Genomic DNA, 71,592 nt, shown 5'->3' on the forward strand with positions numbered 1-71,592 from the left:
TTCAGATTACAATATTAAAATTATGAAATATGTTAACACCAGAATAGTAAACATAAATAATGATGAATAATCTCTAATGAGCTTTATTCAAAACTTGATGCCAACAGAACATTACAGCTTCAGTATTTAGAAACAATAGGAAACCTAGATAAGAACATTTTGTCCACCTAAAGACATTAGTAATTTAGTGCTTGACAGAATTTTTTAAAAGAAATCTTCATAACCAAGATGCATGGGCTGAATTACCTTTCCCCAAATCATGTGTCGACCTCAGAATACAATTTTATTTGGAGGCAGGGACTCTACAGAGGTAAATAGGTTAAAATGGCCCTTTGGATTAGCTGTAATTCACAATGACTGGTAACCACAGAAGAGGAAATGTTCACAGAAACACAAAGAAGACAATAGGAAAACATAGGAAAAGACCAATATCTACACACTAAGGGAAGAGGACTGGAATTCCCAACAATCAATTGTTGAGGTCTACCCAACAATCAGCAGAAGCAATCAACATTTCCCACAACTTGATCTGACCATCACACCCTTTCATACTTCTACCCACCTGGAAATGATTTCCTGCCTTCCCTCTCGTCTCTCCTGGCCCAGGAGAGACATTTCAAGTCTTTAAGCCACCCACACTGTGGTGTCTTGGTATGGCTGCCCTAGCAAATAATACACAAGAGTTTGGGGGAGATTTTTGAAAGGTAAGGAATGAAAAGAAATATGGACAGAAATTTACACCTAAAGGATATGTAGGATTATGAATTAGTAAGATTTAGAACTTCAGCTGTCAGAATGGAAACAGTCAACCCCTCATCCTGAAATTTTACACAGCATGGAAGGAGATTACAGTTATGAACGAGGTAGGAAAGGCCAACCTCGGTGAAAAGACTGTGCTGGAGTGGAGTCTTGAAGGACCCAGAGAAGCTGTGGTGACGTCCGTGAGGACAGCACTCCAGGCGGAAGCAACATGAAATGCAAACAGAGAAGTGAGGCAGGTTGTCTGGGTCCCGCCCAAAATCAGAAGGGCAAGTGCAAGGGAGTGAAGGACGCAAATGGATAATCACACAGGAGCGGGTGGGAACACACCAGGAACCCAATCACCTAGGACCTAAAAGGGCATGCACTAAAACCGGAAGTCTGGGAGAATCGGAGCCGGAAGTGGCTGGATCCCACGGATTCTGGGAGAGATCAAGATGGCTGCCGTGTGGTGGCGAGAGCTTCTGAAGAGCAGTCAAAAGCAGAAGACCAGTTATACTCCACTAAGACAACCAGGTCAGAAATGCTGTCGGCTTAGCACACGTGGCAGATATAGAGGTCGGAGAAGTTGACACATTCTTCATTTATCAGAAGATGTGGCCGCCATCATTAAGGGCGCAGAGTGTATGGGCTGGGCCAGGAGAGAGGAGAGGGAAGGCAGGAAATCATTTCCAGGTGGGTAAAGTATGAAGGGGTGTGATGGTCAGGCGGCTCCCCAGTGAGCCCTGGACGTTCTGCTGTTAGCCCAGTGTCCTTCCCAGGTGATGGCAAGACACATCAGGGAGATGTACTGGGGTCAGACCTGTGGGTAGCTCTCATCTGAGTCTCTGCTTCGTGTTTGCCAGGCTCCTGTGGGGACTGGAAGAATCACTTCACAGTGGCCCAAGCCGAAGCCTTTGATAAAATATAGGAGAAGATGAACGGTCTTCCTAAGGGGCTGTTCCCCTGGGAATAATGTCCAAACTTTTGGATCTTCCACATGTACTGATGCCGGCCTTCCTTCCTCCCAGGGGTGCTTTACCGCTAAGCCACATCCCCAGCCCTTTTTTGAATTTTTTTTAGAGACTGGGTCTCCCTGAGTTGCTTAGGACCTCCCTAAGTTGCTGAGACTGGTTTTGAACTCACATCATCCTGCCACACCTTCCTGTGTGACTGGGATCAGGCATGAGCCACCACAACCAGGCCTCTGATAATTATTTGTGTTCCTTAAAGTGTGCATGACATGTGGTCATGGTATCACATCTGGTATGTCATCCTGGAGCCTTCAATTATAAAAAATTTTCTTCCTTGATCAATTACTGGTTGAAAATTGTCAGGGTATCTCTTCTCTATTCACTTTGTGGTATCCAAGATTTTTTAAAAATTTGAAATGTTGCAAATCTAATTAAGGTTTTATAAATAATAAGACTATTACAACTGTGTCTATTTTTTAAAATAAGAAAAAAGGTATAGCAGTTTAGGCTCCTTTTTTAGCATGTATCTTCACATCATTTGTTATTCTGACTTGAAAAATACGATTTTCATCTCCTGTGGTATTTGACTGCAAGCAGGAAATGGTATTTATGGAGCTTTTAAAAGTGATATACATGGAGAATTGTGCCATGGATTCATCCACTCACATTTCTACAATGCAATGTGTGTCTGAGTTTCATCCATGGTGACATACAAAGACTGCTTAAGAATTGTATTGAGCCTCAGGACATGATTTTATTACCTGTTCTACCATGAAGGACCCTTACCAATTTTCTCTTATTTAAAGCACTACTTTGAGGGTGGGACGGAATGTAAACAAGATAAGGCTTTTCCTAGGATGTACCTCTAGAAGCAAACAAGCAGTTCATTCATTGGCCTCTTGATAAGGTGTTGCCAAATTCTTTCCAATAATTTGCAACCCAACGAAACCTAAATAACCTTCTAAATTCATTTGCTTTTATTTGGCTTTACTACTGCTATTGCTGCTATTATTATTACCAAACAAAGGGCATACTCACAAGGGAGCCAACAATAAGGAGATAAGAAACTCAAATTCACCCTTAATGATTTTAACATTCACTAATTTTGGAGATTGTGCAATGGAGCATTATATTATTAGTCTATGGGTATATTTGCCATAGATAGTGCCTCTGGAATGTGTATTATATGATGATAATGATTGCCTAGGTTTCTTTGAAGGAAATTGAAGACCACTTTTCTGAAAGCACTGACTATATTTTAGCCTGCAACTTGATGGATGATTAAAATAGAATTGAAAACTTTGCCATCTCTTCTCTTCAGAGTGTTCCTGTCTCCTTTCCTACCTGAAACCTTTGGTCCAATTTCTGATCACCTCTCTATGTAGACAATAATCATTTATCAAATGGTTCATCCAGAGTTGTTCTGCAACATTAATTTGAACTAAACTTATGTAATATACCTCCTTCTCATGAAGGCTGAATACACCAAGATGAGAGTAATTAAGACAGTGTCCTGTTCTGGGCCATGGGAGTGGCACCTAGAAGTCTCCAGTCACCAATTCTTTCCTGCACATTATCCTTCTGATCCTTCTTTCCCTCTCTGTGTGACCATTTAGCATAATGGAGCTCCCTAGGATGGCCTCATTGGTCATAGCCTCCCATCCTTTTGGTTTGCTACCTTTCCAAATAAATCTTTCTCCTTGCCCCAAGAGCTTGGCCTCAAACCCTTGACATTTCAAGTGAGAAGTAAATGAACTTGGTTCTGAGCTAGTTCTGCTGTCAATTAGTGAAGACATTCCCTCTTTAAGAACTTTCTACCATTCTGAGTTGTTAGTCGCCCATGACCCTGGGGTCTGAGTGCTTTTGTGGTGGTCTTGCACATGTGTTGTTGAGGATGTGAGCAGAGGTTCTCATTGCAGCCTTCCAGGATATTCCAGGCTCCCTTTGCTCCCATTTGTTCCATCCAGGTTTCCAGTTCTGAGAAGTAAGAGCTGGCTCCATGCAGAATGTCTTGTTTTATACAGTTTTCCCAAAATATCACTCATGGAATTCATCTTAGATAAATTAAGCAAAACATATAAAGACTTTTTTCTTGACAATACAGATCATGCAGCGATTATGGCTGCTTAAAACAAGGGATGATCCACCAGTTCATACATCATCATCTGTGTGTGTGTGTGTGTGTGTGTGTGTGTGTGTGTGTGTCCACATCTCCTATCTTAACAATTAGCAGCTCAGGTTTGAGAAAAGCAACAAACGTTCCTAATTACCTCATAAATTTTGGACCTTCCAACAGCAGAATAGGATTTAGAAGCCTACACAACCAAAGTTAGAAGCCAAGACAAATAAACATAAATGAAGATGAAATTAAAAGCAGAGCCAGAGAAAATACCACCAAAATCACAATCACCAAATGCAAGAAAGAATACAAAGCTAATGGAGAAAAAAAATGAAACAACAATGTTGAAGAGATAAAAATAATTTCAGAAAAGGGTTAAATAAAGAAAACAGGCAAAAATCAGACACAGGAATAATCATAGTTTCAAGGGAAGGATCCAGTGATACTGAACAAAAAAAACTACATTCTAATAACGGAAGGCTTCAATTGACACATGTACAAGGTACTCTGTGTAAGTGGCAATATGAACCCCAAATAGTCTGTGATGATTCATATCCAAGAGAAACTTTGTAATTTGAAGCAACCAGATTGCTTGAACAGTGACAAAATGTTTGTTTAAAATAGTTGCCTCTAATTCAAGACACATGATGCATTAGAGTTAGTGATAGTAATACACTGTACCATAAAACACCAGAACTTATTCTGCGTATCTAACTCTTATGTTATTTCTGTAAGCCAACCTCTTGCCACTCTTCCCTACCCTCCTGGGGGTGAACACTGTTCTGATCTCTTGTCATTGAGATTGACTCTGCTAGATTCTCCTTATGAGTTAAAGATATGGTATGGGTCTTTGTGCCTGGTTTAATTCACTTATAATGTCATATGTTAACTAGACTTATGACATAAGTCTATCCATATGTCCACCAATGACAGAATGAATGCTTTTTATGACTGAATAGATGCTTTTTTTTTCTGTACCCCACTTTTTTCTGCATTCATCAGTTGATAAACATTCAGTTACCAGAGAAAGCAGACTGAACCACATGTCTCAGGAAATTCATTGACAGTAAAGAGTAAATGAAATATTATAAAATTACTCATAAAAATACATGTAAGCCAACAATTTTTTATCCAGCCAAGCTTTCCATCAATTCTCCAGAGAGAATTATGAACAGAGAAAACTGAAGGCTCTCACTTGCTGTTCTGGATAAATCCACTAGGGGACAGACTTGAGTCAAGCACTTTCACTCTCCCTGTGGATAATACAGTTCTACCTGGGTGGATATAAAGGCCTCATGATTGGAGTGTCTGAAGAGGTGAAATGACATGGTGACTTAGAGCATGCTGGAATCAGATGCCATGAGATTTGAATCCCCACCTCACATATGACCAGTTGTAACATCTTGGCAAGTTTGCTTAACTTTGTAAGGCTTGGTTTCACTATATAAACTGAATTTCTACCTTTCCATAACTTATGGTCTTTGGGTATTTTCTTATATGGTAGAATAATCACTTTTGAATAATTTTTATTATCATGATTAGTTCTACAACAAGGACAGCATTTCTAACATTACTAATGACTTAGGATGATGGTTTTGTTCAGTGGCAGAAAAGAGAATCAAATTCTGATGTATCCGACCTGAGGAGTCATCCAACTAAACCTACTCTGCCCAAAAGTATCAATATTTTATTTATGTTTCTCCATGAGCAACTGATAATGTCCTACACCTGCAATGAATATGAACACATTGGCAACAATTATGCCAACAGCCTATGGACAAAGCTTTTTCCACTTAAACTCAGAGAGAGCAACAATCATTCTTCTTGATAGCTCAGTAGCTGCCTTTTTTTTTTTTTCCTAAATGCTCTCTCTGCATTACATCTCAAATTCTTTTCACAAAACCTACAAGGAAGGCCTGGTCTTCTTCCATTCAACAAATGGTGGTTGAGTTGTGCTATTTTTCAGGCAGTGTTTTACCTTACTGGGGATAAAGTGTTATATGAAGCAAAGTCCCCACCATCCCAGAATATACAGTGTAGTTGAGGAGAAAGGTATAAACTCACATATTCACAGATGTGTATATAAATGTAGGTGAGGATGTGAATATGGAGTAACAAGTCAGGCAGAGATAATTACTGTGGACTATTAAACAATGGTAAGCGGGGGAGATGGAGTTGTCAGAGTTGCCATGTTAGAGTGATGAGAAGGGACTTTCTGAGCCAGTCATGTGGCTTCCCAGAGACCTGAGGAAGGTTGGAAGGGGGGGAGTTCTGCACCCCGTCTTTCAGCAGTGCTTCCTGGAAGACAGAGCCCAAGTGTAAATGGCCTGAGGTCTGATGGGGTTTGGTATGTGTGTGGGTTGACAGGAAGGCTGCCTGGTTGGCTGCTCAGCTCTAGGGGCATTTTGTGTTGGCAGCCTTAGCTGACTAATACAGTTTCCAGAATATTCTGTCTTACCTACATTATTCAACTTTTATATGTGACAAAACTTAACCAGATGGTGGTAGCACAGGCTGCTTTGTATCTCAGGTACTATAGGAAGGCCAGTGTTTGAGGCCAGCCTGGGCAATGTAATGAGACTCTGTCTCCAAAAAAAATACAAATAATGCTGAGAATGTAACTCTGGTAGTTACATTCTGCCGGTACAAGGCACAAGACCCTGGGATTAATCACCAGTAATGAAAAATAAAATAAAATCACAAACTCCCATGAAGGTTAAACACCTGTTTTTTCCTTCTGCCATAAGCCTATGAGAAAAGATATCAAATAACCCCTGTGTTAGAGAGAGTCCATTAGCTAATGTGCCCACTAGAAAGGGCAAAGGCAAGGATTTGAAGGACAGTCCATCTGATGATAATGCTCACATGTTCTCCATGTCCAGAGCTGGATTGCAAGTTGGTATTCTAAATGGAAACCCAATGCAAGTCTATTCAGTTTCTCAGATGATAAAAAATAAGTGAGCCCTGTAGGATTCCTCTCTGTCAGAATAAAAGGCAGTTTTCACTGGCCTATGAGCGGTGCTTTCATGTGGAAGCTTTGAACTGCATGTGCTGCTCAGTCACTTGGCAGGTTGATGAACTTGGGACTTTACTTTCAATCTTTCCCACCCAGGACTGTTGGCTACAATCCAGTTATGGTTTTGAAAATCATTTTTTTTCACGGATGGCCAAGCACTTTCGTGCATGATAACTGTTAAGTTGAGCAGTAAAGGAATAATGGGTTCTCTCTTATGTCTACCCCAGTGCATCCAGAAGGTAGGGTGTCCTGGCTTCTGCTCACAGTGTCCTGGACCTATGATTAGTGTACAGCATGGGCAGATCTCTAGAACCAACATTTACATATTTATCACAACTTCCATACCTCATGGACATTCAAGGATATAACTGCCCATTATCTTTGGGAGACATCATGGCTAGAATTAAGAACATTAAGAGAGTATTCAGGAATGAAGGAATAACAGGCAAACAAGTCCAAGATGGACTATCTCACTTAATAAATAACAGGAGATCAACTACTTGCCACGAGTATTACTTTGAAATGAGAGATACTGAAAGACCACTTCCATTCCCCTGGATGTGTGCATCTTAGATTGTAATTGTTCTGGATCCCGTATTGTTTGGGGATGGAAAATAGTAACTCGGAATTAACTGAAAGAAGAAAAACATGCATCATCCCTTGGGCTCTCAGCTGGATTCTTCTAGCCCAAATATTTTTGGCTCAGGCAGCAAAAATAACTCCAAAGTCACTCATTTAGCGAGTAAAAGAAATTGAGTGATTTCTGTCTTTGGGATGGGTATTCCTTGTCTTCTACTCATGTAGACTGACTTGGTCCACAGTAAACACTGAATCAATGTTTTCAATTGGATGAAGGCACAGTCCTCGTGACCCTAAAGAAACCAGGCTTCCTAGGAATGCTCAGGCTGTAGGGCCTCACTCACCTTGTGGTAGAGGACACCAGGGACTGGACTTGGAGCTCTGCATGCCTCCTTGCTCTCCACCTCCAGAATAGACCCTTAGGCTCACAAATGATGCTGCCATTCTGAGCCTCAGCTTCCCGAGAGGAACTAGGGGTGCAATTCACATGGGAGGATATCATGCGAGATTTTTAGGAGCTCATGTGTGCAGAGCATGGATGCCACCCTGGGGCTCACTCATGACTGATGGGAATCCCCCTTACCCACTGAGACCCTGGAGGCTTGTGAAGACCATCAGTTCAGCAAAATGGTAAGAGCCTGTGGGTTGGAAGTCTTGGGTTCTCCAGTTTCCTTGCCTTTATCAAAGTTCTCCATTTCTGCTCTATACATGGTGGGATATGAAGCATAACTGGAAAAATGTCTGAGAACATCTCAGTATCAGTGGAACAATGACTGATAGCTGCCTCCCCCCTTGAATGGACAGAAAGCCTGGCCTCAGAGACTCTCTGTTCTTCATGTTGAATGGTCTTGAGTCGCACCAGGCAACTGCACTCAAGATGCCCACCTCTGTATGGGGACTCACCGTTCCAAGTCTCTCTCCTTTTCTTTCTTCCCTCTTCAACACTCCAACTTCTGTCTCATGGTCTTCCCAATTCTGTTGTGTCATATGGCTCCAGAGATGGTGACATGGGGAATGAATTCCAAAGTCCACCAAGCACACACCAGGAACTGGGATTAAGATGGTCCTCTTCTTGTGCTGAGTGGCAACAGACCGAGGGCTTGGCTCTCTGACCTTTACCTGCTCAGGGGACTTCACTTGCCTTTCCCATTCTACCATGCTCTCCACTCATTTCAAAAGTAATAGTCACCAAGGACAGGGTAGGGATGAAGAGCTTGAGAAGAAGATCAACATTAAACAGGGATGAGAGGTGGGAGGGAAAGGGAGAGAGAAGGGAAATTGCATGGAAATGGAAGGTGATCCTCAGGGTTATACAAAATTACATATAAGAGGAAATGAGGGGTAAGAGAAGAATAATACAAGTGGAAGAAATGATTTACAGTAGAGGGGGTAGAGAGAGAAGAGGGGAGGGGAGGGGGGATAGTAGAGAATAGGATAGACAGCAGAATACATCAGACACTAGAATGGCAATATGTAAATCAATGGAAGTGTAACTGATGTGATACAGCAATCTGTATACGGGGTAAAAATGGGAGTTCATAACCCACTTGAATCAAACTGTGAAATATGATATATTAAGAACTATGTAATGTTTTGAACGACCAACAATAAAAAAAAGAAAAAAAAGTAATAGTCAAGGGATAAAATCATGTGAAGTGGATATGAAAGTGCTGGGCACACTATACCACAGTGACCCCCCGGAGGGCTTGCTACAAGGCAGGGGCCTGCACCACCAGAGTTTCAGCAGGTACACTGAGGGACTGAGGTTTTGCATTTATTACACCCCCCTAATTCACACTTACACACACCACTTCCCTACCCCCCAATCCCCCCACCCTGCAAGGGTGACGGTGCTGCTCCAGGGATCAGCCTTCAGGGTGCAGCTCTAGAATAGCCTAACATGGGTGGTTCCTGATTTTTAAGCACCCTGAGATTCAGGACAAGGAAGAAAATGTGGCAGGGTAGGGGTGAGAGTGACCAGAGGAGGAGGAGCAGAAAGGCAGAGTATAAACTCGGAGGTGAGGCTCGCCCAGGTGCATGTCCTCTGAGGGCTATCAGAGGCGATGAGACACCTGGTGGTCTGGGTGCTGCTGGCTGTCTGCTTGTGTGGCCTGGATGCAGGTGAGGGGGAGAGGCTGGTGAGGGGTGAGGGGAGAGTCAAGAGCAAGAGCAAAATCAATTGTCCACAGAAACTTTACCTTTCAATGCTGGGTGGCAGCTGGTGACAAGGGAAGTTCTGAAGAGGCTTGTTCCAGCTCCTGGTACTTCCTGGTTGGATGATCTCAGAACACATTTCTTTACCTTTAATTGAGCCTCAAAATTCTCATCTATATAGTACTAAAATCTTAGAGGGAAACAATTTAGTATTGTTCTGTTGGTAAAGAAGCAAGTTCAAAAATACAGTCCAGTATGTGGAATAAGCTATTCTTCATGTAGAATATAGAGTAAAAACTTGTTAACACATGTGCTTGTGAATTCACCAGCTGAATCTGTAGCTTTCAGAAGAATTCCAGGGCTTACTTGAGGGGGGATGACGGGGTGAAAGGTAACAGAATGGCCACATGACACACCTATCCCATTCCTTGGTATTTATCCAAAAGAACTAAAGTCAGCATGCTACAGCAAGCTATGTTTATAGCACCAAGATTCACCATACCCAAGTTAGAGAAGCAGCCCAGGCATTTGCCAACAGATGATGTAGAGAGAAAATGTAGTCTATATACACCATGGAGTTTTATTCAGCCATGAAGGTGAGCAAAATTACATCATTGAAGAAAGATGGAAGATACTGGAGGCAATTATGTTAAGAAAAATAAGCCTGTCTCTGACAGGCAGGTCACATGTTCCTCTCATATGCAGAAGCTAGAGAGAAAGAAGGGAATAAAATGGGGGAATCTCATGAAAATGAGAGGGAGACCCGAGAGTAAAGGAATCAGACCAGGGGGCCAGAGGATAGGAAAGCAAGGGGACTGGGGAATGACCTTGATGAAATCGTGTATGGGCACAGTGAACCCCAGTATTCTTTATCATTATCATGTGTCAAAAACATGGGGAAAATAAAAGAAGATTCATTTTGCTGTCAGGATCAAAATAAAGTCACTCGTGTGAATTCCAACAAAATCAGAAACACAATAAGTGAGTAAACCCGGGATGCTGTGAAGGCAGGTTCCCTGGTAACACCAACCATAATGAAAGCCTCTGCCGGAATCATGAACTTCACAAAGGTCACTGCACACCAGCGCACAGGAAAACAGGCTTCAGACAGCACCAGGCTCTGTGAGTCCAGCTGAGGAGCCCCGCTCCAGACCGCATACTGAAGCTGTCCCGTGACTGTCTCTAATAACTGCCCCTGGCTCGAGATCTTCATATATGCCCACCGGTCCCCATGGCACGTGTGTGGCAATGCTTTCTGGTTCCTCACTGATGTCTCCCATTCTTTGGAGAGTGTCTCGCTGACTGGTATTTATTGTGGCAGAACTACTGGGTTCCAGCAAAGGGGTAGAAATCAGGACATTGGATGAGCTGCATTTTCTCTCACCTACACAAAGGAGGACTGTGGAGACACCCAGCTCATAACTGTATGAAGGGGCTTCCCTGCGGAGAAGCAGGATCCCCAGTTGGAAATGCTTACAGTCATCCCCGATGGGGTATTGTAGATGCTCCTACCTTGGGAGAACAGTCAGATACGGGAACGTCAGGCTGCATTAAATAGCTGTTATTCTGGGAAAGGAGAACATTATGTCGTCTAAATTTTACCTTTTTTTTTTTCTGTTTCAGATTTGATTTCCCATTTAAATCTTCCAATTAAAGGTAGGGAGACCATCTCTATTTTTCAGTATCTTAGATGCTTTTTCCACCCTTTTAACATCATTAGATTCCCAAAAGTAGCTTGCCCTTTGCTGTGACCTCACCATTTCCTGTGTCATTTCCTCATAGGAAAGTCTGTCCCAGGTCAGAACAACCACGTCAGTCGGTTGAACATGCCCATCAGTTGCCCATCCAAATCTTTTCTCCTAAGCTTCCAGAAAAATGTTCTCTTCTCCATTGAAAGTGACACTAGCAACTGAATGGGGGAGGGGCTCTTTCTTTTTACTTTCCTTTCAGTGAGCAAGTAATACATTTATATGTTGATGGAGAAGCATGTGACGTTTTGATACAGCTCACAGTTTGGTATGATTGAATCAAGATAGTTTTCCTATCCTTCAGCCCACATACGCCTCAGGTTCTTAATCTGGTGAGAACATCAACCATTGCATGCGATTTCTTGCGCTTAGAACCAGGGCCTCAGCAGGCCAGCAGCAGGTGTCACTGAGGAAGCTGGCTCCCCTGCTGCGCAGGTGGGCTGGGAGCTCCAGGCCAAGCCACTGCTGCAGGCAGGGCAGAATGGGGGGTAGGAAGCCGGTGGGGGAAGCAGAGAGTGTGGAGGTGCGGGGGCTCACTCTGGCAGCCTAGGAGACACACCTGTCTAGGAGAGAGGGAGGGGAGAGCAGAGTCAGGAGGACTCAGGGTCAGGCCAAGACAGTCCCCTCGGATTTTCACCACACACGAAAGGCAGTTAGTGGGACCAACAGGGGGCGGGGCGAGGGAGAGTGAGCCAAGTGCAGATGACCAGATGCACACTTGAGGTCCATTCCCCCGGGGCTGCCCCGTGCTCCACGTGTGTTCTCTTGCCAGAAATTATTCTGCATGAGTGCGCCATTCCATTTATCTATGGTGACGTCACCTACCACAGCTGCACCACGGTCCGCAGTGACTTTGATTGGTGCTCCCTTGACCACGTCTTCCGAGGACGGTGGCGATACTGCACAGCGACTGGTGAGTTTCCTAAGGTGGGACAGCTTAGTGCCAGCACACAAGGGGTGTTGGGAACAGAGTGCTGCATGGTTGGGGTATCAGGAAGGCCTGAGTTCAAATCCTTGCTTTTCTATATAATTTTCACTGACATTTAAAGACCTTGGCAGAAAATCCTGATGCTCTGTAAGATCAGCAGAGACGATCTGAGGACTGTGTTCACAGCCCCTTCTCCTGCCCCCTCCTCTGCAGATCCCCCCAAGTGCACCTTCCCCTTCACATTCAAGCAAAGAACCTTTGAACAATGCACCAACGAAGACTACGTTTTGAATCGGAGTTGGTGCTCACTGACCAGCAATTACAACACAGACCGAAAGTGGAAGCAATGTTCCCCTCTGCAGTAAGGCGGCCAGGAAGGGTGGGATTGGGGTCTTCTCAAACCCACAGTGTGAGAGCCCTTTGAACTGAGTGGGGGGGACACTTGAGGACTTGCCATGACCTAGAGGAAGGTGCAGTAAATGTTGCCTTTAGAAATATTAAAGACTTAGTGTCCCTGACACAACTATTCAACTCTGCCTTAGCAGATCCAAGCAGCCACCAGCCAAAAAAAAAAAAAAAAAAAAAAAAGATAATGCTGAGTAAAATACATCCAGAAATTTCTCATATAAACTTCAGGGGCATAAATGTCAATCACTATTGGCTATTTTTTTAAAGGCAAGGTCTGAACCACTTTAAAAGAGGAAAGCTATTAGTTCATGGGTCACACAGAAACAGGAGGCAGGTTGGGTTTGGACTCTGGGAACTCGCAGGCAGGAGCCTGGCTAAGTGACAGGTGTTTGACAGGCTTTGACTGAAGGAGGTTAGTGCCACGAAAAGAAGATGACCAAAAGAAAAACAGAGTATACCTGAGTGGGATAGCACACTCCTGTAATCTCAGCAAATTGGAGGCTGAGGCAGGAGGATCACAAGTTCAAGACCAGCTTCAGCAACTTAAAGAGACTCTATATCAAAAGGCGGGGGCAGGGGGATGGCCTGGGGATATGGCTCATCTACCTTTCACAGTGACCTCAGGATCTCATGTTAGGAATCATGTGCCTCTAGAAAGGGCAGAAGTGAGGCTTAGGAAGTTTGGGTCACAGCCCATCACCTTAGCGAGGCGTCATCAGAGGCCACTCAGCAACAGGCAGCATCAAACGCGCCCCTCCTCGAGGCTTTCCTGAACATCCCCTCCGCCCTCTCTGCCCGTGGAACTGCCAATCCTAGGGGCCCGAGACAGACGCAGAGCCTGAGCACCTTCGCCTGTCAGAGCGGCTCGGTGTGGCTGAGTCAGTCTTCCCCGCCACCTCCCGGCTCTGTGCACACGGGAAACTCCTGCTGCCACTCTTTGGAAAGGTCCCTGCAGTCGTCATCACAACACTGGTGCAGACACGAGGGGTCCTGTGGGGTGGCCATTCCACTTAGGCTCAGTCACAGCCCTGCACTCATGGGGACTCTGGGGAGTGATGTGGTCACCCTTCCTGTTGGGTCTCCAGGGACGTCCCAGGGCTCCCGGGGACACAGCCTCAGTGCTTGTGCTGCTTGTACATGCAGAGCGTCCCTGTTCCTTAAACTGGCTTCCTGGGGACTTACTCCTGGGCTCCAGCCAGTGCTAGTTCTTCCTGGGCTGCTCGGGAACTTGGCTTCTGGGAGAGACGCCCAAGCCCCTCTGGTTTTCACACTCAGCCTCAGGCCCCTCATCCATCAGGTGCTTATTCCTGGAAATAGGAGTCAGTGGTGCTGAGCAGAAGCCACCGGTCCCATTAAACTGCTGTTTGCTGGGGGCTTCTCCTGTCCCTGAAGCACTGCATGAGCCAGTGCTGGCCCTGCCCCAGGACCCATCCCAGTGCCACTCCAGAGAGAATTTTAACAGAACAACACCTGGGAGGGGGCTGTCTGTCCCCCACCAGTGATGGGGTCCCTGTTGCCATCACAGGGTCAGATGATCCAGCTCCTGGTACTAAACATCATGGATGGATTCTCGGAGGCCTGTGGGTCATGTCTGCTTTGTTTTCTGGGTCCCTTATTTCTTTCTGGCTGCCTCAAAAAGCTTTGAAAATGCTAATGAAAATAATTAGCTGTGCAATCATAAAATTAATAGATTCAGAAATCAAGGTAGCTTTGGGGTGAGGGGGAGAGAGTTGGCACCAATCCCTGGAGGCTGAGGTGGACTGTGACCTGACTCTCCCTTGTTCATGTCTCCACAGCACTTAGGTAATTCTTGGTGCTTTCAAAGGATCAGGAGTTACAGATTCTTCAACTTCTCAAAATGGAATCCTGTCCTTGCAAGTCCTCACCATTCTGATCAATAGCGACTGGCCCACTTTTCTACATGGAGGACTCCTTGTCCTGAAACAATGCACAGCCACAGCCCAGGGGTGACCATTACAACGTGTGTGGGGTGGGGACCCAGGCTGGCATTCGTGAGCAGCAGCTTGCACTCAAATCAAGATCCTGTATCATCTTTGGAAAGTTAACTAAATTTTCAGAGAACTTCAAATCCCCCACCACCATTTCAAACTTTTTCAATTAAATTATATTGTAGTTTTTTAAATATGGGGGATACATATCACCTGACACACAATTGACCTTTTAAAAGTGAACAATTCAGAGACATTTAGCACAGTCATGGCACTGTCCAGCCCTCACTTCTGTTTAGTATGAAAACAGTTTCATCACCTGAAAGGAGACCCTGTAACCACTAAGCAGCTGCTCCCATTGCCTCCTCCATCCAGCCCTGGGCAGCCTCTCACCTGCTTTGCATACGCAGGGGATTTCCTCTAAAAGAATCATGCAAGACATGACATTTTGTGCCTGGTTTCTTTCACTCCTTCGAATGGTTTTGGGATCTGTCTGCATTACAGCATGTGTCAGTGCTTTGTTTCTCAGGACTGAATAGTGGTCCATTGTGGGTAATCACAGCTGGTTTATCCGTGACACACACAGACACATGTATATTAAGATGCATGTTACCTAGGTTAATTCTCATAATGAGACTCTCCATTAACTGATATTAAGAAACAGAACAGAAGCTAAGAATGAGGCAGAGTGGTAGTGCACTAGGTTAGTGGGCCTGGGTTGAATCCCCAAAACCACAGAACCAAAAGAAGAAACAGATCCCTTCCAGCCCTCTCCATGCCCCCTCGACCGGGAGGAGCCACTCTGGGGGTCCCGACAACACTGGCGTCTGTACTTCATCCCCAGTGAACCCTGCCCGGTGTCTGCTCCCCTGTGGAGCGCTGTGGGGAGGCCCACCCTGGGCTGCGCAGGGCCAGCAGACCCGGCATTCTCACTCCCGTGGCCTTTACTGCTCTGTGAATGTTTTGTGGCTGTTCATCTGTTTCTCCTGAGGGACACTAGGGTGGTCTTCATCAAGGGTCTACGAGAAGCATTGCTATGAACATTTTCTTGCAAGTCTTTGGTGAATGTGCACAGTGAGGGAGGATCGCTGGTCAGAGTGCAAGGATGCTCTGCTCTAATAGCTACTGACACAATATCTTTATTTTATTTTTATGTGGTGCTGAGAATCGAACCCAGTGCCTCACGCATGCTAGGCGAGCACGCTACTACTTGAGCCACATCCCCAGCTTATAATAGTTACTGACAAACCCTCTTGACATGGAACTGGGAGATGACTCAGGATTTATATTCACCTGTTCCCGGGAGCATGGGACAACCATCTTCATAGTTTGAAATCTTTTGTTAGCTGAGCTGTTAGGAGGTGAGGGGGCGATGTCAGACCTTGTGATTATGGTGTGGCAAAGCCCACGTGCAATCAGCGAGGCTAGGGTGGGAGGCTTCCAATCCACATATCTGGGACCTGACTCCTGCTGGTCCCTTGGTGCGGTTGTTTGAGCCAATAAGCTCTCCTTTGTAACCTAAGTGAATGTTATAAGCTTGACTCAAGTTCCCAGCCTGCTCAGAACCTTCCAGATAAACAAGCTGCACATCAGGAGGCAGATGTCCAGGGATGGGTGCAGGCAGAGAGGACAGTAAACCATGTTGTCCCATGAGACCTGGTTTCTTACTCAGATTCAACACCTACCCACTGAGAACCCACTAAGGTCAAGTGCACTTAGAAAATCTTACACAAGATCCACAGTCCTGCCATTTGACCTCTTCCTACCTGAAGCTCATGTGACCTGTGATGCTAACATTTGTGTCCCTGCTCCCAAATTCACATTGAAATCCTACCTTCCAAGGTGACAACAGAAGGAGGCTGGAATTTGGGCAGAGGATGAGGTTCTGAGGGTGGCTAATCCCATCCACCACAGGCTGAACAGATTGGGGGGACCTGGAATAGCACACTTCTGAAGGAAACCCAGAGAGCCCCCACCTCTCCCACCACGTCAGGACACTGCGTGAAGGCCCTGTCTAGGAGCTGGACGCTGGCCCTGTCCAGGTGCCCAACCTGCCTTCATCCCGGACTTTCCAGCCCGGGGAACCGTGAGAAATGAGGCTCGAGGTTTCAAAGCCACCTTATGGTAGGGATGGCATTCAGTTATAACCACCAAGGGGACTGGAACAAGAAAGGGTGGCTCCCATGGCTGCCTAAACTCTAAGTGGGACCTGTGGGTGAAATACAGACCAATGGCTACTCCCCAAGCTTCGTTTGACATCTATCCCTTCAGGGACTCTCTCACAAAAAGTACTTTTTCGGGCTGGGATGTGGCTCAGTGGTGGAGCCCTTGCTTAGCACGCATGAGGCACTGGGTTCGATTCACAGCACCACAGAAACAGTGAAATAAAGGTCTATGGATAACTAAAAACAAATTTTTTAAAAAATTTTCTCTCTCATGTAATCCAGGAGTTCTTTTTATTTTCCTCCTTTTTTCTAAGGATATTTACCTTAAGTTAGGACAACAAATGCAATACTCTGCCTGTTCTCCAAAGAGAGGGAGTTGTTGGACAAAGTCCATGCCTTCTGCTGTCTGAGCCCTAGCTGATTGAGAGTTTCAAGGGGGCAAAAATCTCCTTTTATTGCAAAGTTATGTTTTATTTGTTTAAAATGCATGCGCAGATGTTGGTCGCCCTTGGAAGTCAAACTCCACGTACTTTTTGTTTATATTTATTTATTAGCTGTAGTTGGATGCCAGACCTTTATTTTATTTATTTTTTATGTGGTGCTGTGGATCCAACCCAGGGTCTTGCACATGCTAGGCAAATGCTCTACTGCTGAGCCACAATCCCAGCCCCAGAACTCCACATTCTTTATCCTCAAATATCCTCAAACCTCCTTTTGAGGTTGGTCAAGTCCATTTTAGAGAGCTTCTTTCTTAAAGTCTCATTGTCCCATGGCCTGCTTTCCAATGGTCTACGAGTCTCCTATGTGAGGAGAATCTTAGAAATCATACATGATGCTGTACCTGAACTATTTGGGGACTTCATGATATTTTATGTGTCATTGCTTGCTTTATAGTGTCTAATGAATAAATTATAAACAAAGAGCTCTACTTTTGTTTCATTATAATCTCTGTAAGAGCAAACTAAACCAATAAGATAAAGGAAATTATTCTAAAATTGTTGAAATTGTTTTCACATTTCCGAGTTAGGAAATCCAATATGGTGAATAAACTGAGCATTGTGTTCAATTCTTTAAAGTATTATATAATAATGATGTGCTCAGATAATAAGACCCCTTTTTAGAGGGCCAAATTAATATTAGTCTATGTACCACTTCTCAAGGAGTTGACTTCAAGAAGCCTAATAATTTTCAAATTTTTATAGCATTTAATCTTTTGCATATATTTTTAGTTGTAGTTGGACACAATACCTTTGTTTTATTCATGATCGAACCCAGTGCATCACACGTGCAGTCTACCGCTGAGCCACAGTGCCAGCCCCAGCCTCTAATTTTAAAATGTTTGACTTCCCTGTGGTGGTTGATATTAGGTGTCAGTTTGCTCCCTCTAAGGGTACACACGTGGCTGGCAAACACTACTTCTGGAATAGCTGTGTGATGTTTGTGGCATTTGAACTGTGGACCAAGGGAGGAAGACCTGCCCTCAGTGTGGGTAGGGACCAGCTGATCAGCTGAGAGCAAAAGAAAACAAAAGTAGAGGAAACATGTATTTGCAATCTCTCCCCTGGAGCTGATGCCCTCCTCCTGCCCTTGGAACGCAGAACTCCACATCTACCCTCAAGACTCAGGACTTGTGCCAGCTGCTGTCCAGCTTCTCAGGACTTGGTCTTGGATGGAGATTATACCCTGAGTTTTAATGCACATAAGAACTTTGCACCTGGTACTTGAGATACTCCCCACGCCACCCCCAGTACTAGGGAGTTTCACCAATATTCAGGTGTCACAAGAAATCAAATATGTACTCAAAAGAGGGTGGGCAGGGCTGAGGTTGTAGTTCAGTGGTGGAGCACTTGCCTTGCTTAGATCCTCAGCACCAAATAATTAATTTTTTTTTTTAATGGATGGGCAAAGCAAACTTTACTTTGTCAGAAGGGGGCGCCACAAGAACCTGGATGGCAAGTAAGCCTGGGCAGGCAGTCCTCCTGCTCATATCCCAATGCAGGGCTGCTCTTGGCCCAGATTGGAGGAGCTCAGAAGTACAAAAGACTTGATTGGCTACTTTAAATATTGGGATGGGCAGAGGGAAGGGCTATTATTTAAATAGTCACGTAGGACCCAAGGAAGGCTGAACACTGTATTGTGAAAATGAACCACCATTTTGTTTCTCAAATGATTGAACCCAGGGCTCCATGCATGCTAGGCAGGCACTCCACCACTGAGCTATGTCCCCAGCCCTGAGACTGAGAGTTCCACCATTGCCATCAGTGGTTCCAGGGCCTTTAGACTTCAACTGGGCCCCTCTACCAGAATCCCAGGTCTCCAGCCTGCAGAAGGTCTATGTGGGAATCCTCCTAATTAGAAAAATCAATTCCCTTTGTAAACCCTCCCCACGTAGCTATACCTGTATGTAGGTCTTTCTATTATATTTTCTATTTTTTCTATTTCCATCTCCCAGAAGATCCTTGACTAACACAGTTCCCATAGGAGTTATAATTAAAACTGAGGAAAACTTAAAACAGAAGATTACACAAGCACATAGCTTATCAGCCAAGAGATCTTGTCATCACACATCACAGAGCCCCAGGAAATCTCTACCAGCCCATGAAGAAAAAAAGTTAAAAGAGCAAATATGGCTTAATGCAACCAGGGAAATAGTTTGAATTTCATAAACCTCATGAAAATGCCTCTTCCAGACCCCTAGCAGAGGCCTTTTTTAAAAAATATTTATTTTAGTTGTAGTTGGACACAATCCTTGTTTTATTTATTTTTTTATGTGGTGCTGAGGATCAAACCCAGGGCCCTGCACACACTAGGCAAATGCTCTAGCCACACCCCAGCCCAAACAGATGATAACTGATTTAGAGATCATTATCTGGATCATGGAAAACCTACTTCCAGTCAAAGTCCTCCCATGGAGAACCAGGGCCTGCACTTCTCTGCAAGGCAGGTGTCAGCCCAGCCGTCCTGTGGATGACCTCATTGAAACCCTTCAGAAACCTTTTGCAATAAGCAGCACTATCACTCCTATTTTCCAAAAAAGAAAAAAAGAAGAAAGAGAAAGAAATATATGCAAGGGCCTTCACTCAGTGCTTATATTACTGAGAGTTTAGTCTTTGTCTCCAGTGCCAATCTAATAATGAGGACCCAGTTTTGAGAAAAAAAGAAGTTTTACTACTTTGCAATCAAAGGAGAAGGAAGGGAAGGAAGTGCACCCAGGAACACCCATTCCACTCTGGAGACCCAGACACTCCCAGGTGACTCAAATGACAGGTGATGAATAGTAGCCAGAGAGAGGACCTGTGGGACCTGTGGAAGGGGGCAGGTGCAGGACCCCCATCCACTCAGAAATCTCCTGCATCTGATTCATCTGTGTCTTCAAGGTCACGGTACTCAGCCTCTGCAGTGGAGAGTCTCCTCAAGGCTTCTTCTAGTTCCTCTTCATCTCGGGGCCAGGACCTCTCCTGGGCATTGCCCTGGCGGTTCCTACGGGCCTCAGGAATTTCTCCGGGTCCTTGGGAGTGGACACGTTTGCAGGATGGGCATACAAGAAAGTATGTGGACCAGGATGCGCCTACCCAGACTAAGGGGGGGGTGCCGGATGAGCATGAGGGCTCGGGGGGTAGGCCTCCAAGACGTGAATTTTTCAGACGATACACTCTCTGGGGAGACAAAGGGGACACGGAAATATGTAAGAGGGAGTTCTCACACCTGCCTGGGCCCCAGGAGGAAGGTGCATGTGGGGGCCGGCGCTGGGACAGGGCATGTGCTTCTAATCCAGGTCTGGAGGGCTAAAACAGGCCACCCTGGGTAATGCAATATAAGGGTGGGGTGCTGGCTTGGTGGTGGGGAGCTGGTCTGACACTGGGAGCCAAGGCCCTGGGTTCTGTGCCCAGCTCTGCAAAAAGAGAACCAAAACACAGAGGTCCCTTGGGCTCTGGAGATCAAAGGCAAGGAGGAGAAACCCAGGGAGAGGACCCAGAGCCCAGGGATGGGGGGACTCGGCCAGGGGCTCCTCGGGTTTAGAGGGTGCTGGGGTCTGGGTCCTGAAAGGGCACTGGGCAACAGCCAGCAGGCAGGCAGGCCCTCCCCTGCCAGGGCAAGGTAGGGGTGAGTGGAGCCTGAGTCCCACCTGCAGGAGTGGAAGGTCTTGCTCCTCTAGGCCGAGGCGGGAGGCCAGGGCCAGCAGGGTACTGTTGGATGGAAAGGGGTACTTCCTGACGTACTTCTCCAGCCTCTCCACCTGCTCCTTGCTGAGGATCAAAGTAGTCTCCCTGGATGGTGATGTGCCTGGGAGAAAGAAGAAAATCAGAGAAGCCCCACAGACCATCCCCAGCCACCCCCATTGACACTGCCCTGCCCTGGGCCACAGGGACTCAGCTGGCAAGGTGGGCCGCAGCACAGTGGACAGGAAGTGACACCTGGACCAGCCCCAGGGTCAGACCTGGCTTCCGCCTCCCAGCCCAGCCCTGCCCCTCGCCAGCCTTGAGATGGTCCTGGAAACGGCTGCTGCGCTCTCAGGAGCCTCGGCCCAGGGGGGCAGGCCAGGAAGGGGCCTCACCCCAGAGCAGTGAGCCCTGGCCTCCAGCCTGCTCTGCCCTCCCCATCCCATGGCTGAAGGCACTTTCAGGGGCCACTGGGCCCCAAGCTCTGCTCAGGCACCTATGCACATCTTCACCTCAGATTCCACATCTGAGCCCGGTGTGGGGGCCTCGCCTGTAAGTCCAGGGGCTTGGGAGGTTGGGAGGATCGAGTTCAAAGCCAGCCTCAGCAAAAAGTGGTCTGAGACCACTGAGACCAAAGGGAAATGCACTCTGGGCTTTAACTCATGGCCTGACAGCACTCCAGCCCCACAGAGCGCCCCCTCCCCAGCCTGGGTCATAGAGCCTTGGTAAACTGCCCTCAGGCTCAGAAACCAGGAGCTGGTTTGAAGGTAATTAGGGTCTGTCTCAAACTCCCTGAGACTTCCCACATAATGAGCCTTCGTTCATGAAGCCTGTGCTTTGAATGGCGCAGAAAACCGCTTGTCCCAAACAAGACCCCCCTACTCTCCAGGAACTCCCCTCGGACGCCTCTTCAGAGACAGCCCATCTCCTGTGACATCCCTTCCAGCACCAGCCCGTGCTGCTCCCAACTCGCTCACCCATCATAAAGTGAATCTTTTCAATCTCACTCATGGCAGCGATCTCTGGGTCCTTGGCGGCCATTTCATCCAGGGCAGCGACCTTTCTTTCCAACTCTTCCAGGACAGCGAACTCTCTTCCCATCTTCTCCATGGCTGCGGAGGCTCCCGTCAGAAGAATGGGACCACACCCTCAAGACCCCGGGCTTAAATAGCCCACCTGCAGGCTGGCCCCGCCCCACCTTCCCGCCCCCCGCCCCACCCTCCCGCCCCCCGCCCCCCGCCCCACCTTCCCGCCCCCCGCCCCACCTTCCCGCCCCCTGCTGTGGCCCGCCCTGGGAGGGGTTTCCTGGCTGGATTCCAACTCCCCCCAGGAGCTGGGGCTTGCTGTGCGGGAACCACAGGACCCACCCACACAGCCTCAGCTGCTCACCAGCCACTTCCCGGGGTGTCCTCCTTCCTGCCGGGCTGGAGCCCCATCTGTTTAGGGCCAGGGAATTGGTCCACCACCCACCTACCTGAGCCCACTCCAGTCACTGCTCCTCCAGCCTGGGGAGCCCCCAGCCTCCTCCCAGGTCCCCCAAGGACACACTCCACTCTCCAAGTTGCAGGCTGCAGGCCTAAGCTGTGACCTTGGCTGGGGCTGCTCTGCCCTGGGGCTGGAGGCTCAGGGGTGCACCCAGGGAGGGCTGCCAAGGTCTCCTGGGGGTGGAGTAAGCCGGCTTCAGGGTTCTGAAGGGCCCCCTGGGTTTGATCCAGCCATCCTTAAACCGCCAGGGAAAGACCCCCAACTCCAATTTAAAATAAATTAAAGGAAGCCTGTAATTCCAACCAGCCGGGACTGTCTCTCCAGAAACCTGTGGGTGAGAGAACAGCCCCCCAGCTCTCTAGGAGCACAGCTTTATAGCACTACAAGTCACAAAGGGGGTGTCTTGAGAACTTACAGAGAACAGGATTTTGACAAGCATAACCCAAAGGCAGGCAGTAGGTTAATGGTCTACAGGGTTCAGCACTTAGGGAGTGAATTGGGATCCAACGTCAGAGTTTATGAGGCACAGCTGAGGTTTCAGAGGGGGTGTTATCTGGTCAGGGGAAGCCAGGCATGGTGAGTTCGAGGCACGGGCAGGCATTCCAAGCAAGTTTAGAAATCGCAGTGATTTATAGTAAAAGAGAAATTAACTTTTGTGAAGAGGTGGCTCCCAATCTAGGAGGGAATTAGGCTGGGTTCATCACCATGCTGGCGGGCCTTGTCCCTCCTGGCCTCGGATGAAGGGGGACTGATGAGGGGGTCACAGACCAGGGACCTCAAAATAACTCAGCCAAGTTCAAGATGACATGAAAGTCTACAGATTCTTAGGACAGGTCTGTCTCCTTACCTAATACTGCTGCTCAGGGTCCTGCCTGGGATGCGCCCCACCCAAGGCTGGAGACACCACCCAGGTAGAGTGTCTGCCGAGCTGCTGGAGTCCCCGCTTCAGTCCCAGCACAGAAACTGCCACTGCTCCTCGCCTCACCCCTTTGCACACTTCAGGTACCTGCTGGGAACAAAGTGGTGGTCACGAGAACAAAGTCCTGCCCTCAAAGATGGACACTGTGGCCAGGTGCAGTGGCATGCCTGCAATCTCTGGAACTCAGGAGGCTGAGGCTGGAGGACTGTGAGCTCAAAGCCAGCCTCAGCAGCTCCACAGGACCCTTTGCAACTCAGGGAAACCCAGTCTCCAAATAAGATACTCAAAAGGGCTGGGGATGTGGCCCAGAGGTTGAGCACCCCGGGGTTTAATCCTCAGTATCAACCCTCCCCAAATTAGATGGCTCCTCTGGCATGTGCAGTGGTGCAGAGCACCAGCTACTTGAGTCAGAGACGGGAGGGTCAGGAGTTCAAGGTCACCAGGGGCAATTTAGCAAAACTGTCTCCTAATAAAAATGAAATAATACAAAGGGACTGGGGATGTAGCTCATGAGCACTTGTTAACCTCTGGGAAATCCTTCATTCTGTCCCCAGCAAGACACCCAAACACACACACGTGGTGCACACACAGAATCCCAAACCCAACAAATCAAGAAAAACAAGACCAACCTCTTCGATTTTTGTTTTATTTTATTTTTGGTACCAGGGATTGAATGCAGGGGTGCTTGACCACTGAACCACATCCCCAAACATTTTTATTTTTTTTTAGAGACAGGGTCTCACTGAGTTTCTTAGGGCCTCCCTAAATTGCTGAGGCTGGCTTTGAACTTGTGATACTCCTGCCTGGGCCTCCTGAGTCGCTGGGATGACAGTCATGCACCACTGTGCCTGGCTTTTGTATTTTTAAAGATTTCCTAGCCCTTCTTATATTTTCCTTTCCATACGGGGTCTCAGAGTTGCTGAGCCTTGCTGAAGGTGCATTCCTCTAGCCTCAGACTCCTGAGCTGCTGGGATGACAGGTGTGCACTGTCACCTGGCTTTTGTACTGGTTCATATTTTTGGAGATTGACTTGTTGGCATTTGTGGGAAGATAAAACGTGCACCATCCCCTCTAACTGAATAGTTTTATTGTCTGAAATTTGTCAGGGAAGAATGCTTTCCTCCTGTGAACAGGAATGAATGCATTCTGACATCCATTATAGCATTTGTTAGAAATATCTATGGAGACAATTAAATTAATTCATGTCTATAAATAAGGGGATAGTAAAATGATTTTCAGGCTGTGGACGCTAACTAAGGCTGTGTCTAAATTCGAGCCAGCATTTTTTTTTCTGTCTCAGACACCTTGTGAAGCCCAACACTGCTCCCATTGAGTAAACACACTTAGAAAAGAGGTGACACCTGTGTACACGGGGGCTCCACCTCATGCTTTCAATACAGCCCTGGCTGCTCTGCCCTGGCAAGTGTTTTTTTGAAATGGACTGTTTCTGTCTCTTCCCCTCCCCCTGCTCCTCCCTAATCTCTCCCCCCCCCAATCTCAGGGAAACAGGATCACCTTTCTTCTCCTTTTGAGGCTCATTTCTCTCTCCCTGAGCACACACCCACCACAGGAACCCAGTAATGCAGACTTTGGGGAAAGGTCTCAGAAATGCCTCTCTCTCACATTGACAGGTGAATCCAGCTCCAACAGGGAGCCCCTGGAATGGAGCCTTTGAGTCACCTCTTAAAAAGCCCCTGTTCCTGCGGATGGGCAGAATCCCAGCCTCTGGGACAGGAGTGTCCCCTGTGTTTCTTTGCTCCCAAAGCAGTAAACCTTCTTTTCCCTTTTTCTCCAAACTGTCCTCGTTATTGGATTGACATGGGACAAGGACTGGCCCTCAGCAACACAGAGAGTCAGAGACCATTTGGAATAGCTGGTGGGGGAGGCATTCCTTCAAATCCTTCCTCTTGGCCCCATTTCCAGATGCCAGTAGATGGAGGGAGGTCCTCTGGCTGGAATCTGTGGAGCAAAACAGGTAAGAACCAAGTTGGCAGAAATGTTGCCAGAAGGAAGCAACTAACCCTTTTTCTCTTTTTCTTTTGCTACAGGGCCCTGAACCCAGGGGTGCTTTACCACATCCTCAGCCCTTCCTATTTTTTACTTTGAGACAGGGTCTCTCTAAATTGCTTAGGGCCTTGCTAAATTGCTGAGCTTGGCCTGCCACTTGAACCCCAGAGCCTCCTGCATTGCTGTCAAACAGCTTCAGTCTCTGATTTTGAGCCCAATGAAAGAGGGATTTGGGATACCCAGAGAGCTGCTCCATCTTAAAGGAAACACCCCAAAGTCATTGAAATGCAGGAAGCACCCAGGAGCCTTTATAGCTCCTGAGTGACCAGCCCTTTCCTCCCCTGGAACCTGAGGGCAGGTGAAACTCAGGGAAACCAGCATAAAATTGTGCAGCCCCACCCGCCTCCACCTGGGTCCAGCCCCTGGCACTGGCCTCTGCAAATATGAACACCCACACCACAGGCTGCCCTCTCTCCCTGGAGGTGGCCCGCCTTCTCCCCTGAGAGCCCATTCCTTGTCTTATCCAAAGGTGACCCTCTTGAGATTGCCCCCATCCTCCCTTGAATGAACCTGAACTTCCCAGATAAACCTTTCTCTCTGCCTTTGCCTGGTGTGTGCTGAGATTCTGTTCTACCTTCCCTGCCAAGAACCCCTCTGGGCCTAGCTCTCTGCAGGATCCTCAGGACCCTTTGGAGACAGTCTTGGGTGATTGGGGGTGGGGGGTGGGGGGGTGGGGGGGTGGGGGCGGGGTGCTGGGTTCTCTTTCAGAGCCAAGGGCTAGATCCTGCACTGATTGATCAGTGAAAGGGTGTTTCTTTCTTGCCTAAGAAGACAGTGGGAGATGAACATGTCATCAGCCCTCACCCTGGGAAGGAGGGCAGGATGTAGCCAAAGGGGAGGGAAAGCAATTAAGGGGAGGAATATCTGCATTTTATTTTAATGAGGTTGGAGGTCACCTGGGGAGACTGGCCAGGCACAGATAGGACTGGTTTCAGTCTGCACACCTGAACAGGGACTCCTGGCCCAGGCAGCCTCACCTCAAAGACAAGCCAGGTGCAGGTGGGGTAAAAATGCCGCTGGGCCATCCAGGCAGCTTCTGTGTTTCCCAGACTGCAATCCCAATTAGCCCCCAGTGAATGCAATTTCCATTCTTTTAGACTTCGCTGATTTTATTCTTGGTTGACATCACCAAGGTTCTGTGTGCATAAGTGGTACCTGCGCCTTCTCCCCAGCAGTTCAGGTGACACCTTTTTTTTCTCTCTTTTTGGTACTGGGGATTGAACCCAGGGGCACTCGCCCACTGAGCCCATCCCCAGCCCTAGTTTGTGTTTTATTTAGAGATGGGGTCTCACTGAGTTGCTTAGTGCCTCGCTTTTGCTGAGGCTGCCTTTGAACTCCAAAATCCTCCTGCCTCAGCCTCCAGAGCCGCTGGGATTAGAGGCCTGAGCCACTGAGCAGGGCAGCCCAGGTCAAGTCTATTCCACACCCTCCCCCAGCACTTTTTTGTTGGCGCTGGGGATGGAGCCCAGGGCCCTGGACCTGCCAGGAAAGGGCTCTACCACTGAGCCACACCAGAACCCCCATTCATCTCTGGATAAACACAGGGGTTTCCCTACCCTTTGGTCTTATGTGTAATGCTGCTATGAACCCAGTGTGGTGGCGCACACCTGAAATCCCAGAGGTTTGGGAGGCTGGAACAGGAGGATGGCAGGTTTGAAACCAGCCTCAGCAACTTAGTGAGGTCCTAAGCAACTCCATGAGACCCTGTCTCTAAATCAAATTTTAAAAAAGGAGGGGACACTGGGGTTGTGTCCAGTTATTAAGTGCCCCTGGGTTCAACCCCAATAGAAGAAAAGATGCTTTTGTGACCATAGGAGTAATATGATTGCTTTTGAGATAAGTGGGAAAAATAGGTAGATGGGCAGGACAAGGAAATGTCATTTTAATCTGAGGTGCTGCCTGCCTTAGGCCTGTCACTGGCCAATTTCTGAGAACTCTGTAAACCTTCGAGTTACTGTAAAATCACCCACTTATGAAAATTACCCTGGGTGCTGTCCTGGAGCCCACCAATAAATACATCCAGTAAAGACATAAGCCATTTTTAGTGACCTATAATTTAAGGGACTTCCCAGGATCTCTGCTGGGTTAGACAGTGGAGACCATATCAGCCCAAGGATCCTGAGGAACCAGACCTTTTTCTTTTGAGACAGGATCTTGCTAAATTGCAGAGGTGGCCTCGAATTTGCGATCCTCTTGCCTCAGCCTCCCAAGCTGCTGGAATTACAGGCGTGTGCCACTGTACCTGGCTGTGTCTCTCTCTCTCTCTCTCTCCCGAGATGGCCCACATTCTCCCCTGAACGTGTATTCCTTGCTTTCCTAAGTAGATGTCTGCCTCTGCTGAGGAGGACCCCACTCACTCCCTGTTGTTGAAAAACCAGCCTCTACCTCAGAGCAAAGCCTGACCAAGGAAGGAGCATGACCTTGTCCTTGGAAAGACCCACAGAGCACTCCTAAGCACATACCCACCCTGCTGAGTTGTTTATCTGCAAATAACAGGAGAGATCTGCTGTGCCAGGTGTCCCAGACTCAGGCTAGGTGGGGACCCATAGCCACCCCCTAGCAGCCACCAATCAGCATGAGACAGGGAAATACCTGGGATGCCAGATGACCCCCCAGTGGTTTTTGGTGGTTGATACCATGTTGGGAAACCAAGTAGTTCAGCACTTCTCACCTTGTGGTTTAAACCAATCAGTTCAAGTTGCTGTGTGTGCGTGGAGGACCGAGCCAGCTCGCAATAAACACCTCTTTGCTGCTTACCACGATCTCGGTCTCGGGTGGTCTTTTGGGGGTCCTGAATTCCACTTAACAGTGGCGCCTACTGTTTGCAAGTGTGAAACCCTGAGGTGCTGGGAGGAGGGAGTCTGAGTCCTTCCTTCCTGCCTTTGTGCTACTGCTGCTGGCTGTGAGTGCCAAGGACAGAACCCAGGGATGTAGGACAGAGGGCTCTTTACCCAGGAACTTAGAGACCCAGGCAATGTGTTGGTTTACTTTTGTTTTTTTGGTACAGGGATTTGAACCCAGGGACACGAACCCAGGGACACCCTACCAGGGTGCTATATTCCCAGTCCTTTTTAATTCTGAGGCAAGGCCTGGTTAAATGGCTGAGGCTGGCTTCCAGTTTGCCATCCTCCTGCCTCAGCCTCCCCAGCTGCTAGGGTCACAGGCTCACTCTGTTGATGATTGACCATGCATTTCCCCCAGAGCAGAGGCTCAGTGAGGTCCAATCAGAGAGTAAACAGCAGCGCCTTCCTCACAGAACTTAAGGTCAAGGAGGAAGGTGAGCAGTTCTCAAAGAATCTCACAGTGCTGGGGATGTGGCCCAAGCGGTAGCCTGCTCGCCTGGCATGCGTGTGGCCGTGGTTCAATGCTCAGCACCACATACAAACAAAGATCTTGTGTCCGCCTACAACTAAAAAATAAATATTAAAAAATTCTCTCTCTTAAAAACAAAGATTAAAAAAAAAAAAAAAAAAAGAATCCCACAATCACTGCACAAGAGGGTAAAATCATCTGTCCTGCCAGCCACTGGGGCTGGGCTGCACGAAGGTTTTAGCCTCTGATCTAATCTGGGCGCCCCTGGGGCTCAGAGATGACCTACAAGGTCTGCTCAGAACATAAGTCCCACCCAGTGATGGTTCTCTGAACAGCTTTCTGAAAGGGTAAAGTTTCTAAGGTGGAAAGCTTGAATTAAAATGTAAAAGATTAGGTATTATTAAATTCCTCTGTTACACCCAGATTCCTGAGATAGTTAAGACAACGCCCTACTGGCCATTCAGCCTAGGGCCCTGTGCAGTTTGTCACAGGGCCCGAACCAATCAGTTTGAATGTGTATCCCGCTTAGGAGTGACCAATCACCCCCTCCGTCCTGTTCCCGCCAATGAATGTGCCAATCACGTCTCAAAGTTGTTGTTCAATTTCCCCGTGCCTCATGATGATTTGTTCTGATGTATGCAAAGCCCCCCACCCTCTCCAGAAAGTGTACTTAAGCTCTGCTTGACCTCTGCTCTGGGCTCTGGGCTGCTCTCTCTTCTTGAGTGAGCACAGAGCCCCAGCGCGCTGGAATGGATCCCCAATAAATCCCCTTTTGCCAATTGCATGGAGCCAGTCTCTTGTGTGGTCTCTCTCTCTCCGATGCTCCGCCGGACCCTTACACTTTCCACCTTTAAGTCTGAGCCACATCCCCAGCCCTATTTTCAATATTTTATTTGGAGACAGGGTCTCACTAAGTTGCTTAGGGTCTCCCTAAATTGTTGAGGCTGGCTCTGAATTGGCGATCCTCCTGCCTCAGCCTCCCAAGCCATTGGGATTATGGGCGTGCTCCATGGCGCCCGGTTTTCCTGCCTATTTGAGTATTTGGAGGGACTGATGAAGCCAGTTCTCTCGCCCTGAGGCGCCTTAACCATAAATTCTGCAAGCTTGAGGTTCCTGGAATCTGGGAGGTCCCAGGGCTTCCAGTACGTAGAGTCCTGGGGGAGTGGTCCAGAGCTAAGCCTGGGGGCTGGGGGGGGGGACAAGGTCAACCTGGAGGCTGGAGCCAGGTTGTGCAAACTTCTCTGTGCACAGCCCCCCTCAGGGTCAGTGACCAGCAGGAGGTTTCCTTGCACCAGGGAGCCGCCCCTCCCATTTGCAGCTGGTCAGGACTCTTCCCCTCCGCCTCCCCTCCCCTCCTCCCCTCCCCCTCCCTTCCCCTCCTCCTCCTCCGCACCCCCTCCCCTCCCCCTCCCATCCCCTCCCCTTCCTCTCCCCATACCCCTCCCCCTCCCTGCAAATCAGATGGCCTTCTGCCCTACCCGGGCTGGCCTGGCCTAAGATGATTGGAGCATTTGCTAAATGGGACAATGACAGGGTCAGAGAACTGGCTCTGGGGAGAACTGCGACCACTAGGGGACGGCAGAGGAAGCGAGCCTGCGGGAGGCAGCGGGGACGGGAAGAGGCAGGGAAGCGACACTGTCCCCAGGCTTGGGAGCATTTAAAGGCTAGGAAGGTGCCAGCACATCAATTAATTTTTGGAACTGGGGAAAAGTTTATTGGGAGGGTGTCTGACCTGAGCCCTTGGAGGAGATGATCCGGGCGTTCCCCGGAACGTTCTGGAAGGGGTTTACTACCAGGAATCTATGCAGAACCCTGGCATCTGCCTGTGGCAGGAAGAATCTTACAGCTTTGGGCTGTCCAAAGTACTACAAAATTCATGGTGGCCAGGGGGTGGTGGCACACACTGGTAATCCCAGAAGCTCAAGGGGCTGAGGCAGGAGGATCACAAGTTCAGAGCCAGTCTCAGCAATTTCGCGAGACCGACTCCAAATAAAATATACAAAGGGCTGGGGATGTGGTCCAGTGGGTAAGTGCACCTGGGTTCAATCCTTGGTACCCTTCCCCACCCACCAAAACAATTAGTGGCCGGTGTAGTGCCACCTGCCTATAATCCCAGGGACTCAGGAGGCTGTGGCAGGAGGATTGCAAATTCAAGGTCAACCTCAACAATTTACCGAAGCCCTAAGCAATTTAGCGAGACTTTGTTTCAAAATATTTCAAAATAAAAAATGAAAAGGGCTGGGGATGTGTCTCAACCCCTCCGTCTGGAAAATTAACACAGGACTAAAACCACATTTTAAGTACATTTAAAAATATTCATTTATTTATAGTTATAGGCGGACACAATCTCTTTATTTTGCCTATTTATTTATTTACTTTTATGTGGTGCTGAGGAGCGAACCCAGGGTCTCACAGGTGCGAGCTGAGTGCTCTACAGCAGAGCCACAACCCCAGCCCTTAAAATATTTTTAAAAAATTAGTTCCTCGGGGCTGGGGATGTGGCTCAAGCGGTAGCGCGCTCTCCTGGCATGCATGCGGCCGGGGTTCGATCCTCAGCACCAGATACAAAGATGTTGTGTCCACCCAGAACTAAAATAAAAAATAAATAAATAAATTCTCTCTTTCTCTCTCTCTCTCTCCCTCCCCCTCTCCTCTCTCTTTAAAAAAAAAAAAAAATGTGCACCTGAAATACACGAGATCTATTTCAGGCAAAATCTGACTCCACAGGCTTCCCCGTTGCAGCCCTAAGCCTGACTTGCTCTGAAGCTAAATAACTGTGTGTGTGTGTGTGTGTGTGTGTGTGTGTTTTAAAAAAAATTAGTTCCTCAGTTTTAATTTCTTTCTCTTTCTGGGCTGGGGGTTGAACACAGGGTGGACACATGGTGGACAAGTACTAACGACCCAGCTGTGCCCCTGCCCCTGGAGTGGGTGTTGGAGACTGAATCCAGGGGCTCCTGCCACAGCCCTGGTTCTTTTTATTTTGTTGTATTTTTTAATTTATTTTTGAGACGGGGGTCTTGCTCCGTTGCTGAGGCTGGCTTTGAACTTGCGATCCTCCTGCCTCAGCGTCCTGAGTAGCTGGCATCACAGGTAAACAGCGGTAGATATTTGAATTTTTCTATAGCTAGAGATGTTGAGCACTTTTTCATGTACTTGTTGATTGATAGTATATCTTCTTCTGAGAAGTGTCTATTCAGCTCCTTAGCCCATTTATTGATTGGACTATTTGCTTTTTAATTTTTTGTAGTTGTAGATGGTCAGAATGCCTTTATTTTATTTGTTAATTTTTATGTGATGCTGAGGATGGAACCTAGTGCAAAGTAGGCAAGGTAGGCAAGCGCTCTGCCACTGAGCTACAGCCCCAGCCCAGGTTATTTAATTTTTTGGTGTTTAGTTTTTTGAGTTCTTTATATATATATCCTAGAGATTAGTGCTCGGTCTGATGTGCATGTGGTAAAAATTTTCTCCCATTCCGTAGGCTCTCTGTTCACCTCATTGATTGTTTCTTTTGCTGAGAAGAAGCTTTTCAATTTGAGTCTATCCCATTTATTGAGTCTCAATTTCATTTCTTGTGCTTTAGGGGTCTTGTTAAGGAAGTCGGGGCCTGAGCCAATGTGATGTAGATGAGGGCCTACTTTTTCTTCTATTAGTTGCAGGGTCTCTGGTTTAATTCCTAGGTCCTTGATCCACTTTGAGTAGAGTTTTGTGCGAGGTGAGAGATGGGGGTTTAATTTCATTTTGCTGCATATGGATTTCGAGCTCTCCCAGCACCAATTGTTGAAGAGCCTATCTTTTCTCCAATAGATGTTTTTGGTGCCTTTGCCGGGTAGGGGGTAGGAGATAACTGTATTTATTTATTTACTTATTTTCCAAATTAACAAACTGTAATTGTTTTACCAAAGATACATTTTTTTCATGCACATCCATCATACACTGTAACCAAAAAAAGCAGTGTACATGAAATAAGAGAAAATAAATTAAAAATCCATAGCATAGGTAAGGAGGCTCTAGTCTGGAGCACAGCTGAGTTTCCAGCAATAGAAGGAGGCTCAGAGTTTCTTTATAAGAATGCCTGCTAGCAAGGGTTCCAGCAAGGTGGTTGTTGGTCTGTAGTCAGTCTTGAGTACTTGAAACAGTTCTGTCGGTTTTTTTGTTTTTTTCCTTAGCCTTTAGAATAGCCATCATTGTCCTGCAATACGCAGAGCTATCAGGTCCAGGAAAAATGAGGGAGGGAACCCCAGAGGCAGCGTGAGGTCCAGATACAGCCTTCAAAGGTATTGGTCCAGTGGTGCCTGGGGGAGGAGGAGGGGTGACGCTCCGGGGTCAGCCATCTTCCTTTGGGGGTGTGTACCAGCCGTTTTTTTTTTTCGTGGATCTGCACCAAGGACTTGTAGGACTGCTGTGCTCTCGTCAGACTGTACTGAGACTTATTGGCTCCAAACTGCACTCGCGCTTTCCCCTTCACCGGTGTGGCACTGATCTGCGTGATCACTGACTCTATGGAGTAGGCGCTGCTCCAGCCCTGCTTGGTGAGAAGTTCCATGCAGAGGCACCTCCGCCCAGAACGTACCCTCCAGAGAGGACTGGAGACACAACCCTGACCAAGGGCGGGCCAAAGGGAAAGTTATCCTTAAAGGAGAAATTAAGTAGGATGAAATCGGCGCCTTCCTTCTCTTTGAGGATCTGGAGGTCATGGTGCAAAGCGCTGTCCTGGTCAACTTTGAGGAGTTTGACGTTCCAATCCTATGGACTGTCATTCACGAGTTCAACTGCATCGTTTCCGCCTTTGAAACTCTGTGATCGGTATATATCCCTGAGCTCCTTCGAGCCAGACACTGCACCATTTAAGTAATCTTGCCTCTGGTTCTGTTTGATCTTCTCTAGGATGGCCAGGTTTTCTTTTCCGATGCCACCGTCTTCGGATTTCTTGCCCTCAGCTGGCTCTTCCTCTTTCATTTCATAGTGATCTAGGTCTTGTGTCCTCAGGCATCTCCTCGTCTTCATCTTCTGAAGATACTTCTTCCTCTGTGCACTGCTCTGCTGGCAAGGGCTGATCCAGCATCTCCACATCAGGATGCTGAGGGAGGTGGGAGAGTTTACACAGGTCGGAGATGATGCTCTTCAGATGCTGCAAGAGCAGAGTATTCCCTTTCTTTATGTCCACCAGCCTCTCCAAGACAGCCGCCAAGTGAGGGTCATCAGATTCCACCGACCAGATGGGGGGCACAGCAGGGTACGACTCCGTGATGTTGCAGTGGATGCGGACGGGATCCCTGGGCACCGACCCCCGTGGGGGCAGATGCGGTCCGGGCGCGGCCCCCGCCCCGGCCCCTCCAGCCCCGGCCCCTCCAGCCCCGGCCCCTCCAGCCCCGGCCCCTCCAGCCCCGGCCCCTCCAGCCCCGCCCCTCCAGCCCCGGCCCCTCCAGCCCCGGCCCCTCCAGCCCCGGCCCCTCCAGCCCCAGCCAGCAGGAACTCGCAGCTCAGCTCGTCCAGGCAGGCGCTGGCAATGCAGAAGCGCTCGTGGCCTCGGTGCAAGATGGACTCTAGCAGCTTCAGCTCCCGCCTCAGGCAGGGCCCTGGCCCCAGGACCCCCTGGGCCGCCCCCGGCGCCGCCCCCTGGCCCCCCAGCTGCTGCCCCTGAGGCTGCAGCTGCTGCAGCTGCTGCATCCTCCACTCGGCTCGGCTCCGGGGACAGCGGGCCGGGAGCCTCCTGCCTCTGCTCGGGGCTCCATCGCCGCCTCCACGGTCCACACTTCCTGATCCCCCCTTCGCCGGAGATAACTGTATTTATGTTGTAAGGGTCCGGTGAAACGTCGGAGAAGGAAAGACCACACGAGACTAGCTTCATGCAATGGCAAGGGGGATTTATTAGGGATCCGTTCCAGCGCGCTGGGGCTCTGTGCTCACTCAAGAAGGGAGAGCAGCCCAGAGCCCAGAGCAGAGGTCAAGCAGAGCTTAAGTACACTTTTTGGAGAGGGTGAGGGGCTTTGCATACATCAGAACAAATCATCATGAGGCGCGGGAAAATTGAACAACAATTCTGATACATGATTAGTCCATTCATTGGCGGGAACAGTTTGGGCAGGGGTGATTGGTCACTTCTAAGTGGGGTACACATTCAAACTGATTGGTTCTGGGGCCTGGATGCCTACGTGTCATGCTACCTGGAGCCCTTAGCTATTAAACAACCAGGGAATCAATGGAGATATTTACTGGGCAGTTCCCGCATTGTCCTAACAAGTTTACAGACATTACAGGTTCCGGGGATAGCAGGGGAATTGTTTACTTTTTAGCCCAGGCCTTGCAATCTAGAAGCTGTACAATGCCCTAGTCTTTTACACTTTAACTCAGACTTTTGCAGCTTAGAATCAGCTTAGAAATTTTACCCTTACAATGTGGGTTTGAAGATGATGTCATTTTTTTAAAAAAAATTAATATTGATTTTTTTAGTTTTCAGCGGACACAAGATCTTTGTTGGTATGTGGTGCTGACAATCGAACCCGGGCCGCACGCATGCCAGGCGAGCGCACTACCACTTGAGCCACATCCCCAGCCCCAGATGATGTCATTAAAAAAAAAAATTTTTTTTTAGTTGCAGAGGGACACAATACCTTTATTTTGTTTAGTTTAAAAATATATTCTAGGGGCTGGGGATGTGGCTCAAGCGGTAAGCGCGCTTGCCTGGCATGCGTGCGGCCCGGGTTCGATCCTCAGCACCACATACCAACAAAGATGTTGTGTCCACCAAGAACTAAAAATAAATATTAAAAAAATTCTCTCTCTCTCTCTCTCTCTCTCTCTCTCTCTCTCTCCTCTCTCACAATCTCTCTTAAAAAAAATTAAAAAATATATATATATTCTAGTTATAGATGGATGCAGTACCTTCATTTTGTTTGTTTGCTTTTCTGCTGTTCTGAGGGTGGAACCCAGCTCTCTGCCACTGAGCCACAACCTCGTCCCTGAAGATGAGGCCATTCTACAGCTGGGGATTGGAGCCTCCCTGGGGAAGAGCCCACCCAGGGTCAGGGAACTCAGACCCTAAGGTGCTGTGGGGACTCCCGGCGACTCAGACACTGCACTGAGGGCCTCCGGAACAAGATCTCAGGGAGCAAGAGTCCAGTGGAAGCTTCCCACCATGTGGGTCCCCATGTCATCCCCTCTTACAAAGGAGCCCCACGGAGCAGGCCAGAGGCAGACACAGAGCTGAGCTGGCCTCTGCCCCTGGGCCTGGGCTGTCCAGACCTCCAAGCAACAGGGCTTTTAGAACAACCTCCACAATCTCCCAGGGGGCAGAGGCCCATTTCTCAAGTGAGGAGAGGGGTTGAGAGGTCTGTCGGTTCCCAGGGTCACATAAGGGATGTGTGGCAAAACCAGGTTTCGAAACTTCTGAGCCCCCAGACCTGTGTCTCTGCTTGCTGTCTGCGTACCTTCCATCCATGTTGGCTGAGCCTTTACCATGTGTCTGGGCTGTCCCAGGCACCAGGAATCCAGTGGAGGACAAAACAGGTACCTGTCCTGGCAAAAGCAGAAAAGAAAGAAGGTGCCAAGTTGGGTCAGGTGGCCCATCTTGTCATCCCAGTGACTTGGGAGGCTGAGGCAGGAGGATCAAAAATTTGAGGCCAGCCTTAGCATCTTAGTGAAAGCCTCTCTTAAAACAGGAAATTAAAAGGACTGGGGATGAGGCTTAGTGGTTAAGTGCCTGGGTTAAATCTCAAGTAAAAAAAGAAAAAAAAAATTCAATTGAGCATAAAGTTTCTGAAGCGTCTTCTCAGACAAGACCAGATTTTTTAAAATCCTGACGCAGAATCACACTGTCTTGATGACTCTAGCATCAGAGGATGTCTGAGGTAGTGCAAGTTTCCAGATTCTTTCTTCCCCCAAGGCTTCTTTTCTATGTGTGTGCTGAGGACTGCACCCAGGGACACGTTGCCTCTGGGCCACATCCCCAGCTCTTTGAACTTTTCATTCTGAGACAGGGTCTTGCTAAGTTTCTCAGGGCCTCTCTAATTTGCTGAGGCTGACTTTGAATTTGTGTTCCTCCTGCCTCAGCCTCCAGAGTTGCTAGATGACAGGTGTGCATCATGGCACCTGGTTTGCTTAGACTTTGACTAAGAATTGGCTTTTTTTTTTTTAAAGAGAGAGAGAGAGAGAGTATTTTTTTAATATTTATGTTTTTAGTTTTCGGCGGACACAACATCTTTGTTTGTATGGGATGCTGAGGATCCAACCCGTGCCACATACATGCCTTGTGAGCTTGCTACTGCTTGAGCCACATCCCCAGTCCAAGAATTGGCATCTTAACAACAGTGAGTCTCCCAATCCATGAATATGGTATATTTCACCAGTGACTTAGATCTTCTTTAATTGCTTCCAGCAAAGTTTCAAACTTTTCAGGGCTGGGGATTTAGCTCAGTTGGTAGAGGGCTTGCCTCACATGCACAAGGCCCTGGGTTGAATCCCAGCATCTCCCCTCAAACACTCACACACACAAAATAAATAAATAAAATAAAATATTTTGTAGCATAGTTATCTGAAGAAGGGTGAGAGGGCTATGGATGGCTTAGACATGGCTGGGAAGGGGAGAATGAGGAAAAAGTGGGTGGGAGTAAGGCTGAATGCCCAGATTTTTGCTTAAACTTCAGAGAGTAGGTGAGAAAGAAAGCACCTTATCCCAGGAGATCCAACTCAAAAGAGGAAGTGCCTGGGTTTGTATTCAGCTGAACTGACCCTGAGCCATGACCAGGAGCATCAGGTGCAATGGTGCACACCTGTGATCACAGTGACTGGGGAGGCTGAGGTAGGAGGATGGCACGTTCGAGGCCAGCCTCAGCAACTTAATGAGATCCTAAGAACTTAGTGGCCACGCTCCACACTCCCCATCCCAGGCAGAGGTGGACCCCAAAGCCAACAGTACCAGCAATCCCAGGAGAGGTGACTGAGAGCAGCTGAGACCTGTCTCCTCCCTGCTGCCCGGCACAGCCAATCTTCCTCCCCTTCCTACTCCAGAGGTTTCCGAGGATCCGCTCTCGGGCTGCATTCTCCCATTTGGAGGCCCCCCCTCTGGCTGTCACTGGGGCCAGGAGCCCCTCCTCTCTTGCTGTCATCTGGGGCTCTTCAAGCTAATGAGACCTGCCTGATCCTCCTGGCAGGCAGCGGCTTTAATCTCCCCAGCAGAGCCTGGGGGAGGGCCAGGGGAAGAAAGGGCCCTTATGGGGAGACACAGTGACCCAGCCCCAAGGAGGGGTTACGGGTGCGGGTGCGTGCCGGGGTGTGCGGGGACGGGGTGTGCGGAGACGGGAGCAGACCGTGTGAGCACTGGGAGAAATGACATCCAGGAATGGAGAGGGCAGAGAGGAGGAATCCTAGAGGGAGACGGACAGGAGGATGGGGGGTCTGCAGTGAGAGGCAGAGAGGAGGGGCAGACGGGGTGGAGCGAGGCTGGTGCATGGAGGAGGACAGGGCCCTGGTACCAGGCTAGAGTCACGGCTTAGGGGGACAAACCAAATGGCCAAGTGGGGGACTGACAGAGATGAGAGGTGGAGGGGAGAGACAGAGAGAGACACTGGGGTCAGAGAGGAAAAGGGAAACTGAGGCAGGAGAAGAACAATGACGCAGCTTTGGAGGCTGGCCTTGAACTTAAAATCCTCCTGGTTCTGCCTCCGGAGTCATGGGCCACAGAGCGGGCTCACATTGTTTTTATCGTTCCTGTTTCTTGCTGTTGTCTGGTCTGTGAGACTCACTGGGTGCCTGACGGGTGGATGAGACTTAAGCTCCTGGAGGCCATGCTCATCAGCAGCCCTTGACCTTGGGCGAGTACTGTCCCCCCTTGGCCTTTAGATTCTCCACCTGCAGGATGGAGGGTCCCAGGTGAGAATCCAGGCTTTCCGGAGTGTCGGCTGCTCAGCCTGGGGACCCAGTGCAGATTCAGTGGTGGAGACAGGGGAAGTCTAGGTCCTGCCAATGGTCCCCATCGGGGAAAGTGCACGGTACCCCCTGATCCCACCCGTGGAGGTTCCATGGAGCATTACTGCTCCTTGGGGAAGTGGGAGAGGACAGAGGGAGCCTGGGGTGGGGGCTGAGAGGAAGGGTTGGAATCCTGGGCCTGAGCCTGGAGGAGTTCTCATCCCTAAACTGTGAGCCTCCCAGTAACCCAGTCTGTGCCTCCCAAGGTCATGCTGGGGACTTAATGACATGCTGCCTGCACAGGAAGTGTTGTAGGGACAAACAAGGCAAGGCACCGAAGATAGTAGGAAGTAGTTTTATTTGGCTGCAGCCAGGTTCGGGGGGCACAGCCTTTGCTGTATTCAATTAATCCCCTGAACCCCAAGTTCAGGGAGTTTCAGAGTTTTATACCCAGCATGTAAGGGGAGGGGCTCAGAAGTTCCCAGTCTGCAGAAGTTCACATAAAAGCAGCTTTTTCTCTCACTGTTCTGGGCAAGTTAACCCTTGAAGGACAGCACCTGAGAAGGGTAGAGCTTCATCTCTCCTCTCCTTCCTCCTCTGCCAGCTGTTACCATGGGCCCATTTGTAACTTTTCTTAAACATGTAGACATCTCTGTGAAGCCTAGCTCAAGGCCAGAGGCCTTGTTTGCACATTTCTTCAAAGTACTCTACTGGATACGTTTGTGAAAACTAGGGAGGGGGTATCCAGCACCTGGAGGGCTGGTATCTTCTCGGCCAGTGGCCAAGTAAACAGGGCGACATGAAAATCGTTTATCTACGATGCACTGTTTTGCTAACAGTCCTGAATTCAGCCATGGTGAAGCAGGCTCTTCTGTGGAGAAAGGGGGTGCCACTTCAATTCCCCCCTCTAAGGATGCTCCCCAGAATTTAATCCTTTAAATTTAAGACCATGATTACCATTATCTTGGCTTATAGCCTTATACAATGTCAAAACCTTAGTTGTTGTCATCTTTTCAACAGCAGCTTCTTTAGTGGACCCGATAGTTTTATGCACAGTGGAGCCAAACATGGGAGCAATGAACAGGTTAACAACAGAATTCCCACTACACCAGTTAAGCTTTTAAATCTACCAAGAGTTGAAAATCATCTCCCAAAAGCATGGTTGGGACCCAAACTTTAATGCCCTTCTAGGTCTGAACTAACATGTGCTGGTTCTCTTGAGTTGTTGGCTATATCCTTAACTGTTTGTCTGTTGTCATCCTTTTGGATGCAACAATCTGAGCTGTTGAACTCTCCACATATATTCTTTCCTCAGCCAGTAAGTAATCTAATGCCCAGTGGTTTTGATAGTTAGCCACTCGCATCTGGCCTGTTGTATGACTAGGAGGTCAAAGGCTGTGGCACTCTGATTAATAATAATTTCTAGTATAGCTTGTAAGTGAATAATTCTGTTTAACAAGTAAATAGGAGTTCTACAGCTTTAACTGCCAATTTGTGCCCAGGTATCTGGAGCATAAGTGGCAATAATCCTCTGGGATGGAGAGTTACCTTCACCCCAAGATTGGTGACCTCCTAAATCAAGTTTCTTTCCAATGCACCCCTTTTTCCTTTCCATCTATAGTATTCCTCTGGTGGGACAGGTCCTAAATATATGTTTTACCATCTCTTATAGTGGATTGGCTTGACACATGGTTCACATGATCTCCATGGTTGGAATAGGAGTAGGGCAGAATCCCTTAAGGTTATCAAAGGAAACCAAACTAAATAGTAAACTAACAATTTGGTTAGCATAGGTTAAACAGCATGAATTAACAGAGCCAAACTAATAACACCAAACAAATCCTAGAAAACTTATATAAGCAAGATAAAAAGTATAAGTGAAATTTTGTTACCCAGAATCCAGTCAGTAGGAGTTACTGTTATCAAACCAGTAGCAAAAACCAAACAGAGAACTGTGTATATATCTAGAAGCAAGGGGTGGCAATGCATTACAGTATAAGAACCATCTCAGAGGTTGAAAGAGTCCATTAGTCCCGGTGGGAAGTTTGTCTGTCATGGGGCATTGATCAGCCAGTCCCTCCTGTGTGGCTGAAACAGGGCCGTAGTCTCCTCAAGCTTCGGCCGTGCGTAGACCAGCAGCTTCCGGAGTGACTGGAAGGACAGCACCTGAGAAGGGTAGAGCTTCATCTCCCCTCTCCTTCCTCCCCTGCCAGCTGTTAGTCCAGGGCTGTTGTCCTTCTGATCCTCAAGCTTCTCCGGTGCTCCTTTTTCTTGGGGATGGTCAGCTTCGAGGGCGTAGCAGCATCTGGAGAGCACTCCCAGTCTGCAGCTGCAGGCGTGAGTCTGGTGTAGTGAATCCAGGGACCTGTCTCTGCAAACTTGACTGCAGCTGGGGTAGATAAAATGACAGGGAAAGGGCCCTTCCAAACAAGTTCAGGGGGTGAATATTCCATTCTTTGGCCCAGACTCAACCTCCAGGCTTGAAGGAGTGTGCACTGGGTCAAACTTACTGGCAATCTTTCTCTGACCCATTGGTCGAGAACCTGTAAAGTTTTCCCTAAGGCCTGAAGCTGTCATCTCAGGGTTAATTTTCCTGTCTGTCTTAAATCTCCCTGTAGTCCCCTAATAAAAGGGGTGGGGAATGTCCCATATATTGTCTCAAAAGAAAAGAATCCATTCCTCCTAGTGGGAGTGGATCTAATCCTCAACAGTGTAGTAGGGAGAAGTTCATCACAATGTAAGTGAGTCTCCTGACACAGCTTGCCCAATTGAGCCTTAAAGTCCTGTTCATCCCTTGAACTTTACCAGAACTCTGCAGCCTATAGACACTATGTAACTTCCATCTGACGTTACACTCTTGGTCAGTAATCATATTATCTCTGCCGCAAAGCTGGCCCATTGTCTGAGCCAATAATTATTGGGACGCCAAATCTGGGAATAATTTCACAGAGAAGCATCCTAGTATTTCCCTAGACTTTTCAGTGTGGGTGGGAAAGGCTTCCACCCATCAGAGGATGAACATATAAAAAGCAAGTTACTTATAGCTCGTGAGCGTGGAAGTTCAGTGAAGTTAACTTCCAAGTCTTCAAAAGGTGCTCCTCCTATAATTTGGATTCCTGGTGGGAGTTTTGGCCCCTGACAAGGATTGTTGTGAGCACAAACTTCACATTGTTTGCAGATCATCCAGGTGTTGCTTATGAGCCGGGGGACATAGAAATGTCAGCTGAGAACTGTCTCAAGTGCTGTATGTCCAACATGTTTTCCTGCGAAACTGTGTTGATAAAGGCTGGGGCTAGAATCTCTGGGATGGCTATTCCGGCCATCAGAAAATCTCCATCATCCACCTGGGAGAAAATTTCCTTTTTCAGTCTTAAATCACTTACTTTCATGCTGGGAGTATGTTGGCTCCCTTTCTGTTAGCTAGTCGGCCAGGCAGAAGGGCAGCATTTAAACCTGGGACTGGATTTTCTTCCCATTTCTTGCAGACAGCTAACCTGGACTCTCTGTCAGCTCCTGAGTTGTCCTGAGCAACCACTTTATTTCCCTTTTGATGACCTCGGCAATATATAATCACAATCTTCCTGGGAGCCCACAGTGCCGCAGTCTGGCTGGGCACAAAATCACGAGCCACTCACAGCCTTGTAGATTCAAACAGCAATTCTTTATTCCCGAACTCACACCGGCACTCTACACACCTTCTGGGGAAATCCACGTTCTGGGCCAAATCCACCAGGCTCTGAATCCCAAATACTCTCTGAATCCTGGAGAACTCAAGGGGAACTCAAGGAGCAGGCCGGCTCTTGAGGCAGCAGGATATGCCCTATTCCCAGCAGGGTACACCTTAAACCTGGAACCGCCCTAAACCCAAGGAGCGGGATACTCCCTAATCCCAGCAGGATACACCCTAAACCTGGACCCACCCTGGTCCTTGAGCAAGGTCACCTTACTCAAGCATACATGCAATGTCACTGCAAATGACCTGGGTCCAAAGGCAAGCCCATTTCCACAATGGAGAGTCCTTCCTCTAAGCAACATGGAGTAGGCTGACAAAGAAATTGCCATGCGTCATTCCTACTTGGCAATGGCTCTCAGCATCTCCCCCTTCTGATTAATTAAACAACAAGCAATGTGGCTAAAGGACTGTGCCTGGTAGGTTGTCCAATTCAACATATGGTTCTTACCCATCATGGGAAAAACTGACCTCTAGGCGTCAGCCTCCTGTCTTAGGTTGATACCACTGCAATTGGATCATACCCATCACTGACTACTGGTCCAGCATTCAGCCATACTTGTGGATAGGCCTATGCACCAGTGGGGGGATGATGTTCTTGCCTCACCTCTGTTGGCCCCCAAATTTGGCCTTGGTGCCAGTAGGGGGGGGTGAGGTTCTTTGCCTCACCTCTGTTGGCCCCCAAATTTTAGACCATCACTAGCAGAAGGGAGGAGGATACAGAAATGCCACGACACCAAGCCAGTTGACGGCTCCTTTGGAAAAATTGCATCACTGGTGACACCATCAGCAAAGATATGCCAGCACTACCACAATTCGCTGCACCAAACGATAGTTCACAATGTATACAAGTGATACATAGTCCAGGCAAGTTCTGCAAGCAGTTCAAAGCAGAGGAGTCTATCAATATGTCCATTTCCTCCCAAAGTAAATCAAGTCCTTGATTGAGCATTACTTGTTGAGTTATATTCATTGATGCATCAGTTTATACAGTTTACTGCGATAGCTATCATAGAAGCTGTAGTTTGGTTTTATCTTAGTCTTCACCGGCACTGGGATGGAGAAGGGAATTCTGGCAATGATGCTAAAGAGACATTATCCTGAACAGAATTATTAAATATAATGAAAAGGAAAGGTGAAAGTAAAAAAACAGATCTGTTAACCTCCTTTAAAAACAATCCTTGGGCTGGGGATGTGGCTCAAGCAGTAGCGCGCTCGCCTGGCATGCGTGCGGCCCGGGTTCGATTCTCAGCACCACATATAAAGATGTTGTGTCCACCAATAACTAAAAAAAATAAATATTAAAAAAAAAACAATCCTTAACAGCTGTTTACCTAATTTAAATTAGTAAACAAACAGATGTGTTAACCACCTTTAAAAACAATCCTTAACAGCTGTTTACCTAATTTAAATTAAACCATTTAAATCACGTGAATAAAAAAAATAATTCGGATCCATTTTTTTCATGAGCGCTCCTCATATATGAAATATGGACATACAGACATACAACACAAAACAGAAGTGTGCACACAACATACAACACATAAGACAATAGTAAAGGCCTTGTAGCTTTACCTAGGTGAAATCTCCATTGCAATGTTTAAAAACTCCACAGTCAAAAAATAAAACTGATCAGAAAAACATTAACCTAGGATTGTATGAGCTCAAAAAATAAAATAGAACTTTATGATGTGGGAAAAGGTGATAATAAAATAGATATTGAAAAAAGGAACGTCCTAGATCAGGCCACCACCATGGTGGCACGCATCTGTACTCTCCTCCCGGCCACTCCGGAGGCTGGGGCAGGAGGATTGCAAGTTTGAGGTCAGCCTGGGCAATTCCTTGAGACCCTGTTTAAAAACGAAAGAAAGAAAGAAAGAAAAGGATGTGGATGTAGCTTGTGGTAAAGCACCTGGGTTAAGTCCCCAGTATCCCCCACAGAGGGGGCATTTTGGCGTGTGCTGGGGCACTTGGGAGGCTGAGGTAGGAGGATCACTGGAGCCCACAGGTTCAAGACCAGCCTAGGCAGCAGAACGGGATCTTGTAAATAAAAAATAAATAGACAGCTTTACTGAGATGTGACACACTGACACCCCGGTTTGAAGTGCAGGGCCTTGTTTGGTCAGGCAGAAGCTGAGAAGCATCCCCCAGCCACTAGAGAACCTGCAGGTGGTCAACACACCAGGCCAAAAGCAGCTCAGCAGGACACAGATGGCCAATCCCAATACCCCACCCCAAAGAGAAAAGGAAAGTGGTAATAATGGCTGCACACCTCCTTTGTGTATTAAAGTGCACGTTTTCCAGACAGCAGACGGTCCAGCGAAGCAGCACCAACATTAGTATCTCTATTCCGATTAACCAAGGCCGATTTATTGAACAAGGTGATGTTGAGAGCCACAGCTGAAGGGGCCCCAGCAAACTTCCAGCTGCCAGCTGATGATTGGCTCACAGCAGCCCCAGCAAACTTCTAGCTGCCCCGTGATTGGCTCCTCTGCGGTGATGCTCATTGGGTGGTTTCCCCGCCCTTTCAGACCACGGAGCTGCTCATTGGGGGACTTTTTTTGGCTCCGCCCATGCAACCCAGCCAATCGGCCTCAAGAGCAGGAGGAGGGGGGGAGGTGGAGAGGCTCGTGGGGAGCCGGTGGTGGCAGTTGGGCTCTGAAGGTTTGCCTGTAGAGCTGTGTGGTTTGGCGTGTGTTCTGAAAATAAGGTTCGTTTCTTTTGACAAGTGGCTCCTGAATTGTGCCCAGCCAGACTGCGGCAAGGTGAGGAATTGGGTGAAGCGGGATCTTGGTGGACAGCAATGGAGAGTTTATTGTTTTATTTTTGGCACTAGGGACTGAACCCAGGGGTGCTTAACCACTGAGCCACATCTCCAGCCCTTTTGACTTTATTTACAGTATTTTTAAAAGTTCTTTTCCTTTTTATTTATTCATTCATTTAAGTACCCAGGATTGAACTCAGGGGCATTCAGCCACTGAGCCACATCTCCAGACCTTTTTATTTTTTATTTAAAAGACACAGGGTCTCACTGAGTTGTTAGCACCTCACCATTGCTGAGACTGGCTTTGAACTCCCGATCCTCCTGCCTCAGCTTCCCAAGCTGCAGGGATTCCAGGCGTGCTCCGCTCAGTTTGGCTTCCTTTTTATTTTGAGGCAGAGTCACACTCAGTTGCTGAGGCTGGCCTCAAACTTGTGATCCTCCTGCCTCAGCCTCCCATGTCTAAGTGTTGTCAAAGTTTGAGCTGCTTCTTCCTTAGGAGTGTGCAGTCTGTGGGCCAGGCTCTCCAGCTCGATTGAGCTTAGAATGCCCAAACCAGCTCCTGCTACACTAAACAGTGTCACACCAAGCTCTTTCCCTCTGATGACATCATTTTAAAATGAGAAAAGTCAAAGTAACATTCGATAGATGCTTTTGATGATTTTGATTTACACTTACACAAGATTTTACTACTCTTCACTACGTGGGGAGGTTCGATGTCAGGTTGGGTTTGTAATATTTTAACGTGATCCCCCACTAAGCTTGGTTATTAATGTGGGTTGCATTAACACAGAATAGTTTTTCAGAGATATTAAATATGTTATTGAAGTGATATCCTTGATTAGCATGATTTTGCTCACATTTCTCTTTAAAGTCAATATTTGTTTCAAGGGAGCACTGTTAGGGAGCAGGTGTAGACACTGTATCTGCAACAAGACAGACATATTCGGTGTGGTGGAGCCTGAGGCAGGAGGATGGCAAGTTCAAAGCCAGCCTCAGCAATTTAGCAAGGCTCTAAGAAACTTAGCGAGATGCTCTCTCCAAAAATAAAGAGGACTGAGGATGTGGCTCAGTGGTCAAGCACCCTGGGTTCAATGCCCAGGACCAAAAAACAAAAAAGAGAATGAGACCTTTTTCCTTTCTCTACGCAGGACTGGGGATCACACCCAGACCTTGCCACATGCTAGGCAGGCAGCCCACCAGCCCCCTCCTTTTCTTTTGAGACAGGTTCCCACTAGGTTTCCAAGGCGGGTCCAAAGTTGCCATCCTCCTGCTTCAACCTGCTAAGCAGCAGGGCTCACGGGCGTGGCCACCACACCTGACTGACAGGTGCGCACAGTTTGTACAGGTGTGTGTTTCTGGGTGCTATGGTGGGAAGCCTTTGTAGAACGCCTGTGAGCTGCTGAAGGGGAAGTTGGCGGAAATGCGGCCTAGGCACTGTCCTTGAGGTTGGGCTCCGCTCGAGACTTTTACGTTCTTTGTTGAACAAGGACTGGGCACAGTGGCACTTGCCTGCAATCCCAGTGACTCAGGAGGCTGAAATAGGAGGATAGCAAGTTTGAGGCCAGCCTGGACAATCTCGAGAGATCCTGTCCCCTAAGAACCCCTGTCTCAAAATGGAAATAAAAGGGGCTGGGGATGTAAGAGTGGTGGACAGCTTGCTTGCCTAACATGCACAGGGCCCTGGGCTCCATCCCGAGGACAGGGAGAAAGAAAGAACCCGTCAGGCCCAGGCTGGGCTGCGCTGCATTGGGAACAAACAGAAGCAACCCACAGCTCGGAGGGTCAGCACAGCCTGCAAAGCCCTGTCCAGGGCAAGGCTTCCTGCGCCCAGTCAGCCACCAAGAGCAGCGCTTTCCCATAGAGCTTTCCTGCAGCAGGCACCTGCTACCGTGCAGGAGGGGTGTGGGGTACCTCAGGAGCCGGGTGCGTATTTATTTTGGTTCGTATTTTGAATGGAACCCAGGGGCCCCTAACCACTGAGCCACACCCTAGCCCTTTTATTTTTTGAGACAGGGTCTTGCGAAGTTGCTGAAGCTGGCTTTGAACTTGCAATCCTCGTGCCTCAGCCTCCTCAGCCGCTGGGATTACAGGTGTGCACCACTGCCCAGTGTAATGCTTTATTTTAAGTTAAATTTGCATGTATTGTGTGTCTACTAACTAATTAGGGCATATCTAAATGATGGAGGCTCCATTCTCCTGTTGACACCTGGACCCACAGAACGTTTTTTTTTTTTTTTTGGTACCAGGGTTTGAACCCAGGGGCGCTGTACCACTCAGCCACATCCCCAGTTCTTTATATATTCTATTTTGGAGACAGAGCCTCACTAAGTTGCTTAGAACCTCACTAAATTGCTGAGGCTGGTCTTGAACTTGTGATCCTCCTGCCTCAGCCTCCCAAGTGGCTGGGATTATAGGTGTAGGCTGAGGGCCTGGCTTGTATTGTCTTTTTTTTTTTTTTTTTTTTTTTTTAAGAGAGAGTGAGAGAGGAGAGAGAGTGAGAGAGAGAGAATTTTTTTTTTTAATATTTATTTTTTAGTTCTCGGCGGACACAACATCTTTCTTTGTATGTGGTGCTGAGGATCGAACCCGGGCCGCACACATGCCAGGCGAGCGCGCTACCGCTTGAGCCACATCCCCAGCCCTTGTATTGTCTTTTTCAAATTTTAATATTTCTTTTTTAGTTGTAGTTGGACACAATATGATTATTTGTTTACTTTTATATGGTGCTGAGGATTGAACCCAGGGCCTCACACGTGCTGGGCGAGCGCTCTACCGCTCAGCCCCAGCCCCAGTCCACTGTATCGTCTCTTTTTTTTTTTTTTTTTTTAATATTTATTTATTTATTTTTTAGTTCTCGGCGGACACAACATCTTTGTTGGTATGTGGTGCTGAGGATCGAACCCGGGCCGCACGCATGCCAGGCGAGCGCGCTACCGCTTGAGCCACATCCCCAGCCCTGTATCGTCTCTTTTTAAAATGAATTTGTCTGTCTCTGCAGCTTCTGTGTATGAGAGGCTGACAAGGGACCCTAGGAGGGGAGACCCAGATGGAGGCCAGAGAGAGGGAGAGAGCAGCCAACCAAGGGACTGACCCCAGGACCTGCGTGTGCTCCTGGCAAGTTCTTCTCCACAAAAGAGCCACACCCCAGCCCAACAGACCTTTCTTTTTCTGATAATGAGGATTGAATCCAGGGGTTCTTGACCACTGACCACATCCCCTCAGGCCTTTGTAATAATTTGGATTTTTTCCGTGGGGGTGGGGGGTTCTCAGTTGTTGCTGAGGTTGACCTTGCTGGGATTATAGGCGCCCCCACCAGCCCAGCCAGAAAAAATAAAACCCTTTTAAAGATCAGAGTACTTCCCAGGGTGGAGTGGCGCACAGCTGTCCTCTTAGCGGTCGGGAGGCCGAGGCAGGGGACTGCCAAGTTCCACACCAGATCCCGTCTTCAAATAAGAAATAAAAAGGGCTGGAATGTCGCTTGGTGGTGGAGCTCCCTGGCTTCAATACCCAGCCCTGTTAAATGAAATAAAATAATTAAACAAATAAGAGCACTTCTATGGGAGAAATGCTCATATACAAAAGCAAAGAAATAAGTCCTCACTTGCACCCTGTCCTCAGGGTATACACCTGGGGGGCTGAGTGCACTTTAGGGAGAGGTGAGGGGCTGGGGACAGGGTCAGTTGGTAGAGTAATCCCCTCACATGCACAAGGCCCTGGGTTCAATCCCCAGCACCACACACACACACACACACACACACACAGTGTGTTTTTATTTGAACACACAAAGGCAGCTTAGGAGCTTCACCTGCTACCCAATTTGAGGATAAATCAGGGAGAGGAGGCCCTGCAGCTCTTAATCTTTCTGAGGCCACCTCCCTGGGGTGGAGGTAGGAGGGACCAGAGACCTGACAGCCCCTGCTGCAGCCCCTGTGTCCTGGCCCTGGCTGAGATTCTGCAGATGCTTGCCTGACCTGCTTCTAAGAGGATTGGGACAGGTGGTGAGCTGGACTAGGTCAAGGCCAGGGAAACCTGCTAGGGAGGAGCCCAGGTGGAGGAGGGAGAGGCCAGGGACCCCAGAGGGAAAGAGACCAGGGAAGGAGGAGCCACGGCTGGCGGGGGCTCCAGAGGTCCTGGGCTCCACACCTGTCACTGCCACCCTAGGACCCTATGTAGCAGGCTCCCCACAGGCATGGAGAAGGTGCAGTTGTTACCCAAATCTCATGGCTGTCCGGCTGAGCACATGTCCTTCTCCAAAGGGTCCAGGAAGCAGGTGGGCTCTGCAGGCCTCTGGCTGGCGGGGCTGTGGGCTGGCTCTCCAGCTGGGCCACCTGTCCACAGGGGAGGGCGCTCACACTAAGGCCCGCTGTACCCCCCACAGGCAAAGGGACTAAAGGCTGTGGACCTCAAAGGAGCCTTTTACAGATATCAGAGCCAATGGGACACCCACTGTCACATGGGAGGTGACATGCTGGAGGGGAAAGCCCACCCGGGTTTTGAGAACCTGTTCTCCCCTCTGTCCCTCATGCCCTCAAGGTTCCTCGTGGGGTCTGGGTATCTTGTGCATCCCGTCAGGGTCCTGGCACCATGTCCCCGCCCCCACTTCCAGCCCCAGCCTGTCACGTCCCTCTAGATCCCCACTAATTCTCCTGTGCTGTGCTGAGACTGGCCTAGCCTAAGAGGATTGGAGCATTTGCTAAATGGGACCAGAACTGGGTCATTGAACCAGCTGTGGGGACACTTGAGGACCAGGGTGGCCACGTGGGGACAGAAGGGAAAGGGAGGGGTGGAGACAGAAAGGGAGCACATTGATGCAATGAGAGAGACCATGGTCCAGTAACTAGACACTGACCACGCGTGAGTGGGCCTTTGACTTATCGTGAATAAGCTTCTCCATAAACCATTGCATCAGGAGGGAAAATCCCTACAGCAGCCAGGCAGAGACTCTGGAGGCTGAGGCAGGAACACCTTTTGAGGCCAGCCTCAACAACTTAGTGAGGTCCTATTCAACTTGGGGACACTCTGTGTCAAAAACACAAGGGCTGGGGAGGCAGCTTAGTGACAGAACACCCCTGGCTTCAATCCCCACCCCAAAAGAAAAACAGGGGCACTTCCCAAGGAGGAAGCAGAGCATCTCCCAAAGCCCCACTGCTGACTGCTACTGTGAGCCGTCCCTGTGGTCTTGGAAACAGCCTGCGGACATTGTCCACGGCCACTTGAAAACCAGGCTTCTCAGACCTGTCAGCCTCTAGAGATTTCCGGTAAATCCCGAGAGTACTCACTGGTAGAAAGCACTCAAGAGGGTTCCAACAGGTAACTGCAAAAGCCAGATCCTACAAATGAAAACAAACACGAATGGGAAAAACATTTATTATGTGACTTTATTCTTGAGGGACAAGGTGGTTAGGACACAAGCCAGCAGGTGGTCACAGCCTCACCTCCTGCAGGGTGCACCCAGGAACACCCATTCCACTCCTAGAGACCCAGACACACTCCCGGTGACTCAAAGGACAGGCGGGGGTAACAAGAGATGGAGAGTGGCCAGAGTGAGGACCTGTGGGATGGGGCAGGTGCAGAACCCCCACCCACTCAGAAAAATCTTGGATCTCATTTGTCTTCCTCTTCAAGGACGTCTGGAAGGTCATGTGCAAGGCTCTTTAAGTGTCTTCTTGATTGCCATGTACCACCAGGGTCCAGGGGCGCTTCGGAAGGGCTTCTTCCGGGACACTCCACTGGTCACCTTTGGCAGATGGACATGAACAGAACAAGCCAGACCAGGTGGGGAGATCGCTGTCCAATTTTGAGTGTACAAAGCAGTCACCTGAGAACTCGGGGGGCTGGCTTCTAAACCACTGCTTAATCAGAAACCAATCCTGGGGAGACACGGAGACACGGAAAGATGTAGAGGGACTTGTCACACCTGCCTGGGCCACAGGTGGGAAGGTGCATGTGGGTGGGGGTGCTGGGCCCAGGGCATGTGCCTCTAATCCAGAGGTCTGGACAGCTGCAACAGGATGGTGTGCTCCAGGCCACCCTGGGTAATGCAATATAAGGGCGGGGTGCTGGCTTGGTGGTGGGGAGCTGGTCTGACACTGGGAGCCAAGGCCCTGGGTTCTGTCCCCAACTCTGCAAAAAGAGAACCAAAACAGAGAAGTCCCTTGGGCTCTGGAGGTCATAGGCAAGGGGGAGAAATCCAGAGGGAGAGGACCCAGAGCCCAGGGATGGGGGGACTCGGCCAGGGGCTCCTCGGGTTTAGAGGGTGCTAGGGTCTGGGTCCTGGAAGGGCACCAGGCAACAGTCTGGGCTGATCAAAGTTGTGCAGCACAGAAGGCAGAAGCTGAACTCGGGGTCCAGCCAGAGCCCAGGAGGACCAGGGTAGCTTGGGCCCCTGTGTGTCCCAGGCTTCTGCAGAGGGAGCGTGGGACGCGGCCCTGTATCTCGCCTCCTTGGATGCACCGCCCATCACCCCGGAAACCAGACCTGCCCAGGTTCCTGCTCTGCTGCCCACCAGCACAGCCCAGCCCTCGCGCCGCCCATGGGGAACCTCCTGGCTGTCCTCCTCGCTGAGTTCCCGGCACTGACCCTCTGCTCACGCCCTTCTCTCAGCTCTCCCTGATTTGGGACTTTCTGAACGTCAGCTTGTCCTTGTCTTCCTGAAAAATGAAATCCTGACCTTCCAGCATTCTTTGGAAAAGTCGTTTCTTTTCAAAGCTCCCTTTCTCCTCTTTTTCCTTTCTGCTTCACAATTTTCTGAGTAATCCGGGAGAAGTAGCACACACCTGTGATCACAGTGGCTCAGGAGGCTGAGGCGGGAGGATTGCAAGTTCAAGGCCAGCCTCACCAACTCAGGCCCTAAGCAACTCGGTGAGGCTAACTTGGTGAGAACTGTCTCAGAATTTTAAAATATTAAAACGGGGCTGGGGGTATGGCCCAGTGATTAGGCGCTCCAGGTTCAATCCTTGGTACCAAGAAAAAAAGTCTGAGCGGCTTTGGGAGCTCTGTGCTCTCTGGGAGCAGAGGTTTGGTGCTTTCAGTTTTGCAGTTTCTCTCCATGCGGTGTGAAAAGCCCACATCCCCACTGCAAGGGCCTGGCAAGCTTCCGCAGCCCTAAGACAGCTCCCTAGGGAGCACCACAGGCACCGAAGCCCGTGTGTCCACCAGGAACTCCACAGGCACCTAAGCCCGTGTGTCCACCGGGGGCCGCCACAGGCACCGAAGCCCGTGTGTCCACCGGGGGCCGCCACAGGCACCGAAGCCCTTGTTTCCACCAGGGGGCGCCAAAGGCACTTAAGCCCGTGTGTCCACCAGGTACTCCACAGGCACCTAAGCCCGTGTGTCCACCAGGGGGCGCCAAAGGCACATAGGGCTGTGTGTCCACCAGGGTGTGCCACAGGCACCCAAGCTTGTGCTTCAGAGGCCCCCAGGAATCTTACAAAATGGAATCAGTGGTGGTGGGTGATGACGCCATCACCTGCAAACCCACCCTTGCCCCCATCTCCCTTGAACTCCTGCACAGGCCTCTTTCTTGCTTATCCAGTTGTATTAGTCAGCTTTTCATGACTGTATCAAAATCCCCAAGGCAGACTACTTTAAAATGAAAGGGTTTATGTGGGCTCCCAGTTCCAGAAGTACCATAACCCAAGAGCATGGCACAGGCATTGGTGAGGGGCCCCTGGGCTGCCTCTCATCCTGAGGAGAGTGCTCCTGGATCTCTGTGTGCTCTCTCTTCCCCTCCTTACAAAGCCATAAGAGGCTGGGCACTGTGGTGCATGTCTGTCATCCCAGCTACCTGGGAGGACGAGGCAGGAGGATCCCCAGTTAGAGGCCAGCCTCAGCAACTTGCCAGACCCTGTCTCAATAAAAAGGACTGGGGTGAAGCTCAGCGGTGGAGTGACCCTGGGTTCAGTCCCCAGGACCACACAAATGAAGAAGGGTGGGGGGGTCAAAAGCCACAGGGATCCATCACGACCCATGACTCTAGTGACCTAAACAGATCACTTCCCAAGGTCACGCCTTTGTACACGGCCAGCTGCCCTTGTCCCTCTTAATACCCTGAGTGTAACTTCCAGGATTAGACTCCTGTCTGAGTTTGGGGCATCAATCCATATTCAGAACATAGCGCCAACCGGGAGCTCAAAGTAAATATAGTAAAACCACTCAAGCGTCTACCCCATATTTATGCAGATTTACCCACTCGATTTCCAATTTGGTGGCCTCTGGGGCAGGCGGACACTGTTCCTTCCTCCTGGGTGCCACCAGAAGAAGGGAGAGATGCTCTGTGGCCCTGAAAAAGCTTCTTTTCTGTTGCCACCAAATTCCAGACCCCACCTCCACTGCTGAGAGAGGCCCCCGGGGTCTGCTGCTGTCATTCTGTGACCTCTGTCACCACAGGAGCCACAGGAAGCAAGCCAGGGACGCCAGAAGCAGGGAAACGGAGTTCACACCTGAAAGATGTTGGCCTGAGTCTTAGATGAAGCCTTGAACTTGAACTCTTGAGCGTGCTGGACCGTGGGGACTTCAGGCCTGTGGGGTGGACAGGCATGCCTTGGGGCCCAGGGCAGAACGCTATGGTGTGGATATGGCTGAAATGTCCCCCAGTGGCCACGTGTCATGAGCTTAGCACCAGGGTGACAACATTGGGAGGGGCAGGAACCTGTCAGAGGTGACAGTGGGAGGGGCCCTGCCCTCAGGAGGAATCAGGATGCTCCTGGAGAGAGCCGCCCTCCCAAGCCCTCTCTGGTCCTGGAGGAGAGGTGGCTTCCCCTCTTGTGCATGGTCCTTCCCGTGGCACAAGCCTCGAGGCTGCCTAGCCACCAGCGATGACCAACGATGGGCGTGCAAGGTGAAGACTAGGCCACTCATCTGGATCCCAACATTTCACTGTGTGCATACGTGTGTGTATGTGCATGTGTGTGTGTGTGCATGTGTGTGTGTGCATGTGTGTGCATGTGTGTGTGCATGCATGCATGTGTGTGCATGTGTGTGTGTGCATGTGTGTGTCTGTGCATGTGTGCATACATGTGTGTGCATGTGTGTGTGCATGTGCGTGTGTGTACCTATGTGTGCATGCATGTGTGTTCGTGTGTGTGCATGTGTGTGTGTGTGTGTCTGTGCATGCATGTGTGTTCGTGTGTGTGTGTGTGTGTGTGTATGTGTGTAGGGCAGTGGAGACCCAAGAGCTAATCCCACTGTTAGAGACCTCCCTGAGGCTAATCTTTGTCAGAGCCGCTGAGGAAGGTAGACGTACAGGGAGTGGTGACCATGGTGAGAAGAGGAACCCCTGGACGCTGTAAGTACATAGGCGTGTCATCTGTCAGCTGTATCCTAACCAGCCTGGCAGGGGCTGGGGGCGTGGGGAGGAGTGTAGCTTCTCTGCTCTCCTGGAGTGTGTGACCTGCACCCCTGTGCCCGCCCCGCAGTGCCCTATGGATCATGGTTCGAGCACATTCGTGGCTGGATGTCCGTGAGTCACAGGAAGAACGTCCTGCTGCTGAGTTATGAGGATCTGCAGAAGGTGAGCCCCGTTATGGCCAGCGCCTGCCCATGCCCCAACATCCTCGCTGCCCCTGACGTCCCTGGTCCTCAGTTTCTCCCCTCCACGCTCCCTGTCAAAGCAGAGCCTCTCAGGGGTCACAAAGAGTGAGATGAGCCCTGGGCCTCCATCGCCCCGCTCTGCTTGACCTTCCCAAGCACCCTCACGAGAGGGGACTGCGCCACCAACCCTGACTCCTGGCGCCCAGGTGCTTGGGGGAAGCTGAGAGGGCCTGGGAGGGGCAGGCGGCATTGGAGATGGTCCTGCCTGGGCGGGCCACTGTGACAGCAGAGAGCTGCTGCTCTCCCGGACCTCCCACCCCTACCACGATCCCAAGCCAGCCCCGGAGAATCTCCCCTGTGCTGATACCCCGGTAGACAGGAGCCACCACTGTCCATTGGTCAGCTTGGCATGGGCCACCAAGGACCTGAGACTTTCCAGGAGGAAGGGTTTGTTGGGGGCTGGGGGCTGCTCCGCTCCTGGTGGTCTGGGTGGACAGAGAGGGAGACCAGAGCTGCAGGGACCCATGTGGCCCTCAGGGCCTGCCCCATGGCTGACCCCTCCCACCAGATCCACATCCTCCAGGCTCCCCCCAGGTGCCTCCCAGCGGCCAAGGTCGCCACCCTCTGGCTCTGGTGGCACTTCCACGCCTCAGCTGTTGTATTTTCCCCAGGCAATCGTGGTTATTATTATCTCTAGTTATTACTATCGGCCCTGGAACCACTGTATTATTGGATATTTCTGCACATTCCTGTCTCTGGTTATTACACATCACAGAATAGGCACTTTACTACCATTTTTGCTAAATCAACAGAAAGACATATTAATAAAAGCATATGCTGACGTTTTAAGTTAAAGTGCAGTCACCAACATGGGTAGAGACACTTTACCCACCGCATTATAACATCCAAACGTCCCTGGGTCAGAATATCAAAATCATCAAGTCGTTAACACAGAAGAGTAAACACGATAAAGAGACCCTGAGCTCGGTGGGTTTCCTGACAACATCACACCATTGTCACATCACAGTCAGCGGCGGCTCCCGCCCCCAGGACCTCAGAACGCGGTTGCCTCTGGAGACAGGGCCTTTCCCAGGTGTCTGGGTCAAAAGGAGGCCATTACACGGGCATGGTCCACTGTGACTCGTGCCTTCAGAAGAGGACATTTGGACAGAGACATGGAAGGAGGTCAATCTGAAGACCCAGGAAGAAGACGACCATCTCCCCACCAAGAAGAAAGGCCTGGAACGGATCCTCCCAGAAACCCTCAGAAGGAAGCTTCCAGAACCTGTGTCCAGACTTCCAGCCTCCACTCCTTGAGGAGCACCCCACCCTGCCGGCCCCCCCGTCGGTGGTGTGGGTATGGCAGCCCTCGCCCAAGAATTTGGAGTAAGACTTCTGACCGCTGAGGATCGAGGAAAAACAGAGATTGGTACCTGCAGGATACGCAGGATTTCAACTTAGCAGGAGTCAGGCACGTGGGGCACAGGAGGAGAAATACGGGTTCTCCTCTGACTGACCAGCACAGTGGGACAAAGGAAAAGGAACCCGCGGAGCCATCCAACCACCAGTGAGCAGACCCCGAGCAGCCGACCCCAGCAGCCCACTCCTTCCTGCTCCAGGATCAGCAGGCGCCCTGCGTCCAGCAAGCAGGAGTCTCACCACAACACGCAGGGGCTTCCCCCGCTGATGTCCAACTTCCCTCCTGGATCTGAGCTTTCCTGGAAGGTTCTGTTTGCAGCACTGAGATCAGCGCCGGCTGTGTGCAGCACGTGTGGCTTGGAGCTTTCCTTCACCCTGTTCCCTCCCAAGGTCTACCGTGGCAAAGCGTTCACAGGTACAAGCCAGCGTGGAGTCACGCCCAGCTATCACCTTGTGGTGAAGTCCTCGGGGCCTGACGTTTCGGGGTGGGAAGCCATACATACTCAATTTACCAAAATTCTAGGAAGGAAGACCTCTTTCTGGATCACCAGTAGCCAGTCATGTTCTGGGCAACACATGAGCAGAGAAAATCCACAAAAACTCTCCTAAGGCTGGAGCCGGGGCTCGTGGTAGAGCGCTTGCCTAGCACGTGGGAGGCACTGGGTTCCATTCTCAGCACCGCATTGAATAAATAAAATAAAGTCCATTGACCACTAAAAAAACAAACTATTCTAACCATGAAGATAATGATGAACACGAGAGTCACATCTACAGGATACCAGGTACATACCAGAGCTCTGCTCTATTATTCATATTCATTCGAGTTGAGTTATGCTATTTGTATGTACATGATCTATATCAATTAATAGACTAGTGTGCAGTCTAAAGGTCACACTAATCTAACTCACATGTTGCCATTTCAAAATTAACTTATGGGATACAGAAAATAACGCTGTGCCCGTGACTTCCCCATCAACACGGGGGACGTCGTTTCTGCCTCCATCGCTTTCTCGCTGGGCTGCCCACCCAGGACTTTCTTTTCTCACCTGTAAAATGGCCATATTGTCAGTACACTCCTTGTTTTTCCATAACTCCCTTCAGTCATTATTTATTGAGTATATACAACATGCCTGTCACTCTTTGAAACACGAAGTCTTAGGCAATATTTTAAGAATGTTGATTTTCTGATATGTCAGAAATCCACACCCTGTGCACACGCGAGCCGCACGCAGAGCAGGTCCATCTTGATCACTGCTGTGAGTAAATAAGGATGGAGATGAACGACTCTAAACTGGTGATGAGAGACCTCACTTGGAAGGTTGCGTTGGAGTGGAGACTTGAATGAGGCGATGGAGAAGACGACAAGACGTGAGTCTCTGCTAGGAGAGCCCCGGGGAGGAGGGAGGAGACATGCAGCCGAGGAGAGGGGAAGCCTGTCACGTGTGAGGCTGAGCCAGAGAACCAGGTGACAGGCAACGGAGAGTCACAAGGGACGGCAAAGGAAACCACAAGGGACCCGTCACCTAGAGTCACACCCGGGTTGGGGGAGACGGAGCAGGAAGGGGCTGGATCCCTGGACCTGGGGAGAGATCCCAGGGGCTGCCGAGCGGGGGAGAACTTGTAAAGACGAGCAGTCAGAGCCCAGGCACCTCTCACAATCCATGCGGCCGTCCAGGTCGGAAATGCCGTTGGCCTGGCCAAAGGTGGTGGAAACGGCAGAAGTAAGAAGCAGATAGGTTCCAGATGTATCAGAAGATGTGGCCGCCATCATTAAGGGCGCAGAGTGTGTGGACTGGGCCAGGAGAGAGGAGAGGGAAGGCAGGAAATCATTTCCAGGTGGGTAAAGTATGAAGGGGTGTGATGGTCAGGCGGCTCCCCAGTGAGCCCTGGACGCTCTGCTGTTAGCCCAGTGTCCTTCCCAGGTGATGGCAAGACACAACAGGGAGATGTGCTGGGGTCAGACCTGTGGGTAGCTCTCATCTGAGTCTCTGCTTTGTGTTTGCCAGGCTCCTGTGGGGACTGGAAGAATCACTTCACAGTGGCCCAAGCCGAAGCCTTTGATAAGCTGTAGCAGGAGAAGATGAAAGGTCTTCCTGGGGGGCTGTTCCCTGGGAATAATGTCTGAAACTTCACGGGGGTTCGTGCCATAAATCCTATGGCTCGAGTTATCAGATTAAAGAGGTGGAAACTTACAGCCCCTCCAGGGAAAAAGGAAACTGGGGACTCTGAACCCTCACAATGTCCCTTATCTATCATCCTTCCTCTGGTTGCTCAAGGGCTCCCTCCTGCTGCGACTCAGCCCACATCCCCCTGCCCACCCACAGCCCACCAAGAGTAGCTACCTCCTCCCAGAGACCTGACTCTGCTAAAACCCTACAGACCCACACCCTCGTTGTGGCTGCCGAGCTTCCCCTGGACAAGGTCCCTGGCCGCCAAGGTCACCTCCATTTCTTTTTCTTTGTGTATTCTCTTTCGTTTTGCTTTCACAGATCTTTGCTTCTTTAACCACCTGCTTGTTCAAAGGTACCAGCTTCCCTATTCACCTCCTGGCACACTCGGGTTTTTAAAAACTCTTTGTGAGATTACAAATGTCCAGAAGGCTACGGGAAAACTAGAAATCTTACAATGCTGTCAAATTTGTTTTCTGCTGTTAAATAGCGATGGCTTTTCCCTTACAAGGTCATTCTGGCGTCTTGGGTGTCCACACTGAAGGCTTGGGGTCTGAGGGGTCATGCTTGTCTCGTAGGTGTGTGGTGAGGGTGTGAGCAAGTCGTCTCATCTAGGGGTTTGTCAGGAGTGAGGGCTGAAGGTCGACTACATCCAGGATCCCAATGTTGAGAAATGAGGGCTGGCACCCCGCAGAGTACCTGGTGCTAAGGAGATTCCTCAAAGCACTAGGAACGGAACCACCCAGCGAGCCCACTCCTTGGTGTTTGTCCAACGCGCTACAGTGCTCCACGCCCAACAGCCGAGTTGGGAACAGCCCGGGAGTCTGTCAGCAGATGAGTGGGAAAGAAAACTTGATCCTGACAAAATTATGGGGGGGAGTGTATTTGAGGTTCGCAGTTTCAAAAGTCTGGGTCCATAGATGGCTGATTCCGTTCCTCTGGGCCAGAGGGGAGGCAGACATCATGGCAGAGGGCAAGGAAGAGGAAAGAGGAAATCCCACCAGAGGATGGACGCCCCGTCAGACAAAGGCTGGACACTCTCGCACTGCCTCACACACTGGCCTCTGGGGGTCACCTCCTGTCTACACCGGAACAGTGGAGTTTTACTCAGCCTTAAGAAGAGAGAAAGGATGGCATGTGCTGGTGAACAGAAGGACAGCACCCAGAGAAAGAGCCAGGCCAGGAGTCACGGGTGGGGATTGTCCTTCATATGCAAAAGCTAAAGAGAACAAACAGGAATTTTTAAAAAAGGAATATCGTGGGAATGGACGCGAAAGGAGTAGAGCAAAGGAGTGGGATTCAGGAGGGATCCTGGGGTGAAGGGAAGGGAAGGGAAGGGAAGGGAAGGGAAGGGGGGTGCTGGATCCTGTGTATGCAGGTCCAAACACGTTAGGATGGACCCCTGCTGTGTACAATTATAACACCCAACACAACATTTCGGGGGTGGGGTACTGGGGACTGAACTCAGGGGCACTTGACCACTGAGCCACATCCCCAGCCCTATTTTGTAGTTTCTTTGGAGACAGGGTCTCACTGAGTTGCTGAGGCTGGCTTTGAACTCGTGATCCTCCTGCCTCAGCCTCCTGAGCCGCTGGGATTACAGGTGTAGGCTCTCATTTTTAAAAAGTAGGAATCATCAAGGGAGAAAATGAAAGGAAAGAATGTGGACGTAGTAGCACCCTCTAAAACAGTGGTTTCCAACTTAAGCCAACAGCAGAACCCTAAAGGGCTTGCTGAACCCAGGCTGCTCCACCCAGGTTCAGCAGGTGCAAGGAGGGGCTGAGGCTCTGCATTGTTAACATCCCCCCCCCACCCTGCAAGGGTAACGGTGCTGCTCCAGGGATCAGCCTTCAGGGTGCAGCTCTAGAATAGCCTAACATGGGTGGTTCCTGATTTTTAAGCACCCTGAGATTCAGGACAAGGAAGAAAATGTGGCAGGGTAGGGGTGAGAGTGACCAGAGGAGGAGGAGCAGAAAGGCAGAGTATAAACTCGGAGGTGAGGCTCGCCCAGGTGCATGTCCTCTGCAGGCCACCGGAGGCCACGAGGCATGGGTTGGGCTGGGTGCTGCTGGCTGTCTGCATGTGTGGCCTGCACGCTGGTGAAGCCAAGAGGCTGGTGAGGGTGAGTCTAGAGGAAGAAGGGCTGAGAAAGGCGTGGACTCCGGTGTGCACCGCGTTTTCAATACTTCAGAGCGCATGTGTGGAATGGGGACCTGGAAGCCCTGGGATCAACCCCTGGCTCTCCCTGTCAGTCATCAGGTCATTCACGTGGGCCAGGAGAGTTGGGGAATTTGTGGGGGGACCTTGTTTTGGATGGATTTGCACAAAACGCCGAGGGGTCGTTGTGGTGTCGTGCACGGTGTGCCATGAGCTCGGAGTAGCCTTCCCGAGGCTTTTGTCCTGTGGTGGGTCCACATCTGGGCGTACTGGGCAGCTCTCTGGGTGGCTCTCCACATCTGCAGATGCCTCTTCTCTTCTCTTTCTCTGAACACATCATCACATTGTGGCCGTGATAAAGAGGGTGGTGCTGTTCCGCCCTCACCCTCATTTGGTCAGTTGGAGGAGGAGGAGGTACACCCAGTGTTGAAAGGGTGATGTTTGACGAGAGAATTGGTGCCATCAAGACATGTAAAGCATCGGCAGGAGATGAGAAAGGGTTTTGGTCGTTTGAAATATGAGCACCCTTGCCGGGTGCAGTGGCCCACGCCATAATCCCAGCAGCTCGGGAGGCCGAGGCAGGAGGACCTCAAGTTCAAGGCCAGCCTCAGCAACTTAGTGAGACCTTGTCTCAAAAATTAAAAAAAAAAAAATTAGTTGTAGATGTGGCTCTGGGAGCACCTCTGGGTTCAATCCCAGCACCAAAAATAAAAGTAAAAAAAAAAAAATTAAAAAAAAAGACCCCTTGACTTTAGCTTAAAATGACTGTCATGCACAGTGGCACCAGGAGCAGAAGGAGCCTAGTGGTCACACATTATGGGTTCACCCTCTGCCCGGGAACGGTCCCTGGGGTCATGAGGGCATCTGAACCCAGACACACGATTTTGTTCCCTAAGTCTCCATTTCTGTATCTAGGAAATGAAGACCAAGCTATGGTGCCAATATATGGTGCACCTCAGCAGGAGGCCTGGGACAGGGGAAAACGTTCCCTCCCAGCACATGGAGCAGGTTGGGTCTGGACCCCGGCCCTAGTTGGCAGGAGCCTGGCTTGGATGACCCATCCTGACCTCGGGCAGATGACTAAACGAGGTCAGCGATCAAAGGAAAAGCAAGGTCAGCGCACAGGGATGGCGGTTCTGCAGGTGGATGCCAAACCCTGCCACAGAGCGAGCATAGCAGTAAAGGGTGTCGGAGAACTTACTGGTTCCCAGTACATAAAAATGCTAAGTCGCCAGGCAAGGTGGCACACAGTGGCACACGCCTCTCATCCCCGCAGCTCAGGAGGCTGAGGCAGGAGGATCACGAGCTCAAAGCCAGCCTCAGCAACAAGAGGCGCTAAGCAACTCAGTGAGACCCTGTCTCTAAATAAAATACAAAATAGGGCTGGGGACGTGGCTCAGTGGTTTAGTGCCCCTGAGTTCAGTCTCCAGTACCGAAAAAGAAAAAAAAAAGAAAAGTTAAGTAGTCTACTATACTGTGATCTCTTAAGTGTGCAATAGAATTGTGTCTAAAATGTACAAACCTTAATTACAATGTGTCTTATTGATGAAAAGAAATGTTAACATTCACCTGGGCTGTTGGGAACCCGGCACTCACAGACTTGCTCAACCCAGGGCCCCACAAACCCCCAATAAAGCAAAGTGCACTAAAAGAAGTGATATCTGTAAATACAGAGGGTTTCAGTGGGTGCTCAATTTGCACTGGACGCCATGCCATGTACTTCACACACAGCATCTCGCAATGACTGAGCAGAGAATTTTAACAGAACAACACCTGGCAGGGGGTGTCTATTCTCACCTGCCACCAGAGATGGGGTCCCCGTTGCCATCACAGTGCAATAGTGATCCAGCTCCTGGTACTAAGGATGGATTCTCAGAAAACAGATGTTTATCTCTCTCTAATTATGCCTCCCCCTTTACTTCACCTCTCAGAGCTACTGTCTCATCCACAAAATGGACATATTATAGGAAAGCATTCATGACCAATTCATTTCTGGTTATAGTGGTTATAAAGATTGGCGCAAATATGTAGAAGAACAAAACCAGATCCCTACCTCTCGCCTGGCACAAAAGTCGAATCAAAGACTTAAGAATTAGACCAGAAACTCTGCAACTGCTAGAAGAAAACATATAGCTCAACACTCCATCATATTGGTGCAGACATTGAGTGTTTGAACAAGACCCCTAAAGCTCAAGAAATAAAACCAAGAATCAATAAGTGGGAAGGCATCAAATTAAAAACTCTGTGCACAGCAAAGGAAATGATTTAGAGTGTGAAGAGAGAATCTACGGAATGGGAGAAGATCTTTGTCAGATACTTCTCCAACAGGGCATTAATATCCATAAGATGTAAAAAACTCAAAAAACTTAACACGTACACACACAAATAACCAAATCAATAAGAGAGCAAAAGAACAGATATTTCTCAAAATAAGAAATATGAAGGGCTGGGCTGTAGCTCAGTGGCAGAGCACTTGCCTAGCATGGGTGAGGCACTGGGTTTGATTCTTAGCACCACATGTAGATTAAAAAAATAAAGGATCATTGACAGCAATATATATATATATACACATACATACATATATATATATGTAAAAGAAATACCAACGGCCAACAAACAGGAAAAAAAAAAAGGATTCCACCTCTCTGGCAATCAGGACAGGCACATCAAAACTACATCGAGAGGTGATTCTGTCAAAATGAACCCGTGTTATGTACAACTACACTGTACCAATAAAAAATAAAATAAAGATGGCCATGGTCACTGGACTCACCTCAGAGAGGGGCAGGAAGACCAAGTCAATTAGATTCGAGAAGCCGACACAGAGCCCACACCACGGGGCATGTCTGTGTTTTTCTCACTTGGACTTCCTCTTCCCCTCCCTCCCCCACTTTTCCAACCTTGCCAGGAAGAGAGGCCCAGAGTGGATGCCCAGAGTGGAGTCCACCACGGTATAAAACACAGATGACGTCCACTAGAAACCAAGAACATGATGGGCGTGTCATCCCCAGTCCCAGCTCTTCCCTCTCTTCCACCCTCACCTTGGTCCCCTCCCTCTAGTCCAAGGGCCTTCTCTTGTTTATTTGTCTCTCTACCTTCCACATCTGAGAGAGAACACATGATCTCGACTTTCTAAGTCTAGCTTATTTTGTTTAGCGTGACATCCTCCAATTCCATCTATTTTCCTGAAAAATGACATGATTTCATTGTTCTTTATGGCTGAACCAAGCTCCACTGGCCATGTTTGTCCCTTGACCTACCCACCCCTTGGCTGGTTCCCCACCTGGCCGCTGGGAATCACATTACTATAACGAGACATCACTGTAGTAAGCTGACGCTAATCCTCTGGGATAAATGTCAAGGAGTGGCACAGCTGGGTCCTAGGGTGACCCCGTTTCTGGGGAGACAGGTTGTTTTGTTTTGACTCTGGGGGGCTTCTGTTTTGGTTTGGGTTAGGTTTTCTCTTTTGTTTTGTTTTTGAACTTGGGGTTGAACCCAGGGGCACTTTACACTGAGCTATATGCCCACACCTACTTATTTATTTGTATTGATAAATAGGACCTCAACATTTCCATGCTGCCTGGGCTCGGAGCCGCTGGATGATGCTGCCTTGGCTCGGAGCCGCTGGATGCCAGGCGGGCACCTCCACAGCTCCATGCCTAGTTGCTGGGGGAGCTTCCGCGGGACTCTCGACGGAGGCGAACTCCTTCACAGTCTCATCCACAGTCTCAAGGGTCCCTTTCCCCACATCCTCACCAGTATTCATTATTTGTGTACTTGACGATTGCCATTCCGGCTGCCGTGAGATGGGACCTCAGTGTGGTCCTGATGTGCCTCTGCCAGCCATTTGTCCTTCTGCATTTGAGAAACGTCTGTTTCCTGAGGTCCACAGCAAGCCTCGCTGGTCCCTGGGAGGAGTCTGGACCAAGCCCTCGTTGGCCGCTCCCAGGGTGGACAGTGGTGTGTTGTTGTCCTCTGGTGGCCACAGGGCATCACGACAGGCCCGGTCCCTTCTGCCTGAGCCACTGAAAGGGCTTCCTATTTGATCTGACGTTAATGACCTTATGTTTTTTTTGTTGTTGTTGTTTTGTTTTGTTTTGTTTTGGTACTGGGGATTGAATTCAGGGGCACTAGACTACTGAGCACTTCTCCAGCCCTATTTTGTATTTTATTTGAGACAGGGTCTTACTGAGTTGCTCAATGCCTTGCTTTTTGCTGAGGCTGGCTTTGAACTTGCGATCCTCCTGCCTCAGCCTCCTGAGCTGCTGGGATGACAGGCGTGCACCACCACCCCGGGGTTAACTCTACAGATCTTGCCACGTGAAAGTAACAATAAAAACCTTCCCTATTACGTTCTTTTCCATCAGGCATTTTCTGTAGAGGAATTTCAGGGAAAGAGTCAAATAGTTAAAATGGGTTTTAGTAAACCTTGTTGGCTACTATATTATTCAGTATGAGAATAGCGACAAAGGTATACGCCTCATTGTTGATATGGTTTATTTAAGGTATGGGAGTTGGGCTGGGGATGTGGCTCAAGCGGTAGCCCACTCGCCTGGCGTGCGTGCGGCCCTGGTTCTATCCTCAGCACCACATACCAACAAAGATGTTGTGTCCGCTGAAAACTAAAAAATAAATATTAAAAAAAATAATAAGGTATGGGAGTTGTGGACTGTGGGTGGCAATGTTTGTGTGAGAGTATGTGTGTGTGTGTGTGTGTGTGTGTGTGTGTGTGTGTGTCTGTGTGTTCCTGGGAACTGAACCCAGGAATTTGCACAGGCTAAGCAAGTGCTTTACCACTGAGCCCCACCCCCAGCCCTTTTTTTTTCTGATTGACATTTTGTACAATTTTGCAAAAATTATCTCATTTTTCATTTTAAGTGTGGAGGGTTCTGAGGCTTGAACCTACTGAGTTACATCCCCAGCTCCCCCTTCTTTTAAAAATATATATGCGGGATTCCACCTCTTGGGTCCCCTTCTTCCTCCGGGAGAAGTCTTTTCTGCTGTCCTTTAATAAACTTCTAATTTCTACTCTGACCTTGCCTCGGCGTGTGCTTTTCTGGTGTTATTCTTCAACATTGGGGAAGCAAGAACTCGTCACCAGTCAACAGCGGTAACATATTGGAGGTCCCATACCGAGATTTTTCTACACCGAGGTAAGCGCCTCTCTACGCAGAGCACCCCATGTCTGTTTGAGGTGCATCTTTCTCTCTTTCTTTCTGGAGGTAAGGTGGGCACCCGATGGCTACTTAAACGCAATTAGTGCAGCCGCCACTCTTCAAGACTCGGGTGAGAGGTTTCCCGGCCTAGGCAGCTCTCAATCACCTATTCGGTACAGAGCAGGCATGTTGGGTTCTGCCAAAGCCGCTTCCAACTTTTCTGTCTGGGCCCGGAGAGCAATTGGCGTGAGTACACAGTGTCCTGAATCCCGGTCTGCCTCGGATGCGTGGAGGTGGAGGAAGGAGTTTGGAACAACTGCGGAATTCTGGTCTGGGCTACACTCAGACGTATTCCTAAGGTCCTTTCTCTTGAGCCCCCTCCCAACAGCCCTCAGGGGTATCTAGGGTGATCGGTAGATGAATGGCACTCAGGGAAAGCCCCAATCACATTTGCCGCCGTATGGGCTAGGCAACACTCCCAACCTCGCATCCATTCCTCCTGGATGCTCCCCTTCCTTCGCAGGTCAGAAATGTTAGCAATTCAGGTTGTAGGACTAAGAAAGGCATGAGATAATTAGTAAAATCTGCCCAGGTTCCCTAAGGTACATAGGTAACTTTCAATAGTCTGTTTTACCGCCCCAATGTTTAAAATGTGCTGTGTTCTTTACCTAAGGCAGATAAAAACTGACTCTACTGGAAAGTTAGGAGATATGCCAGATTGCCTAGGATTGGATCTATCCAAAGGAGCTAATCCTGTAAGTGACAGGGGAAACTGAGGAATTCCCAGCAGCTGCCAAAGCCATTTTCGCTTTGGGGAATTTCCTCATTTTTTCCCTGCACTGTAAGGATTACTCCAACTGAATGCAGTAAAATCAGTCACACTGAGACCCTTGATTTTACACCTATAGTTGTCCCTATGTGAGAACATCTGGTCCACTCATGGGGAAATCTAAGGTGCCACTGACAAGAGTCATAATTAAATGGAAGTTCAAAACCTGGAGAGATTTTTTCTTATCTGGTCTGTTTTAAAGGTTATTATAGATTGTTTCTTGGGGATAATCTAGGCTAAATGTGTGTCTAAAAGATGTTTCATTGTAACATCTGGTATCTAAATGAGTTTGAAGCATTGCATAATCTTGCAGTTAAAAGTTAGGGTTAGGTAATTGTTTAGTTTGTGATTTCAGATAGTTCATGCCAGAGAACTTAAATACTTAGGATAGAAAATTAAAAGAACTTCCAAGTTGGCAAGTAACTCCCAATCATTTAGTTTTTTTTTTTTTTTCATCAATTTTTGAACTGGATAGCCTAAGGAGATTTCACTAGGTATACCAGTGCATTGATTTGGGCAAGGATAGTAAATTATGATTTGGTATCTGTTTCTCTCTGTGTAAGATTTAGGAAAAAGTGTTGAATTAAAACGTTGGTCTGACTTATTAAAATGACATTAAATAGCAACAGTCTTGGAAATTTTTAAAAGCTTAATTTTGGATATGCATGGTAGTGTGTGGTTCTCTTTTAAAATTTTTCAGGCGATTTAATGTAACTTAATACTACTTTAGGAACTTCAGAACAAAGAAAGTGGCTTAATGAGCCTGAAAAAATGTCTTCTGTGGTAGCTTTTATATTATTAAGATCCTATTTTCAGGGGCTGGGGATGTGGCTCAAGCGGTAGCGCGCTCGCCTGGCATGCGTGCAGCCCGGGTTCGATCCTCAGCACCACATACCAACAAAGATGTTGTGTCTGTCGAAAACTAAAAAATAAATATTAAAATTTTTCTTAAAAAAAAAGATCCTATTTTCAGTTTTGTGTGAGCAAGTTTTTCTAGTGTAGGAAGATATAAAGATGAAATTTTGTGAATTGTATCTTAAACTTGTATCATAATTTTCAACATCCAAACCTGAAGATTATGACTTATGGTTAAAATGCCTTAGGCATGAAGTTTCTGCTCAAAATTCCAGTTTTCCCAGTTCCTTCCAGACCTCAGCCAGGACTTAAGTTGATATGCAAATAGAAGAAGCCTGGAGCTCAGTGAGAGACAGATTTGAGGCCCAAGGAAAAAAAAAGTAAAGGTGTCTTTTACCTGAACTCAAACTAGATTAAACCAAAGAGTAAATTGTATGGCATTTACTAATTACTGGCCGGTCATTTTTTTCTAGGACTTTTGCCTTTTCTTGGATTCTATTTTTTTTTTTTTTTTTTTGAGCTCATGATTTTGAACCTATAGACAAGTTAATGTTTCTCTGATAAGTTCTATTTTTGGTCAACTGGAATTTTTTTTTAAACATTGCAATGAGATTTCACCTGAGAAAGCTGCAAGGCCTTCACTATTGTGTTGTGTTACACTTGTGTTACGTGTTGTATGTCGGTATGTCTGTATGTGTGTATGTCCATATGTCATGCAGTGATTGACAGACAATTGACAGATGAGGAGCGCTCATAAAAAAATTTAAAAATAGATCCAAATATCTTTGATTCACGTGATTCAAATGGCTCAATTTAAATTTGGTAAATAGATAAAAAAAGAGGTCTTAAATTAAGCTTATAAGTTTTTCTAGGTGTTCAAAAAGGCCCTAATAAAATGTTAAATCTGCTTAAATTCAAAAATTTACAAGTATTGTTTCAAAATGTGAACAGAAGGAGGTTAACAGATAAAAAGAGAAACTAGAAGGTTCTAGGTATGGATTTAATAGAGGGAAAATGTGTTTCTGGATAAGAGTCTATATGATTGAGTAATTAAGAGGGTTTAAGTAAATGATATAAAGAAGGTCTGTGTAAGTTTTTGAGCAAGTAATCTTAAAGAAATTAAACAGCTGGTTAAACAAGTGCTGTTGTTTTAGAGAATTGTGCTATGTTATTTCTTTAAAAGCTAAACTTGGTTAATATAAAAACATCAATGTAATTGGTGCTATTAATGTGTTCATATCTTCCAGGTATACAAGTCTGTAAGGTAGAAGCTTTAGAAAGAGCATTATATCAAGCTGGTGTTCTAAAATTGTATGGTAATTTTAGGCTTAAAAGAAAAACATGTTGGAAATTTATTTATAATTTGTGTTCTATAACTGTACTTATTATCAATAAGTTATGTAAAGTTCCATGTTACTTTTTACACTGAGATACAATTTAAATGTATTTTTAAGTTAATGAGAGCCTAATCTATGTAAAGGTTTTATTGCAAAACACAAAAGTACTTTGCTACTTTTCTACAAAAGGTTAAAAGCTTTCAGCCTTTCTTTAATTCATGTTTTAGATGTGATATTATGTTGTGTTAGCTAATATTCATGTGAACTTGAGCAACAATTTATGTAGGCTTTGTAAAATGATGTTTAAAAAGGCAAAGATGAGTTTCAGAACCCCACCTTACTTGAGATAAGGCTCTATGTCCCATCTCACTGCATGTGAAAGTGACTATGAAAGAAGTAGGCCAGATTTCAGTACATTTAAAGTTGTGTCCAAAGGTTAGTTTTTGTCACGATTACCAGGATCTCAAACAGGGGATTATAATGTATAACTCTGCCAAAATTTAAGGTAGCTATTACATGAACTAAATATGTTTTTACTCTTGATAATTTTATTTTGTAGTTTTCTTATAAATGATTTAAGATTGCCTGTTAATGTTTTACCGAGGTACTGATTTAAGAACACACAACCTGGGTTAATTTAAGATAATGAGTTATCACCTACAGGTTAGAGAGATAGACATTAAAGCCCAGTACTCTTAGTATAAGGCTGTTGAAGTTTATTTGCTAGATGTTTAAGATTAAGTTTTAAAATTAAAGTTGAATTAAAAGGGCCAAGAAAACCAATATTTGGCTCTTGCCCTCTGAGTCAGTCTGAATCAGGGAATAGGGGACTTCTCCAAAGAGCTTCACAACTCTAGGCCACATAACCTCCCGATCAGGGAGATTAATGAGACCAGTGGAGGACAGAAAGCCAATCAGTGCATTTGCTGTTAAGAGGAGGGTCATCAGAAAAGGAAGATATCTCTGATGCTTCCAAGGGAAGCCACATGGTCAAGCAAGGCCTGGACCCATCCTAGCGCAAATGGCACTAGCCGAACTGAGAAGCTGCTGTAAGTTCCCCGAGGACTCCCAGAGAAACTCAGCTGACTGTTAACAATAGATAGAAACAAAAGTCAGTTTGACTTGCTTCATCTTAAACACTTAGCAAAGACAGTCAAAGCCAAAACACAGCTGCTCCTGGACATTTTAATAATAATAATAATAGTTAAATGTAACTTCCATAAATAAGTAAACTGGAGGCTACAAAAGAGATTCTCAGACAGGAATGCCTGATAACTATCAAAAGGAACTGCCAGAGTAGTTTTTAGTTTAATGCCTTTATTTCTAACCAACACAGGTAGGCTTAGTGTTTGCTAGTATGGTTATCCAGCCCTAAGTAACAGAATTAAAGATTTCTCTATTAGACACAGGTCATACTAATAAAAGGATTTTGCAAGATCAGATGACATTAAATTATTAAACTGTATCTTAAGGAAAAGGACATCTGTAACCCTAAAAGTTAAATGTTGTGTTTACATCCCTGACATTTCTGGCAATGTGACAAATATCCTTAAAGATTTACATGCTCAGATAGAAGCCATGTCCTCAGCAACCTTGTCATGGAAACAATATCTTAGCTCCTGGTTCTTGGTACTTCCTGGTGGAAAACATTGTTAGTCTTTGTCTTTGCCATCATACTCATTGGCATATTCCTGTGCTATGGGATTTATTGCTGCATCAATATGGTTCCAGTACTAATGAATTCTTGTTTCTCTTATAGACCACCCATCACTCAAATGGCCTTCCAGTCTATTATTTCTCAATCAGACTTCTATCATGGACCACTCCATAGACCTGATTTTAAAGGGGGACTCCAAACTGCTTGCCCCACACCGTCCCTTTTCAGCCTGAAGAAGCCAGAAAGATCTTCTTCGCCCCCCTTCCTTACAGCAGTAAGGAGTTCCCAAATTAGAGGGGGGAATGAAGCCAGATTTAAAATTAGGTAGTCAGTGTAGTTAGGTAAATCCGGGTCTAATATCGAGTGAAGTCTAAAATGGAGGCCATGCTGAGAATGACTCAGGGAAAACACAGGACAACTCATGGAATGTTAATGAAGTCCCGAAAAGGCCCTAGGCCAAAGTCCACCTCAAAGAAACAGCCCCCCCTCCCCCCCCCCTGGGCTGGGGATGTGGCTCAAGCGGTAGCACGCTCGCCTGGCATGCGTGCAGCCCGGGTTCGATCCTCAGCACCACATACCAACAAAGATGTTGTGTCCGCCAAGAACTAAAAAATAATAAATATTAAAAAAAAAAAAGAAAGAAACAGCCCCCAACAGATTTGGAGATAGCCCATCCCAGAGAAGTGATAAGCCCATCCCAAAAGTCCTTCCTGCCCGTTTGGCCCACCTGTGTCCCACCCCTCGGGCCTTCCAACCTACATTCCATCACCAAAACTATAAAAAGGGCGGGCTGGGGATGTGGCTCAAGCGGTAGCATGCTTGCCTGGCATGCGTGCGGCCCGGGTTTGATCCTCAGCACCACATACAAACAAAGATGTTGTGTCCGCCGAAAACTAAAAAGTAAATATTAAAATTCTCTCTCTCTCTCTTTAAAAAAAAAAAAATATATATATATATATATATATATAAAAAGGGGAGACAAACGCACTTCCACGGATTCCACCTCTTGGGTCCCCTTCTTCCTCCGGGAGAAGTCTTTTCTGCTGTCCTTTAATAAACTTCAAATTTCTACTCTGACCTTGCCTCGGCGTGTGCTTTTCTGGTGTTATTCTTCAACATTGGGGTAGCAAGAACTCGTCACCGGTCTGTTGGGAAAAGTATAAACGGTAGCCGTACCCCAGAGAAAAAACCCCAACATGGCGCCTAAGGACTTCTCCTTCCTACCTTCTTCTTCTCTGCAGTGGTGCGAAAAGTTCCCGCCCTTGTGAACTCTCCCGCCGGTGCCAATTTCAAACCCCGCTGGCGGGGAACCTTAGCCCCAATGAGAACTAATTCCTGGGCGCGGGAACTGATATCTGGAAAAAC

General features: G+C 48.3%; 1 protein-coding gene and 1 pseudogene across 2 annotated transcripts; one reads left to right on the forward strand and one right to left on the reverse strand.

The window, feature by feature from the left end:
- Positions 1-9,489: 9,489 nt before the first annotated feature.
- LOC308637276 (binder of sperm protein homolog 2-like) lies at positions 9,490-12,621 on the forward strand (the record flags this gene model as incomplete). The annotated part of the gene is made up of 3 exons (XM_081273599.1): positions 9,490-9,547; positions 12,101-12,241; positions 12,470-12,621. The coding sequence occupies 3 exons, from the start codon at positions 9,490-9,492 to the stop codon at positions 12,619-12,621; spliced, it is 351 nt and encodes a 116-aa protein (XP_081129725.1).
- A 20,360-nt stretch (positions 12,622-32,981) lies between these two features.
- Positions 32,982-34,060, reverse strand: LOC308638144 (ubiquitin-conjugating enzyme E2 Q1-like; annotated as a pseudogene). Its single transcript has one exon. The product of its transcript is annotated as a ubiquitin-conjugating enzyme E2 Q1-like (transcript).
- Between the last annotated feature and the right edge of the window lie 37,532 nt (positions 34,061-71,592).

This window comes from Spermophilus citellus, assembly GCF_964194105.1.
Source record: "Spermophilus citellus genome assembly, chromosome: 18".
Taxonomy (NCBI): domain Eukaryota; kingdom Metazoa; phylum Chordata; class Mammalia; order Rodentia; family Sciuridae; genus Spermophilus; species Spermophilus citellus.